This window comes from Glandiceps talaboti, chromosome 10 (assembly GCF_964340395.1).
Source record: "Glandiceps talaboti chromosome 10, keGlaTala1.1, whole genome shotgun sequence".
NCBI classification, from domain to species: domain Eukaryota; kingdom Metazoa; phylum Hemichordata; class Enteropneusta; family Spengelidae; genus Glandiceps; species Glandiceps talaboti.
In genome coordinates, this window is record NC_135558.1 from 10,001 (window position 1) to 68,610 (window position 58,610).

General features: G+C 36.6%; 3 protein-coding genes across 3 annotated transcripts; 2 read left to right on the plus strand and 1 right to left on the minus strand.

Annotated features, from left to right (window-relative positions):
- Positions 1-10,466: 10,466 nt before the first annotated feature.
- LOC144441216 (uncharacterized) lies at positions 10,467-17,726 on the minus strand. Its single transcript, XM_078130775.1, has 9 exons — positions 17,697-17,726; positions 17,217-17,406; positions 16,620-16,802; positions 16,042-16,154; positions 14,841-15,050; positions 14,438-14,546; positions 13,723-13,818; positions 12,170-12,212; positions 10,467-11,832 (listed from the first exon to the last, which is right to left on the minus strand). Exons 1-9 carry the CDS (start codon positions 17,724-17,726, stop codon positions 10,467-10,469), a joined length of 2,340 nt encoding a protein of 779 aa, XP_077986901.1.
- Positions 17,727-19,834: 2,108 nt separating this feature from the next.
- LOC144441217 (uncharacterized) lies at positions 19,835-56,101 on the plus strand. Its single transcript, XM_078130776.1, is given in 19 exon segments — positions 19,835-20,025; positions 20,711-22,051; positions 23,934-23,975; positions 26,170-26,238; positions 26,792-26,876; positions 27,596-27,657; positions 30,752-30,892; positions 31,361-31,442; positions 32,007-32,095; positions 34,751-35,137; positions 36,154-36,248; positions 37,694-37,756; positions 38,301-38,389; positions 40,278-40,359; positions 41,632-41,820; positions 42,509-42,652; positions 42,936-43,029; positions 43,672-43,823; positions 56,017-56,101. Coding segments are annotated over 19 exon segments (3,354 nt in total). The 5' UTR covers positions 19,835-19,890; the 3' UTR covers positions 56,030-56,101.
- LOC144441218 (uncharacterized) lies at positions 56,043-58,343 on the plus strand. Its single transcript, XM_078130777.1, has one exon. The coding sequence runs from the start codon at positions 56,043-56,045 to the stop codon at positions 58,341-58,343; it is 2,301 nt and encodes a 766-aa protein (XP_077986903.1).
- Positions 58,344-58,610: the final 267 nt, after the last annotated feature.

The window sequence follows — 58,610 nt, forward strand, 5'->3', positions numbered from 1 at the left end:
ACTGGTGCTTGTGTGCGCATACTAGTCGTGTTATGACATATGTACTGGTGATTACCTGTACCGGTGCTAGTCTGCACACACTAGTGGTGTTATGACATATGTACTGGAGATTCCCTGCACTGGCACAAGTGTGCACACACTAGTAGTGTTATGACATACGAACTGGTGATTACCTGCACTGGTGCTAGTGTGCGCACACTAGTAGTTTTATGACATACATACTTGTGATTACCTGCACTGGGGCTAGTGTTTGCACACTAGTGGTGTTATGACATATGTGCTGGTGATTACTTGCACTGGTGGTCGTGTGCGCACACTAGTGGTGTTGTGACATATGTACTGGTGATTACCTACACCGGTGCTAGTCTGCGCACACTTTTGGTGTTATGACATATGTACTGGTGATTACCTGCACTGGAGATTTTGTGCGCACACTAATTGTGTTATGACATACATACTGGTGATTACCTGCACTGGAGCTAGTGTGCACACACTAGCGGTGTTATGCGTATACGTACTGTTGATTACCTGCACTAGCGCTAGTGAGCGCACACTAGTGGTGTTTTGACATACGTACAGGTGATTACCTGCACTGGCGCTAGTGTGCGCATACTAGTGGTGTTATGACAATACGTACTTGTGATTACCTGCACTGGCGCTAGTGTGCGCACACTAGTGGTGTTTTGACATACGTACAGGTGATTACCTGCACTGGCGCTAGTGTGCGCATACTAGTGGTGTTATGACAATACGTACTTGTGATTACCTGCACTGGCGCTAATGTGCACACACTAGTGGTGTTTTGACATACGTACAGGTGATTACCTGCACTGGCGCTTGTATGCGCACACTAGTGGTGTTATGACAAACGTACTGGTGATTACCTGCACTGTCACTAGTGTGCGCACACTAGTGGTGTTATGACACATGTACTGGTGATTACTTGCACTGGAGCTAGTGTGCACACACTAGTGGCATTATAACATATGTACTGATGATTACTTGCACGGTAGTGTGTGCACACTAGTGGTGATATGAAATACGTACTGGTGATTACCTGCATTGGAGCTAGTGTAAGCACACTAGTGGTGTTATGACATACTTACTAGTGATTATTACCTGCACTGGCGCTAGTGTGCGCTTACTAGTGTTGTTATGACATATTTACTGGTGATTACTTCCACTGGAGCTAGTGTGTGCACACTAGTGGTGTCACAGTTATGACATACATACTGGTGATTAATTGCAACGGCGCTAGTGTGCACACACTAATGGGGTTATGACATATGTACTGGTGATTACCTGCACCGGTGCTAGTGTGCGCACATTAGTGGTGTTATGACATACATGCTGGTGATTACCTGCAATGGAGCTAGAGTTTGCACACTTGTGGTGTTATGACATACGTGCTGTTGATTACTTGCACTGGTGCTTGTGTGTGCACACTAGCGCACTAGTGGTGTTATGACATACGTACTGGTGATAACCTGCACCAGTGCTAGTCTGCGAACACTAGTGGTGTTATGACATACATACTGGTGATTACGTTCACTGGCACTAGTGTGCACACACTAGTAGTGTTATGACATACGAACTGGTGATTATCTGCACTGGTGCTAGTGTGCGCACACTAGTGGTGTTATGACACACATACTGGTGATTACCTGCACTGGAGCTAGTGTGCGCACACTAGTGGTGATATGACATATGTACTGGTGATTACCTGCACTGGCACTAGTGTGCGCACACTAGTGGTTTTATGACATACATACTTGTGATTACCTACACTGGAGCTAGTGTGTGCACACTAGTGGTGTCATGACATACGTACTGGTGATTACCCGCACTGGAGCTATTGTGCGCACACTAGTGGTGTTATGACATCCGAACTGATGATTACCTGCACTGGCACTATTGTGAGCACACTAGTGATGTTATGACATACATACATACTGGTGATTACCTGCACTGGAGCTAGTGTGCACACACTAGTGGTGTTATGACGTATACGTACTGGTGATTACCTGCATTGGCACTAGTGTGCGCACACTAGTGGTGTTATGACATACGTACAGATGATTACCTGCACTGGCGCTAGTGTGCGCACACTAGTGGTGTTTTGACATACGTACAGATGATTACCTGCACTGGTGCTAGTGTGTGAACAATAGTGGTGATATGACATACATACTTGTGATTATCTGCACTGGCACTAGTGTCCGCAAACTAGTGATGTTATGACATACGTACAGGTGATTATCTGCACTGGCACTAGTGTCAGCAAACTAGTGGTGTTATGACATCTGACTGGTGATTACCTGCACTGGAGCTAGTGTCCGTACACTAGTGGTGTTATAACATATGTACTGGTGATTATCTGCACTGGCGTTAGTGTGCGCACACTAGTGGTGTTATTACATCTGAACTGGTGATTACATGCACTGGAGCTAGTGTCCGCACACTAGTGGTGTTATGACATACATACAGGTGATTACATGCACTGGTACTAGTGTGCGCACACTAGTGGTGTTATGACATCTGAACTGTTGATTACCTGCACTGGTGCTAGAGTTCACACTAGTGGTTTTATGACATACACACTGGTGATTATCTGCAGTGGAGCAATTGTGCGCACACTAGTGGCATTATGACATACGTACTGGTGATTACTTGCCCTGAAGTGTGTGCACATTAGTGGTGTTATGAAATACGTACTGGTGATTATTTGCACTTGAGCTACTGTACACACACTAGTGGTGTTATGACATACGTACTGGTGATTAATTGCAATGGCACAAGTGTGCGCAGAATAGTGGGGTTATGACATATGTACTGGTGATTACCTGCAATGGAGCTGGTGTTTGCACACTAGAAATGTTATGATATACATGCTGGTGATTACTTGCACTGGTGCTCGTATGCGCACACTAGTGGTGTTATGACATATGTACTGGTGATTACCTGCACTGGTGTTAGTGTGCGCACACTAGTGGTTTTATGACATACATACTTGTGATTACCTGCACTGGAGCTAGTGTGTGCACACTAGTGGTGTTATGTCATACATACTTGTGATTACCTGCACTGGCGCTAGTGTATGCATACTAGTGTTGTTTTGACATACGTACAGGTGATTACCTGCACTGGCGCTGGTGTGCGCACACTAGTGGTGTTATGACATACGTACAGGTGATTACATGCACTGGCACTAGTTTGTGCCCACTAGTGGTGTTATGACATCTGAACTGGTGATTACCTACACTGCAGCTAGTGTCCGCACACTAGTGGTGTTATGACATACGTACTGGTGATTACCTGTACTGGCACTAGTGTACGCACACTAGTCGTTTTATGACATACGTACTGGTGATTACCTGCAATGGAGATAGTGAGCGCACATTAGTGATGTTATGACATACGTACAAGTGATTACCTGCACTATAGTGTGTGCCCACTAGTGATGTTGTGACATACGTACTGGTGATTACCTGTACTGGCATTAGTGTATGCACACTAGTGGTTTTATGACATTCGTACTGGTGATTACCTGTACTGGAGCTATTGTGCACACACTAGTGGTGTTACGACATCCGAACTGGTGATTACCTGCACTGGCGCTAGTGTGCGCCCACTAGTGGTGGTATGACACACATACTGCTTATTACCTGCACTGGAGCTAGTGTGCACACACTTGTGGTGTTATAACATACTAGTAAGTATGATGATTACTTGCACTGGAGCTAGTGTGCACACAAAATGGCATTATGACATATGTACTGGTGATTACTTGCACTGTAGTGTGTGCACACTACTGGTGTTATAAAATACGTACTGGTGATTACTTGCACTTGAGCTATTGTGCGCACACTAGTGGCGTTGTGACATAAATACTGGTGATTACCTGTACTGGAGCTAGTGTGCGCACACTAGTGGTGTTACGACATACGTTCTTGTGATTACTTGCACTAGCGCTTGTGTGCGCACACTAGTGGTATAATGACATACGTACCGGTGATTACCCGTATTGCCACTAGTGTGCGCACATTAATGGTGTTATGACATCTGAACTGGTGATTACCTGCACTGGAGCTAGTGTGCGCACACTAGTGGTGTTATGACATATGCACTGGTGATTACCTGCACTGGCTCTAGTGTGAGCATACTAGTGGTGTTATGACACACATACCGGTGATTACCTGCACTGCAGGTAGTGTGCGTACACTAGTCGTGTTATGACATGCGTACAGGTGATTACCTGCACTGGAAATATTGTGCACACACTAGTGGTGTTATGACATACATACTAGTGATTACCTACACTGGAGCTAGTGTGCGCACACTAGTGGTGTAATGACATACATACTCGTGATTACCAGCACTGGAGTTATAGTGTGTGCACACTAGTGGTGTTATGACATACGTACTGGTGATTATTTGCACTTGAGCTACTTATTTATTGATTACACGTAACAAAACCCTGGGGATTTGTTAAAGGTACAAATAAAATAAAATTGGGGAAAAAAAATCATAATAATAGCACTTGTAGGCTTTTCAAAAGTAACATTACACATCATAATAAAGACTACAAAACAAAACAAAACAACAACAATAACTATTCAACGAGTTGAAACATAATATTAATGAAAAAATAATAATGAAGGGTAATTAGACATTTCAAATTATATATTGTGAGTATTTTGTAGGTGGTGCTCCCTTTTTATATTACTAAGTTTGATATATTTTCCAAGTGCGATAATTAGAGTTTTGTTGCTCATTATTTCTTTAAACACACACTACTGTACACACACTAGTGATGTTATGACATGCGTACTGGTGATTAATTGCAATGGCACAAGTGTGCGCAGACTAGTGAGGTTATGACATATCTACTGGTGATTACCTGCACCGGCGCTAGTGTGCGCACATTAGTGGTGTTATGACATACGTGCTGGTGATTACCTGCAATGGAGCTAGTGTTTGCACACTAGAAGTGTTATGACATACGAACTGGTGATTACCTGCACTGGCGCTAGTGTGTGAACAATAGTGGTGATATGACAAACGTACAGGTGATTATCTGCACTGGAGCTAGTGTGCGCACACTAGTGGCATTATGACATACCTACTGGTATTTACCTGCACTGGTGCTAGTGTGTGCAAACTAGTGGTGTTATGACTTTCGTACTGGGGATGTCATAACACTACTAATGTGCGCACACTAGTGCTAGTGCAGGTAATCATCAGTTCGGATGTCATAACACCACTAGTGTCCACACAATAGCTCCAGAGCAGGTAATCACCAGTACGTATGTCATAACACCACTAGTGTGTGCACACTACAGTGCAAGTAATCACTAGTACGTATGTCATAATGCCACTAGTGTGCGTACACTAGCTGCAGTGCAAGTAATCACCAGTACGTATGTCATAACACCACTAGTGTGCGCACATTAGTGGTGTTATGACATACATGCTGGTGATTACCTGCAATGGAGCTGGTGTTTGCACACAAGAAATGTTATGATATACATGCTGGTGATTACTTGCACTGGTGCTCGTATGCGCACACTAGTGGTGTTATGACATATGTACTGGTGATTACCTGCACTGGCACTAGTGTGTGCACACTAATAGTGTTATGACATAATTATGTACTGGTGATGTATACCTGCACTGGCACTAATGTGTGCACACTAATAGTGTTATGACATACAAACTGGTGATTACCTGCACTGGTGCTAGTGTGCGCACACTAGTGGTTTTATGACATACATACTTGTGATTACCTGCACTGGAGCTAGTGTGTGCACACTAGTGGTGTTATGTCATACATACTGGTGATTACCTGCACTGGTGTTAGTGTGCGCACACTAGTGGTGTTATGACATACATACTGGTGATTACCTGCACTGGAGCTAGTGTGCGCACACTAGTGGTGTTATGACATACGTACTGGTGATTACTTGCACTGGTGCTAGTGTGCGCACACTAGTGGTTTTATGACATACATACTTGTGATTACCTGCACTGGAGCTAGTGTGTGCACACTAGTGGTGTTATGACATACATACTGGTGATTACCTGCACTGGAGCTAGTGTGCGCACACTAGTGGTGTTATGACATACGTACTGGTGATTACTTGCACTGGAGCTAGTGTGCGCACACTAGTGGCATTATGACATACCTACTGGTATTTACCTGCACTGGTGCTAGTGTGTGCAAACTAGTGGTGTTATGACTTTCGTACTGGGGATTAACTGCACTGGTGCTATTGTGCGCACACTAGTGGTGTTATGACACACATACTGGTGATTACCTGCACTGGTGCCTGTGAGCGCACATTAGTGGTGTTATGACTTACGTAATGGTGATTAACTGCACTGGCACTAGCTGTGTGCACACTAGTGGTATTATGACACACGTACTGGTGATTACCTGCACTGGCGCAAGTGTGCGAACACTAGTGATGTTATGACATAAGTACTGGTGATTACCTGCAATGGCGTTAGTGTGTGCACAGTAGTGTTATTATGACAGGGCATGGGAGTTTAAATTTTTTGACCAAATTAGTTTTATTTTTATCCAAATCACATGCCTGTCATGTGATCATTTTGATTTGAACAATTTCCCAATGAGACACCATAATTAATATCCCCACCAAATACCAAGGCAATCTGTCTGCCATTTTTTTAAAAATTTAATTCGTACACACACACACACACACACACACACACTCGCTCGCTCGCACGCACGCACGCACACACACACACACACACACACACACACTCTACCATGAAAATAACACCACATGTTAATTTATCTTACAACTACCAGTAACTAGTACCACAACAGCCATCAGATCAAGGATAAATCTTTATTAGTATAGTATCCATCAAGAGAGATACATGTATTTCATCACGGTGTTCTTTTGGGAATATATTCTTGGAAACATACCTCTAACACACATAACACAACAAAATTAGCACCAATAGCGTTGTAGCACAACTGTGTAGTTCTTAAAAATGTTTATCCACACGTTGATCCATGTAAGGTGTTCATTTGCTGAATGACTATCCAGTTACCTATCGTATTCCAATCATGTTGTTATCTTTGCAATATGTACAATCATTTGGATGTTGCTATGGGCGTGGTCATGTTGCTAAGCACATTTACATATATTTTATGAATGTTTATTCACTTGTCTATTAATCCCTGTTATCTTTGCAATATACGTGATTATTTCGCTATTGCTATGGGTGTGGTCTTGTTGCTAGGTATATTTGCATACATTATTTGAAAGTTTATTCATTTGTCTATTAATTCCTGTTTTTATCTTTGCAATATACGTTATCGTTTGGCTGCTCCTATTGGCGTAGTCTTGCTGCCAGGCAATTTCACATACATTTTATGAATGCTTATTCACTTGTCTATTAATCCCTGTTATCTTTGTGAAATACACCACCATTTGGTTGTTGCTATGGGCATGGTCATGGTTGCTAGGGATATTTGAATACATTTTTTGAATGTTTACTCACCTACCAGATGATACTTATCTGACCAAAATATACTGCCCATTTGGATGTTGCTAAGGGCGTGGTCATAGTTGCTAGGGCCAATTGTGTCAGAAAATCTGCAGAATAACACTTCAAGAAACATCTCACCATTTCAGTCTCATTGATCAAATACTTTTTGACCAAAATTACACGTAATGTCTAGTAGTTTTGGAATTAAAGATTTTGGACCAAAAAGACACAATTTTAGCCCTAATTTGCATATTACTGATGGAATCATTATGTTATGAACAAATCTTAATTTATTACCCCTAAGAACGTTCCCACCAAATTTCAGGCCAACCTGCCCAGTAGTTTTGGAGTTCAAGTTTTTTGACCAAAATTCACATTTTTTTTACCCAAAACACACATTTCTGATGCGATCACTTTCATTTGAACAATTTCCCATCTAGAGACCTAAAGTAACATGACCACCAAATATCAAAGTAATCAGTCCAGCAGTTTTTGACTTTAAGTTGTTTACACACACACACACACACACACACACACACACACACACAGACACAGACACACACACACAGACACAGACACACACACACACACACACACACACACACACACACACTTAGCAATGACTATAGCACTACTGAACCTTATCAGTTGTGCTGACAACAAAATGATTTGGAATGATAATTACAAATATACTGGAATAAATATAACTGTTGCAAATAAATCATTAATTAATAAAAAATATATATACAATTGTCAATGGCATTTTTTCGTGATTATACTGTCTTGAAATTTTTTTCAAATTACACAGTTTAGTGTTGCATATTATACATGAAGACATTGTGTGTGTGTGTGTGTGTGTGTGTGTGTGTGTGTGTGTGACAACAGATGTTTTTAAAGAACAAAGTGATTGTCATTTGACTAACTATGAACCAACCTAACACAGAAGCCATATATTTGGTATGTGGACTATGCCTCATTTCAAGGTTACATTTTGTTTGCACCATGACTTTTGAACTTTACCACATAATTATAACCTTGCATATAAGTTGGTGTAATACCTTTGCATTATCATTTCAGATCATTTCTACAACAAATATTTCATGGACAAACCTCTCAATATTATTGCTCATCCACTGGTGCTCATGCATCATAGGCCTATAGGGTCCTGTTATTATATAATTATGGCCCAAAACAGCAAATTTCACACAAAAAATATATACGTGTTCCAATAATTTTGAAAACACTGATTATGTGCTCATTTGCATACAGGCATGTAAAAATGTTTCAGTATTGCACTGCAGTGCTAATACCAATAGTTTGCATGTGCACCAGTGCAAATAACCTCTGGTGCATATGTGATAATTTCAAATATGGGGTTTGACTTACCAAAAAACATTACAATAACCAGATTTAAACTGAATGTCTCCTCTAACGGGAAAACCATAGATTTTTGGGCCTACACACATTGTTGGAATGCAAAATTCTGAACTATACCCATAATACATGACGTACCACTTAATTGGAGAATTAATGATACGAAATTCTATGAAATTAAAGCTTACATAGTCAACATATTGCCTAATTATCAAAAAATCAGTAATTATGCCAATTAACCATTTAGCTTATAAGTTACATCATCAAGGTTTAAATGAAGCATGCACGTCTTTACCATCAATGCATGTACTAAATTATCATAAAAATTTAAAGCTTGATATTGTGTAAGTACCAAAATGATGATTTATGCAAATTACAAATCAATTAAAAATAGCGCCAATGGCATTGCAGCACAACTGTACAGCTTTAAAAATGTTTTTCCACATGGTGAGCCATACTAGGTATGTGTTCATTTGCTGAATGACTATCCAGTTGCCTATCCAACCCTGTTGTTATCTTTGCAATATGTGCAATCCCTTGGCTGTTGCTATGGGCATGGTCATGTTGCTAGACATATTGCATACATTCTTTGAATGTTCACTTGTCTATTAAGCCCTATTGTTATCCTTGCAATATACATGACCATTTGGCTGTGCTATGGGCGTGGTCTTTTTGCTAGGCACAGTTACATACATTTTTTGAATGTTTATTCATTTGTCTATTAATCCCTGTTATCTTTGTGAAATACACCACCGTTTGGCTGTTGCTATGGGCGTGGTCATGGTAGCTAGGGGTATTTCCATACATTTTTTTGAATATTTACTCACTTGTCTACCAGATGGTGTTGTTATTCAACCAAAATATACTGCCATTTGGTTGTTGTTAAGGTGTGGCTATGGTTGCTACGGCCAATTGTGCCAAAATGTTTTGAAGAAAATCTGTAGAATAACACTTCTAGAAACAGCTCACCAAGTTTTTTGAGATATACATTTTTGACCAAAATTCCCATTTTTACACCTAATTTGCATATCATTGATGAAATCATTATATGCTTAATATTTCTTCATCTATTCACCCCCAGATGCACCCCATTAAATTTCAGCCCAATGTTCAGTAGTTTTGGAATTAAAGATTTTTGACCAAAAAAGATGCATTTATTGCCCTAATTTGCATATCACTGATGGCATCATCATGTTATGAACATTTCTTAATCTAAACACACTTAAGAATGTTCCCACTAAATTTTAGACCAATCTGCCTGGTAATTTTTAAGTTTAAGTTTTTTGACCAAAAATCTAATCTTTTTTACCCAAATCACACACCAGTGGTAAGATAATTTTGATTTGAACAATTTCGGAACTAGACACCCAAGGCAATACACCCATTAAATATCATGGCAATCGGTCTAGTGGTTTTTGACTTTTTAAGTTGTTTACACACACACACACACACACACACACACACATCCACACAGACACTTTGACATGACTATAGCACTACTGAACCTTATCAGTTCAGTTGTGCTAAAAATCAGTGACTGTAAGAACTGAAGCTAAAAGTCTACCAATCTATATTTCAGTCACATTTGTGGTAACAACTACTGGAACTTCTGTTTCAGGTGATGCTTTGGTAAATGTTCTGGTCTTCTTTGATGTCCTGATATTCTTCATTCCTGTTGGAGATTTTAACTTGGTGAGATCAGCTGGTGCTCTCGCTGATGCTTCTTCTTGGGGTGTATCACATTGATCCGACACTGGACGTGATTTAGGTTTACTAGACTTCCTTTTACGTTTATCAGCTGCCTCCTCTGACTGACCATTCTGATTCACTTCTGTATGTTTATTTTTCTGTGAAGGTCTTGGTGTACTGGGAATCGGTGGTGGGGCTGCTGTGTCATCTAGAAGATTAGAATCTGACTGTGATCTTTTGAGCGTACGCTGCATAAACTCATACCCATCCTCATCAATATCTTCATAATTATGTCGTCGTCGTTGTTGTTGGAGTTTTTGTTCCACTCCTACTTTTGTTTTGTCCCTGTTACCTTTCACATCAATATCAAGGTAACTGTGTACACAATGAAGATTTATAGTTCCAGGTGGAGGTGCTGGTAGTCGTCTGTTGATCAGCCATTCAGGCATTTGCTGTACAATTTCTGCTGATTTGATATCCAGTGAAGGACTCAAGGATAACTTTGCAATAAGGTTATCATAGGAAGCTGATCGTGCTAATCTTGGTGATAGAGCAGCTGGTTCTACAGTTGTTTCATCTTCTTCAAGTTCAAGGTATGGTGGTGGCCCTGTTCTCCGCATTCCCTTTTGAGATGAAATTTTAATTTGTGAATACTCAACACTTCCTGTATCTGCAGCTGCAGCCTCTATAAATGTCTGCTCACTAACATTCTCTTTAATCTGAAATCTTTTTGGTAGACTTTGTGTAAGTGATGATGGTGAGCTTACAAATGCTTCATTTTCATATGCTGTTGATCTCAAACTTGGGCTTGGTTTGAGCAAAGGTGTATTTTCATAACTAATCCGAGGTGGCTGATGCGCATTCTCATAAGTAGATGGTGGTGATACCATGTCTTCATATGGATTTGTTGAAAATCTTTTCTGTTTTGCAGTTGTTTTCTTTGTAGAAATCTGCTCTCTCTTGGGAATCTCTGCAGGCTTTGTCTGGGACATCCTTCTGGCGATATCTTCAGCAGTTTCTGGCCCTACAGTCTCATATTCCTGTTTAAACTCACCAGACATTGACCACCAGGTTTCGTCCTCTCGACTACTTGTATGTAAATTAGACTGTGACATGTCTAAGTATGCCCCCTTCTCATCCTTAGGATGACAAAATTCAGACTTGGATCTGATTAATTGTTGTGAATGCTCTACTGGCTGCTGTTCTGACTGGGATCTTTGTAATTTCCTAGCTTCTGAGGCTGGTCTGCAAAATGGAAATCAATTTAGACATGAAAAACAGTTGTCTCAAAGAGCTTTAGAAATGTTTGGTGGAGAATAAAAGAATGTTTTACTGAGGAGATAACACTATTAAAAATAAGAACCTTGGATTAAATCACTGGCCTTTAAACAGAGATGGGTAATAAAGGTGACAAACTTTTGAACTAAGCTGTAAATGTATATCAATTGCTATAATTAAACAAACAGTATTAAGGGTAATATTGATGAACTTTGGAATAATGCTGTATGGTCATAGTAATTTATATAATTAAACAAAACAGGTAATGAAGATGATGTTAGTAAACTTCAAAACAAAAACTTACAACATGTATCCAGCACCATCACGATCTTCTGGGGCCGACTCATCTGAAAAAAAACACCCAGATCAGATGTAAATGGATTGCCTTCTGTAAGGGCCGAAAGCCTTTATAGTATTGTCCCTACATACTTCTTAGAATGCCAATTCTAAGCAGCTATCATATGATACACCCCTGAAATAGCAAATTATCAATGCCAAACTATATGAAATTTGAGGCTTGCATACTTCAGCTAATGCCTATCACTAATTATGTAAATCACACATAACAAGTCTTTATAGAACACAGACACTGAAGGTCAAGGTTAAAGTATCCAATGCTAGCTTGCATCTGATAATATGGGAGTAGACACTTGAATGGAGTTTCTGTGTACATGTATAAGTTTTTGAGTTATGCAGTAAATATTGATTTTAACTACAAATATGGCCACTATTCGGTCATATTTACAGATATCAAAAAAGAAATTCATGTGCATATGTCCCACATGATATGTCACCTTTGTGTCATGTTTGAAAGAAAATGGATATTCCTTTTCTGAGAAAAGACATACATGTATTATGTACGGATGGACAGACTGATGAACAGAGCCCCATTATAATAATCCACACTTTGGGAGACTAATTATGATATTATTAATTGTGTTAACATCATTCAAACTAAACTAAAATTGTTAGACTTTTTTCTGTTTACTTTGTTACATGTACAAGTCGTTGTAGGCCTTATATTCAAGTTTGAGCTCTGGAAATGTGTTAATGATATACAAATTAATATGTAAATGAGACTGCCCCTCTATTTTTCAAATTTGTAGGCAACCCCATCATTCAAAGTATCATTGTGGCTAACTGCCATTGAGGTATGTACAAATCTAGTACAGTGTACTACTGCTAGTACCATCTCTTGGAAAGAGCGCCATCAGTGTTTAGAAAGAGAAAATGTTAAAACAAATCCATTATTACTCGGGGAAGTCAACCACCTATGTGAGGGAAATATAGATTTTGTCTGCCATGGTCAAATTTCCATATATCACAAAACAATGTTACATGCATATGTACCATAAATCATGTCAGCTTTGTGCTAATTTTGCATTACTGGGACAAGCCATTAGCCAAGCAAGTGGACTTGTTATCAAAGAGTACCAATATTTACACATGTGATGATGGGCTCTTACATAACACAAGTAAACAGCTGTAAAAGTGTAGTTCACAGCGCAAGATCATTTTTAAGGAGTGAGTCAATTGAGGCAAACCTTATCTCCGTCTTATATCAGTTGTTATCAATTTATTAGGCTATTATAAGTAACGCTACAAACAGCTTTAGAGATGCAAACAACTTTTATGACACCCGTTTTCGCCAGGCAAGCCCGCGGGTTTGTTGCACTTGGACCGCTAATGGTTTGCGACTGTCATGGAAAGAAATTGGATATTGCATCTCTGCGAAATGAAACACATGGATGGATGGACAGAGCCCACTATGGTAGTCCCCCTTTGGAGCACTAAAAATAAGCAAAAAATACATCTGATTGTTGGTTTGTTGTTAGGTAAGCAATAATGAAAGTGTACCTGTGCTTGGTTGTTTGGTAAGTGGTGGTCTTTTTCTCGCAGTACTTCTAGTACTAGGAACATCTATACTGGCAGACACTGCAGCTCCCTCCATAGCTAAATATAACAAAGATCAAAAAGTTCATTCTCTTTTCACTGCAAAATTCTGTATACTCCACAAATGTCAAGGTATGTTCAGCCACCTACTTCACTTGGAAGATGTTGTATTCATTTATTAAAAACATATTGATAAATTGTTAATTTTTTTAATGTAGCAAATGCCAACCAAGTGTTTGTTTTAATGTGAATGAAATACATAATTATAAGTTCAGAAGTACATGTAGAGTGTAAACAATAAAGTCCTTATCACATTCACGTTACCTAAATTCTTGACAGAAACTCAACAACTAATTTTCTCTGTGCCTGCAATATCACATGCATAACACATACATGTAATTCATAACACATGCAGTCCTATGGGCACGCATGAGAATGTGTCAGCCTTCTTGTTCTATTTTGACCCTGTACCTGATACTACAGTGTCAATAGAACAAGAAGGTCAGCGCATTCTCAAGTGTGCCCATAGGACTGCATGTGCTATGTGTGGAGTGAAAATCTTGGTGTTTACCAAAAAATCAAATATGACACAGGTCATAAAATGCTATTTCCACTACCAAGCATTTAATTTGTAACAGATATTGTCAAACTTGTGTAAACTGAGGAAACACTGAGTTACCTTTTTGTGAAGGTAATAATCCAAATGTTGCAAGTCGTAAACAATCATACTCTTCAGTAATTTCATCAATTTCTTTCCTCCCATCTTTTTTGCTTCCTGAAGATGATTGCTGAATTAGCAAGAAATAATTATATTATCACACACATATCACACACAATTTGGTTAGGAATTTAGCATGTTTATCCAGTATGAAAAGCAATTCTTTGAAAGAATCTTTCTTCTTTGAAATTCTTGACATACCAACAATCAACTCCCTTTTTTATGTTTGCCTTATTTCTTGTTATAAATGTATGTGAGTTGGAGGTCTGAAAATGCAATAAACATATGATCATTACATTACATTACATTACATTACATTACATTACAAGTCAAATTATGGAAAAAAACCATAATTTTCACTTACCCCTTGTCTTTGATTTGGGGAAGAATTGGTTGTATAATTGTCAATCAAATCATACATGGCATTGTCCTGATCTTTTTGAGTACAAAAAGTGTATTCTCCTTCCCCCATTGGTGAACATCTACCCGCTTCAAATGTAAATCTGCCATCATCAGAACTTTCAAATGAACGGATACATTTCAATGGCCACTGACCAATCAAAGATCTAGATAGCTAACAGAAAACAAAAATGGATACATTTCAATGGCAACTGACCAATCAAAGATCTAGATAGCTTACAGAAAACAAAAATGGATACATTTCAATGGCAACTGACCAATCTATGATCAAGAAAGAATGAGCTCATATGGAAAGAAAATATGACAAAAATATTCTAGTCTTATCCATTACTGTAATTTCAAAACAACTTGAAGATCATTAATTCATTTACTAATTTTACAGGGTCACAATTGATTTCAAGGCAAGATCACATTCCCTTGGTCTTGCATATGAAAAGAGAAAATGGAAAATTATAATGAAGATTATACATGTCCTTGTGGAAAAGCTGATGAGACACTTGAACACTTTCTTTCTACATGTGAAGCCATTCTAGACAATGACAGATCTTAATGAAAGGAACAGAAGAACTCTCACTAAACAATGGAGAATTGAACTTGTATCAAGATTTGAAACATGGGAAAGAACTACTTATAACTATATTTATCTATAGGAGATAGTACAAAACATTAAAATGAGTCTATAAGTAAATAGATAGATAAACTTATCAAACAATACCTTATTGATGCAACTGAAAACAGAAAAGATTTTCTAAAAGTAATATAGAATAGTTCTGAAGGTTAGATCTTCTGGCTATTAACATTTGAAACAGAAATCCCCCCCCCCCTCTCTCTCTCTCTTCTTACCTCCCTTTAGTTTGTTTGTACTTATTTGTTTGATTCTGTGTGTGATTATACTACCAGGGGTAGTCATATCTTCTCTAATTTTTAATAGTGTATATATTTTAATTTTCTGTTAGTGCTGCTCCTAACATGCTTGGTGAGCCCTGGTACAAAAGGGAAGCAATAAATAAATAAATAAATAAATAAATAAATAAATAAATAAATAAATAAATAAATAAATAAATAAATAAATAAATAAATAAATAAATATAAATAAATAAATAAATAAATAAATACTTAGTCCGTACTGGGTAGTTTCAACTCACCTGCAAAGCACATGTAATACCCCAAGGTGATATATGCAATAAGCAATTGCTTCCAAAACTTCCTATTCTCCTGTGCTCATCAGAATCTACAGCTTTGACAATAAAGCATGACCCTACAGAGATAAAAAAAAATACAGTATATGTACAGTACATTATTGGAGATTCAAGGATGTATGATTTTTATCACTTTCAATTCAAATATATTCTACATTCCCCAGTAGTAGATGTTTTGTTTAATCTACAAATTTGGAATAAAATCAGTCACTGAAAAACCACACATTGCTTAGTTGGCCATTATTTGGGTGCAAAACTTTAGTAGTTCTTTAGTGTAGTTCTAAGAATGTCCTAAAAAGCTTACAACACATTGTTAATTATTTTGTATTAGGACATCTATGAACTGACTCTTAGCTCACCAGTGACTGGATCCAAAAGTTCGCTCTTTACCTTATTCAAGGAATGGGATTCAGAATTTGACTAGTATTGTTTTACAAATATAAAAGAACTCGCACAACATAAATACCATACTTAGATCAACACAAAACTCATACAACTGAAAAGTAACAATGTATACACTATACCTGGAAGATCATGTCGTAATGTAGTTTGCATTTGTAAATAGAAAACCCATGTATCCATTGTACTCTGGCCATCTGCATTCAGTTGATACTTTTCTTGGTCAGTTGTAACTGCAAATATGTACTCTTTGCCCTTCACAGGGAAACATTTCTCTACTTTATAGTGTGGCCATAGTTTGGTTATACCTAGAAGTAGCAAAGACACATGATAATGAGGATTCTGGAACATGTACAATAGTGTAACAGAAAAAAAACAATGGGATAATGCCAATGGTATTGTAGTATTCCATGTTTGGGAATAGCATGAAAATATAACCCATGTGACTTCTCTACATGTCTGAAGGTTACCATGTAGCCGACTTCCAATGTTACGTACTGTAGCCTTGTGTATTATATGATACTAAACATCCACGACCGAAATCTGGTCGTACGACCGGTCGTGTAGCGTAGGCATTGAAAACAGTGGTTCATTTTGGGCCGCATATGATCTTTTAGATTTATAAACATTCACTAGTGTTTTTGGAAGGAGTTGAAAATGAGGCGAGTTGAAAATGGGGCGAGTTGAAATTGGGGGCGAGTTGAACCTTTAAGTAGTGGTACCTTTAAGTTTACTTCCATCCTGTGCTGTTGTAGGTTTTTTCTCGTAGAACGCAAGGACACTGTACTCTCGCGTTTCATCGCGTTCCTTGCGTAATATGAAATAAAACTTTTTCCATGATGAAGTTGACTTTTTCCTTAGCAAATTCTTTTTGCTGTCGGAATTTGAAATATTACACTTTTCTAACCATCCCTGTAAAATAAAATAAAAACGCTTGTAAACTAGCGAGAATGACAGCTCTGTCCTTGCAGAATAACAATTGCGACATTGATCTGGGGCATTGACAAAACCAAGCCCAGCTGACTTGCATCAATTTGATGATCGCATTTAACGAATATGTACATTCGAACTTACTTTACTTAATGACAGAAAAGAAAGTTGAAATGCTGTCCCCGCCATTTAAATTAAATGTCAATAATGTTACATCATAACTATCTACTATCACACATTGGGAAAGGACAAAAATAAATCAAAACACTCACCTCATAAACGACTGCATTGACTTCCGCCATGTTGAACATGAAAATGTATCCTCAACTCTGTCAAAAAAGTAAACGTACCGGTTCATAATGTAACCTGCACACGATTATACTTCACGATAGTATCTTACTTCTGACCCAATTGGGATATAAATTGATTGTAAAAATACTTTCACTTCGGTAAAAGAGCATGTACATGATTTATAGTTAGTTTTTGTTCAAGATAATACCACTTAAGTTCAAACTTATTTTTCCAAAATTTAAAGCTACATAAGTTGAGGGCGTACGTGCTTCTCCAACCGTGCAACCGTTAACCGTGAAGGTGAGTCGAGTGTGGGGTTGATTATGGAGCAAATGTTCACTTGTAGTTGTAGTTTAGTACACTTATTGCACGACAATCGACCCAACGAACTCTTGCAATGGAAGACCACTGTGTGTTGTGGGTCGTGACGGTTTATGTGCTCAAAAGTTAATCGCGTTCAGTGTCATAGATATGGAAACGGGTCAATTGGACCCCTAACCAAATGAACCCTCGCCGAGTGTAGGGACTATGCCTGAGGCAAGGAAATGTATCAATTCTCGTCAAGGAACACGGACATGACGGAGGAAAACGTATGGCTAGGCTGTGTTTGGCGTTCGAAATGAAGTTATTACAGATCACGTGGCATTTAAATTTTAAATGACACCGTGGATGTACGATGTACTAGGAGAGATCTCCCCTAATACTAAGTTGAATACATCCATGATGGCACCAACCACCGGCTATATGCAACATTATATCATGGCTCTCCCCTAATAGTATACATCCATGATTATATCTAATATCGATGTAACAGTATGGACTCGATTGTGATATTGTCCTGTTCAAACACCGTCCATGTTAGTGGAGGGTTTATGAACTGTCCTGCAAAAACTTGCACAACAAACCCATTCCAAGCATGCAAAGAGAAAAAAACTTGTGTGCTAATAACAAAAAATATCAGGCCCAGCAGTCAAATATTAGCAATTGATTGACCATCTACTTATTTCATATCTCTTTGACAACAAAAATCTATGGTAGCTAAAAGTGGATGGCCAAGAATCTCGATATCAGAATTTTTCATAATTTCAAAGCACCCACTCAATTGAAGGGGGTGCCATTTTCGTTTCTGGAGAGTCATTGGTTGTGTCAGTCACACTTTTCAGACAGCCCTATAATATAGTTTGCCGACTGATATCAACTCCAGAGTCATCCATGTTTTCAGAATTGTCAGATTATCATGGTCAAGCACTGACATAAAAGATCAGATAGAACAATGTACTATATCTTTGTTCTAACATTATTATTGTTTTGCTAGTATTGAGAGTGCTGGTGATCACAATGTTCTGTGTGTCACAACGCTTGCAAAGTTGTCAACATTTTTACAAAAGCAAAGTGCACTGAAATCACAAAATATCATTTCATTGTCGTTCAAATTTATGATAAACTTTTTGATATCTTTCAGTTGATGCTTTTACAAAATTACATGCTATTTTCAATGAAATATTGACCTTTTTCAACAAAAGTAAGAAACATATCTGAGTAAAGAAGTGTAGATATCAAACTGCTTGTTTTTATGTGTCCAGACATAATAATGGTTCAATGGAGGCAGAGTTATGTTGGCTATTTCAATATATGAACCACAGTCCATGTCAAACTGACATCCCACAAATGCAATTTTGACAGTTCTCTCAGCTGATTGGGTCAGCAGTTTTTGACTGTGCCACCAGCTGATTGAGTCAGCAGTTTTTGACTGTGCCACAAGCTGATTGGGTCAGTGGTTACTGCTTCCATTCACACAATCACTCATGACTATGCTCATGAAGAGAAAAATTGTAGCAGTTTGATTGATCACTGGTGTGTGAAGTGATGTTTATTGTACCATAGACCCTCCATGTGATTGTACATATCTGAAAATCTAAAATACACCAGCTATTAAAGAGATAGTGTGCATGACTGCCTTGACAAATACACACTGTCACAAGAGAATGTTTATTTACATGTGGCTTGCTAACTTCTTAAGGATTTAAACATTAATACTTTTTGTTTAGACCCTAACAGGTGAAGGTGCAATTTGGATTCCATCAATGGAAGACTTTTTTTTCAAACTTTTTTAGTGATAATACATGGTATATCCCTCACAGTGTGTACATCTTAGTGAAAATTTGAAATACAGCCATGAGTAACAAACCAAATTCAGGCCTTCCTGATGGATGGATAATCTGTGTATCCCAACGGAGAAATCCAGATCAACGTTATTATTTCAATGTAAACACAGGTGAAAGGAGCTGGAGACATCCGGTCACTAAAGAGGTAAAATACAAATGCTCACAAGTGTTGTTTACCATTTATTTTGCCTACAATATCAGCTCACTGATAATTTTGTGAATATGCCATATTTGGGTTATCAAAAAGATGAAGGGTTGTATAGTTTGGCTACTAGGGGCGTTATCCATTGACATGACAATTTCCTATCATGCCCAAGGAATTGATCAAGGCATATTTTAATTCCCCTTTAAAGTGGATGCCACTCCAGGAAATGAAAGCATTGACTGTTTATAGGAAGGTAGTAAGCACTTAAAAGTCATGAATATTTATTCTACATCTAATACATATGCATGCATGTATATAACTCTCATGAGACACTGTAGGATCACTGCTAACACAGTCAAAGAAAATGAATGTGAAACAAATTTCAATGTAGTGTTTCTTGGCCATTGCCCAAAATTTATGTAGTGTGAAATCAAGAAATAGCTCTCCAGAACTAAACGTTTATGAAAATGCCTTTTTTCCCTAAACTGGTATTGAATTCCCCTTCTGGGTATTTTTTTTTTGGTAGCACCTCTTAGCCAGCCTAATTACTGTATTTTTATTGTATATTGCATACCATAACTTTTTTATGTATATAGGTGATAAATTGGAATTTAAATGAATGTAACTTAATTTTCATACAATATGTTCGAGTTTTGTTTATATAGTTTATTTTGTCACATTACAGAAGACAGGGAAGAAAAGATCTTTTCCAGCATCAGCATCACAGAGGAGTTCTGATGTAGTGTCAAACTCAGACAGGGTTGTCACCACTTCAGTTAACTCTTTGCTTTATGGTGGAGACACACCCTCTAATGTATCTGTTGACCGTATTACTTCTTGGTTGAAAGGTGTACAGGATGTTGAAAAGGATGATGTCAGAGAAACTCAACATGTTAAAAACCCTGAAAATTTCAAACGTAAATGTATTTCTTCGCCTCCTAAACCCAGTTCAGCTGGAAAGAAACGTAAACAGTCATCTGAACAAAGCTGTAGTGGCAGTTCTGATCCACTGTCGTTGTTTAGTCCTAACTCTGCTGAAAGATTTGTAAGTCCTACCAGATCTCCTTTGAAAGCTAAGAAGAAGCCCAGTTCTCGTTCAAGTCCTTCTCCGAAGGGTTTGACATCATTGCCATCTGTGCCATTAAAAAATGTAAAAGAAAAGGCCGATAAAGAAGTTGGCATTAGAAACATATCGTCTAAACAGCTCACAGGTACAGAAATATCCACAGGTAAACAAATATTCACAAAGAAAGTTAAAACAGCGATCTCCAAAGTGTCACAAACTCCTGTTGGAAAACAAAATGTTGAAAACAGCTCTTGTGTAGGTTATACTTCTCGCAAACTTGAAGCATCAACACGAAAGTGGAGGAAACAGCAGCGGGCCCAAGAAAGAAATAAAGAGAGAAAAAATAGTCCTAGGATACAGAATCCTATAGTTATAAACAAGACTGTGAAGCATATACAGAAGGATAGTGACACTGACAATTGTAATACAAAAGTGGCAGGCGAGATGAAGCAGGGTAAATGCAATATGAGAAAGAAAGAACATGACATACAGACAGGCAGATTAGCACTAACACAAGTATCAAAGATAGAATTAGTTACACATGCGAGAAAAGTAGCAGCAGCAACACCTTCACCAAGAAATACCAGAAGTAGTTCATCAAGTGATGTCATCACATCAACAATGGTAAGTTGTGATAATAAACCAAAACCAACATCCACCCAACAGACTAGCAGGTTTGCAATCCCTGCTGATAGAACAACACAAATATTACCAGGCGGTACACACCAACAAGTCCGTTTGGATTTCCATGTCCAGTCAGATGGCAACATCAGTTCAGTCCTTTGTAGACAAGAGGGTACTTCCAGTGTGTCCAGCCAAGAACATATGGATGTGACAGTTGGAGATTACATGCCTGTAGGTTATTTCAGAAATGATGTGAACTATACCAGTGACACTGATGAAGTGGTTGCCATGGAAGTAGATCCTCCTGATGAGAAAGCACAAATTGTGACAGCAGAGGTGAACAATTAATTTTTTATTAGCACAACTGAACTTAGGTTCAGTAAAGCTATAGGCATGGTGAAATGTGTGTGTGTGTGTGTGTGTGTGTGTGTGTTAAACTCAAAAACTACCAGACCGATTGCCTTTGTATTTGGTGGGGACATTACGTTTGACTTGTAGATCAAAAAATTTTCAAATGAAAATGATTGATGTGCGTTTTGGGTAAAAGAGATGTGATTTTTGGTCAAAAAGCTTAAAGTCCAAAATTACTGGGTAGCTTGGCCGGGAATTTGGTTGCAACAGTCTTGGTGTTGTGTAGATTGAGAATTGTTCATGACGTGGTGATTCCTTCAGTGAGCTGCAAATTAGGTCTAAAAATGTGTCTTTTTTGGTTAGTTCTAAAATTATTGAGGAGATTCGGCTGAAAGTTGGTAGGAGAACCATTAGGGGTGTTTAGTTTATGAATTGTTCATGATGTGATGATCCCATCAGTAATATGCAAATTAGGTCTAAAAATATGTCTTTTTTGTCAAAATTTATCATTCGAAAACTACTGAGCAGATTAGGATGAAATTTTAATGGGGATGCCTATGGAGATGTGTACTGGAAGGTGTATTCACAAATGATCATCCCATCAGTGATATGCAAAATCTAAAAATTTCAATTTTGGTAAAAAACTTGGATCTTGAAAACTACACAATAAATGGGCTGAAACTTGGTGGAAATGTTTATGGAGGTGTTATTCTGTTGTTCAAAACGTTTTGACACAACTGACCCTAGCAACCATGGCCATGCCCTTAGCAACAGTGAAATGATGAGATGCATATTACAAAGATCACAAGGATGGGTAGCTAAGTGACTAAAGGGTTAAAAAAAAAAAGTATGTAAATATGCCTAGCAACAATACCACATCCATAGCAACAGCCAAATGATGGGGTTTATTTTGCAAAGATGCGGACTTGGAAGGGTAACCAAGTGAATAAAGATTCCAAAAATGTATGCAAATATGCCTAGTAACAAGACCATGCCCATAGCAACAGCCAAATGGTGGTATATATTTCAAAGATAACAACAGCCATGGGTATAATATGCCTAGCAACAAGACCATGGCAATAGCAACAGACAAATACAGTTGTGCTACAATGCCATCAGAGCTATTTCTTAATCTACTTGTACATCAGATTTCTGGTTCACAAAGAAACCAGTGCACAGCCAGTGAGTACAGGTTTTGTAACACATTACATACATTTTTTGGAAGGCATGAACAGCAAGACTATCCCATTTTTTGTGTGATTTAAGTTTATTCTTGCTGCCTGTACATGTACATGTACATTCATCAGGGGTGAACAAATCATTTTGTGAACTGGTGGTCACCGGACCAGTGCCTTAAAAGATCCAGTGGTCCTGCTGAAAAAATTAGTGGTCCCAGGTCCCGCTAATGTGAAACATTCTTACCTATGAATCTGTATATTCAGATGACTTTTTAACATAGTTATTAACAGTAAGGTACTGGTCCAACGGACCAGACAAGGTAAAATTTGAGTGGTCCGCCCAAAAAAATCGCTAGTCCCGGACCCAGGACCAGTGGATTTGTTCACCCCTGATTCATCATTGTTTAACAGTAGTTATCATTCTTTGTGTACATTGTATGGAGTCCTTTGTGTATTTCATTACTGGAAATTATGGACAAAATTGGAATTTAATGGTCTTGGCAAACTCAGTTACATGTAAAGTTTTCTTGACCTTGAAAGATTGTCATGGCTTGTCTCGAAAACGATTACATGCACCAGACTTGTAAACCTTACATTATGTATATTAAATGAGTTTTCAAAGCTTGATATTTTAGTGTATGATAATAACAAGTAACTTAATATTCCTGTTTTCTTTTTTGTAATGTCAGCTACAAGAAATACGAGAGAACATCAAGATAAGTCCCCAACAGGTGAGTGAAAACATATCTACAAATATCAAATTTATACTGCTTTCCATCTTTCACTGAAAATAAACAACAATGGCAGATTAAATATTGGGAAGCTAACACATACAACAAACTAAAACTATTATTGCAAAATGATTATATAAGCCATCATTGTTGATGAGATTATACTCATAATAACATGGCATCTCTGATAACAAGGTTCTCTCAAGTGGCAGCACATATATCCCCATAACCTGGGCTCTGCCATCACCATCTATTAGTGCAACAATAATTATGGTTTTAGTATACATGTATATGTCTATTTGTTTGCCAATAGCAGATTTTCTGTAGTGATGTGCCGTTAACCTGCAATGGGCACTACCCAGAGGGGGCTTATACATTTCCATTATACATGTCCATCCATGTATGCATTCACCCTCATATCTCTGGCATGCATTAACTGATTTAACCAAATCTGCCACAAAGGTAACTTACTTTGTGAGACATATGCATATCACTTTGTTTTATGAGTGAATAGTAGCCATATTTGTTGTTAATTTTCACAATTTGCATCATAACTTTGGCAGTATAATGTGTAGGGCCAACACCATATTGTCAAATATTATCATAACTTTGTCAGTATAATGTGTAGGGCCAACACCATATTGCATCATAACTTTGTCAGTATAATGTGTAGGGCCAACACCATATTGTCAAATATGATCATAACTTTGGCAGTACAATGTGTAGGGCCAACACCATATTGTCAAATATGATCATAACTTTGGCAGTACAATGTGTAGGGCCAACACCATATTGTCAAATATGATCATAACTTTGGCAGTACAATGTGTAGGGCCAACACCATATTGTCAAATATGATCATAACTTTGGCAGTATAATGTGTAGGGCCAACACCATATTGTCAAATATGATCATAACTTTGTCAGTATAATGTGTAGGGCCAACACCATATTGTCAAATATGATCATAACTTTGTCAGTATAATCATCAGGCCTACACCATATTGTCAAATATGATCATAACTTTGTCAGTATAATGTGTAGGGCCAACACCATATTGTCAAATATGAGCATAACTTTGGCAGTATAATGTGTAGGGCCTACACCATATTGTCAAATATGATCATAACTTTGTCAGTATAATGTGTAGGGCCAACACCATATTGTCAAATATGATCATAACTTTGTCAGTATAATGTGTAGGGCCTACACCATATTGTCAAATATGAGCATAACTTTGGCAGTATAATGTGTAGGGCCTACACCATATTGTCAAATATGAGCATCCTTTTAAGACCTTGACATTTGACATTGAAAGTCCTCGTCATTGTCAAATAGCCAAATTTTGGTAATCTTCATAGCTTTTTGAATCAAGCATTCCAAGTGACGATGACATTTAATCATGAAATTGTGTTGACTGTGAGGCATACACACATCACTTAATTTCACGACCTTGACCTGTATAGCAAAATGATGGCCATAATTGTGATGAAACAGCACATTTTGATTGTTATCACCAAATGTTTGATACATATGGATACCAGTGTCTACCCTTACATTATCAGTGATGAGCTTTCTGAGACATTGACCATGACCTTAACAAACAATTTCAAGGTGAAGAAGTTGAATATACAAATTAATTAATTAACAGCTATAAATAACTTCACATTTTAATTAAGGATGTTACACTGTTAGTCAATCTGATTAAAATCTGATGTGGTAAAAGCGGCTAGATGCCCTTATTTACTTCTATATGTACATCATTTTGTGTCGTTTGTTTTGTTTCAAATGATCGCTGCCATCCCACATCTGAACCTGTGTAATAGACAATCACGTTTGAATCTCGCGCTTTCGATTGGCCAATCAGTAGGAGTGTTACATTGGCAGCTGCACACACTAGAGAAATTGAAGTGTGCTGATTGGTTGTGAAAACCTTACAATATTGTCAACGTTCAATGGGATTGTCTATTACACAGGTTCAGATGTGGGAAGGCGGTGATCACTCCGACAAAACAAACAACACAAAATGATGGAAATAGAGGTAAATAAAGGTATCTAGCCACTTTCACCACATCAGATTTTAATCAGACTGACTGTTAGTGAAGTTTTCTGAAACTAACAAACAACTGATTTCTGTAAACACTGCTACAGTAACTTTGAAAATAATTCATTGTCAACTCTGTTTTCACCTCTAGAAATGTGGCAAGCTAACATCAATGGAACAACATCAAGTAGGACATCAGCAGTCACCTACTGTACTACAGGTATTTACAGATCATGTATTGTGTATTGAGTATGCAACTAAACACTATCTTTTATGTACCTTGCATTAAATACAGTAACTTTGTTTCCAGAAAAACTATTCATTTGTGTTGAGACATCTTGAACCATGTTTTACCATCAATATATTCACTATATAGAGCATTTACTTCTTGAGTTGGTACAAATGTTGCTGACAGTATCAGTGATGACCGATGCATTAACTCTGTACAAATAACATCAATCCTCTTATAGGGGTAAAACTGTCCCACAGGGTGATAACACAAAAAGATGAGATAATTAGAGCTACTGGGGTGTAACTTGTCAGGAAACTTTTACAGAGAAAAGTATATATTTTGAAGCATTTCCCATCTTCCAATTTTTGTTGTCCTATAGTGGGTTGCATACATTTTGAAGTAATAACAAATGTACTGTAATTATGTCAATTATGTCCCAAATATGTGTTAATGTATTCAAACAGGACAAGCTATACATGTACATTATTATGGATGTCAGTGTCTAAATCATGTACACGGATGTACGTATGTGTTCTTATAGGACAAGCTGTACATTATTGTTGATACCAATGTCTTAATCAGTCATTTGAAGTTCCTTGATGAATTCAAAGACCATTCTTTTAAAGGTAGGTTGTTAAATTTGGATACACTAGTGGGTGATATTTGACTGGCAGTAAACATGTATTATTATTCTAGGTTATTTGCTTCAGAACCCAAGTACATAACCATGGTGGTTAGGGGAGCCATACAAACAAGTCCTCAAACTTGAGTCGTATGGCAGCAAGAAAGGCACATTAGCAAGGAAAGACATATGACCACAGGATTTAGGGAGAGCATTACAAATGACTCCACAGATTTGTACACAATTGTACATGAGCCTACAAACTCATATGCTGGAAACAAGTAATTATACAGTGCTAAGATCACAATATTGATTTGCAGAATGGTCATTATAGCATACATAAAGGGCTAATTTTCAATCTTGGGTCAGTGCCTTGATGCTTCCCAAAGTGTATCAAAAAAAAACAATTATGGGCACATTCCCCAAAACACAGCTATTTTCAGGTGACAGATTTCTTTCCTGTATCTTCGTAATACCATATAGTTTAACATTGGGAGATAAAAAAATCTGTAATAATACGCTCTAAAATGACAGTTTCATAGGACACTGTATGAGCTCTGTGAGAGTGTTTAAAGTCATCTAGCATAGTGAGTGCCATCTTAATCTGACCCCTTTTTATAAACTACTCAGTGTGCCAGCGCCATAACACATGATCTGATCAGTGAAGTCTATAGTTCTATGATAAATTATGTATTGAAGTATATCTTGTTTTACCCTTGTCAGGATGTGGAAAACCAGTTCTTGTCATACCATGGGTTGTCATGCAGGAATTGGATTCACTCAAGGTAATCCAGGATTTTCAAATCATTTTACCGTAAAGTAGCATTCTGCAATAAACCACCCCCTGGGTATGGTATAGGTAGCCCTAGGTTTTGACCATTTGATCATTGATGACATATACACATGAGCATAAGCGAATGCATATATGATTACTGGAATGATTACTGGAATCTTCAGGGAAATGAATAAGCCCGTAACCACTGGTAGCCAGTTCGAATAAATATTTTTCACGACAACACGCTGACGTCTGTTGGATAAAAAGTTATTGATTTTAACAGAGACCCTCCAAATCCATATTTGTATAGTTTAAGCATAAGCCTTCTATGGGCACTGTATCTAAGGCCTTTTGGAAATCAAAATAAATTACATCTACTTGAGCCCCATTGTCTATAGCCAAAGACCAGTCTTCTAATACCAACAAGTTCAACAACAGCTGTAGAACTGTACCACAATCGAAGATACATGAAATATTGGCCTCTTTCCAAGCACTTGGGACTTCTCCACTTCTAATCCACTTCTGGAAAATCATGAACAAAGGTTCACAAATTTCATTAACAACTTCCCTTAGAAATCTTGGGTGAAAATCGTCAGGACCAGCTGATTTGGACATATCTAATGCCAACAGGTGGTTTTGTACATCTTCCACAGTAAATAGAGTCAACTGGTCAAAAGCAAGAGGTATACCATATTATACCAGTATATTGAAATTTGCAACAAAACTTTTCAAAATCGTAAAACAAACTGTACTTCAGAATGAGAAATGAAGGGAAGTGTAGGTATAGATTGGCCCAAAGACAAAGTCACCTAATTTACAAATAAACAATAAATAGTTTAATACTGTGCAGCATATATATAATGTAGTTTTGCCTTTTACAGTGGCAAGTTCATTTGTGAATGGTCTGAAGTTAGATTTGTTTTGTGATGGATTTATGTACATGATCTGCCTCACTGTGTCTGCATTTTTTGAGCCAAGAACAATGCTGTAGGCTTATGCTGAGCCACTCTAAGGTGATGGTTTTGAGTAAACATTGGACAATTCTAGGGCTTCGGTTATCTTATTCATTTCCTCCAGCTTGGGAAAATATTAGCATTCAACATGGATGACTTAGTGTTGTGTAGGCAATTGATGGTATGGATGTGGCAGTCATGATGGCTGTAGACAACAGTGATCAAAAGATGAGAATAATATTCTCATTCAGGGCCACTTAGAGTTGCACTAACTGTGCATATATCATTATTTTAGTTTGATGTCTTGACGAATCAGATCTCTCAATTTGCACCATCAATATACGGGTATAATATGATCATGTTTTTATCACCGAGCTCAATTTTGTAAAAGTCTTTGAAATGGAGCTTTAATTTTCATTTCCCAATTCTGTTTAAAGATCAAGAAGGAAACAGAAAAGCAACATGTATTGTTAACATTAGAATTTTTTATTTGATTTGATTACTAATTTTCTTCTCATTACAGAATAGAAAGAAAGGTAGAGTGGATATGGTAAGTAAAGACTTAATATTCATTATTATAAATCATAACATATCAAATGAAAGGTAGAGTGGATATGGTAAGTAATGAATTAATAGTTATTATTATAAATCATATCTTATCAAATGAAAGGTAGAGTGGATATGGTAAGTAAAGACTTAATATTCATTATTATAAACCATAACTTATCAAATGAAAGGTAGAGTGGATATGGTAAATAAAGACTTAATATTCATTATTATAAACCATAACTTATCAAATGAAAGGTAGAGTGGATATGGTAAGTAAAGACTTAATATTCATTATTATAAATCATAACTTATCAAATGAAAGGTAGAGTGGATATGGTAAGTAATGACTTAATAGTCAAATCATAACTTATCAAATGAAAGGTAGAGTGGATATGGTAAGTAAAGACTTAATAGTCAAATCATAATTTATCAAATGAAAGGTAGAGTGGATATGGTAAGTAATGACTTAATAGTCAAATCATAACTTATCAAATGAAAGGTAGAGTGGATATGGTAAGTAAAGACTTAATAGTCAAATCATAACTTATCAAATGAAAGGTAGAGTGGATATGGTAAGTAAAGACTTAATATTCATTATTATAAATCATATCTTATCAAATGAAAGGTAGAGTGGATATGGTAAGTAATGACTTACTAGTTATTATTATAAGTATGCAAATATACCTAACAACATGACTATGCCCATAGCAACAGCCAATGATCGCATATATTGCAAAGACAACAACAGGGTTAGATAGGCAACTGGATAGTCATTCAGCAAATGAACACCTATACCTAGCATGGATCAGCATGTTGATATTTACATTTTTAAAAACTGTACAGTTGTGCTACAATGCCATTTGCACTATTTTTTTAAGTTTTGTAAAGGAAAATGTCTTCTACTATAAGGTCGTGAGACATTGTATAGTAATGGTGGTTTATATTAAACCAACAAAACAACAAGTTAAAATTGATTTAGAAATATAACACCAGATTTTCAAATCATCACTTTATTACATGGCATCTTGTAGGGAAAAGATGTTTTCAAAGAGGACGTAAACAATAAACAAAAACAAGTATTTGTATACAAATATGGCTAATTTCAAGCACCTGTGTGTATATCTCTCTCCTGGGTAAATTCATTTGCCAACAAATCCTACAGTTTCAGCAATATGCGGACAATAACAAACAATACCTCAAAAACTGATGATCTTCCCATGCTGCAAATTCAAAACACTGCCTGATCTAGTAGACAATGTCACAAATGGGTCATATTGTTTCATATGATTAGTATTGCGATTAAGAGGTACATCATGTATAATACCTATAGAATTTTGAATTCCAACAATGTGTGGACCAAAAATCTATGGTTTTGCAGTCATGGGAGGCATTCAGTTGAAATCTGGTTTTGGATTAGATTTGAAATAGTTCAGTCATGACCCAAATTACCTTTTTTTTTGCATCAGTGATGATACTGAGTACACTGGCTTGATACCATATTTAAAGAAATTTGGTACAGACCGAAATTTATTTGTTTGTCAACCAACTTGTAGATTTGTGGTGATACTAGTGTTGTTTGTACTTCCTATGTAGCAAATACAGATTCATATTTGTACATAATTATTTTCACTTTTCAATTTACAGACAGTTGATATAAGCCAGAAAGCCAGACAAGCTGTCACATTTCTACATAGTTGTTTGCAGAATGGACATCCCAGGATCAAAGGACAGTCTATGATGGAGGTAACATATATTTGTTTTTAAGTGTTTACAAGTGCAACAGCCTATATTGTATATGCAATAAATCAGAAGAAGCTATTGTCTATAAGCCACTCTCTGGAATGTCATTCCCCCCCCCCCTCCCTCTCTCTCCCTCTCTCTCTCTCAGAGGTAATTTCAACCAAATAGACACAAAAATGAGATAATATTGAATGTCACTAAATTTGTTCCTCAACATTATCATATTTGACTGAATGACAGTCACATTTGTAGTAATTTATCAATTAATAGCATAAATCATGCCATTATCCTATGCTGACATTAAACTGATAACACTTGTTAAAACTGTCGACAGAAAATATCATTATGTTACATTAAACATTTCTATTGTTCATGATAAACAATCATACAATTGCATTCACATAATGGAATATGGTGAAAATCACTGCAAGTTTTAATGAGACACTGAATTTGTACATGTATATGTTACAGGCATCAGTTAAAGTGAAATCCCTAAAGACAGAATCAAATGATGACAGAGTATTGCAGTGTTGTTTACAGTATCAAGAAAAAGGTAAGGGAAAAAAAGAGGGATTCAGTTTTTGCTTCAAAAGTAAAACAAATTTATAAACTTTTACTCAAGTGAATTAAAAATATATTATTACGCATTTACTAATTATATCTTATTTAAAGTAGACTTGGTCGTACTAGTATTTTCTTAACATCGTTTCGTGCCTTCTACAGCCTTAAAAATAATCTTGTGTTAGTATTGTTGGTGGCACGTGTCAAAAGGTGGTTATATATTTTTAGGCCCCACCAGACATCGCCCAGAGGCGGCCTATATGTTGGCTTCTGGCCATGCGTGCAGGCATACGTGCATGTGTGTGTTCACCCACATATCTCTGGCATGCACTAACTGATTCTGGGCTGGCTATGTCTTTGATTGAATGCTTGTTATACTTTTATATTGCTGTGTATATCATAAGTCAGTTAAAGTTACAGTGAGTGTTACTATGTTGCAGTATAATAATAATATATCAAGTTATATATCAAAACCATCTTTTGACAGAGGAGAGCACATCATAACATACAAACTTGTAAATGTTATTTGCATTTTTGTTGTCCATGTTTTTTGTAGTGCCAGGTACAACAGTGGTACTGTTCAGTGGTGACAAAAATCTGTGCAATAAAGCTATTGTTTCAAATGTACCAGCTTTAACAAAAGAGGTGAGCACCATTGTCAGAGGATTCTTATAGAGTCGATATAATTAGTTGTCTTTTATAAGAGAGCTTAGAATAATTATTTTCAAGACTTAATGTTTTGTGATGTTTACTCATTGCTTATCAATCTACTCCTCAGTGTTGAAAACAACCAGTGGTGGAGGATATTGAGGAATTTCAGTAACAGAATTCTACCTAAGTGTTGCTCATGCAGTCTTATCAATGACTTATTTTTCTCTGTAATTAAGTTCTCCCTGTAATATTGGCAAACTATTTCACTCCGGGCCAGACTCTTGCATTTCATTTACAGACCATGGAGCTCTGGTCTTCCCTTATGCTTCCATGTTCAGACCATAGACCCTCCACCAACATCAGACAGTTCTTGAGTGCTAAACTTTGCTTCAGTTTGCAAATTGAAATAACATGCCTCTCTTTTGAAGTGTGTTCAGGGCAGAGCCAATCAAATGACCAAATTGACTGGAGACCATATGGAACCATTCTTTGATATTACAATGTTACACAATGAATATAACATACAGTTCACAGATGTTATCCTGTTTTAACCAATTGTGATAAGCCAGTGAAAATGTTAATGCTTCACATATACAAAGCTTTGTCCGTCTCCCAACATTTGCTGAAAAGACACTGACCTTGGAAAGATTCAGTATTGTTCAGCAGCTAATGAGCCAGGTATAAGCCATGGCCTGGTCACAGCCAAAGTCAAATGTATATATACTGCAACAAATCCTAAAAATGCCACATAAAACAGTCAACTGTGTAACTCTGCTAATATTTTTGTAATTTAGTATGTTCATTTAGAGAAAACTAGGCACACAACTCCCATTTAGTATTATAGGTACATCTTCGATACAATATAAGTGGCTGCAAAATTCTGAAGTGGCTACAATGCAATGTTACAGTATCATCCAATTGATAAACAAAGAGCAAACATCATTACAAATATCCACACACACACACGCACATACACACACACACAACACACACGTGCACACACGTGCATGAATGCACTACACCTATTAGTACGAATTAAACTATAGTCTCAAGTTTCAATCATTGCAATGAAGCAGTGTGCTTGCAATGTAAATGTTTGGGGCACTGACTTGGCTCAGTACAATATAGTAATTGGTGATAAATCTAAATTTAACATTGTTCCAGTCAACAAAAACATTCAAAACTTTAATTGCGATTAGTTGTACATTATGTGATATTTGCAGTACATTTTTGTTGGAGTTCCAGCTATCTAATGTGTACATGTACACATTAATTGGTCTTGCATTTGAACATTACGTGTTCATGACACCCCAGCCCATTGTTAAAATAAAATATGCCAATTTATACACATTGATGGGTTTAAGCAAGACTTGTATTATGCATATAGTTTACTGCAACCTGTTTACTGCACTGTTGAGATATATTGTTAGCTGGTCGTACCTCCTAGCCTTCACTGTTGAGATACATTGTTTGCTGGTCATACCTCCTAGCCTTCACTGTTGAGATATATTGTTAGCTGGTCATACCTCCTAGCCTTCACTGTTAAGATATATTGTTAGCTGGTCGTACCTCCTAGCCTTCACTGTTGGGATATATTGTTAGCTGGTTGTACCTCCTAGCCTTCACTGTTGAAATATATTGTTAGCTGGTTGTACCTCCTAGCCTTCACTGTTGAGATAAATTGTTAGCTGGTTGTACCTCCTAGTCTTCACTGTTGAGATACATTGTTAGCTGGTTGTACCTCCTAGCCTTCACTGTTGAGATACATTGTTAGCTGGTTGTACCTCCTAGCCTTCACTGTTGAGATATATTGTTAGCTGGTTGTACCTCCTGGTCTTCACTGTTGAGATACATTGTTAGCTGGTTGTACCTCCTAACCTTCACTGTTGAGATACATTGTTAGCTGGTTGTACCTCCTAGCCTTCACTGTTGAGATACATTGTTAGCTGGTTGTACCTCCTAGCATTCACTGTTGAGATACATTGTTAGCTGGTTGTACCTCCTAGCCTTCACTGTTGAGATACATTGTTAGCTGGTTGTACCTCCTAGCCTTCACTGTTGAGATACATTGTTAGCTGGTTGTACCTCCTAGCATTCACTGTTGAGATACATTGTTAGCTGGTTGTACCTCCTAGCCTTCACTGTTGAGATACATTGTTAGCTGGTTGTACCTCCTAGCCTTCACTGTTGAGATACATTGTTAGCTGGTTGTACCTCCTAGCCTTCACTGTTGAGATACATTGTTAGCTGGTTGTACCTCCTAGCCTTCACTGTTGAGATACATTGTTAGCTGGTTGTACCTCCTAGCCTTCACTGTTGAGATACATTGTTAGCTGGTTGTACCTCCTAGCCTTCACTGTTGAGATACATTGTTAGCTGGTTGTACCTCCTAGCATTCACTGTTGAGATACATTGTTAGCTGGTTGTACCTCCTAGCCTTCACTGTTGAGATACATTGTTAGCTGGTTGTACCTCCTAGCCTTCACTGTTGAGATACATTGCTAGCTGGTTGTATCTCCCAGCCCTCATAATCAACAAGGACTAGGAGATACGGTTAGCTAATGATGTATCTCAACAGTGCAGTAAACAGCAATATACATATTACTAGAGAATTTAGAAATTAAGTACATATTGATTTCTTGACTTCAGGGTTTACTCAGGGGTATAAGAGATCTATTTGAGGATGTTTATCCAAATTCAAGTTCATCTGTTCCACCTCTGCAACCAGTCAGTTATGATGCCCCACCTTTGCCATCAGCTAGTTATACAGCACTACAATCAGCCTGTAACATTGTGCCTCCACCTGTCAAAATGTCAGTGCCTTCTCAAGTCAGAACTATTGTGGCTCCACAAGTTAAAATTCACACACGAAGACCTGCCAGTGCTGCAATCACTCCTCCACCTGAAACTGTAGTGACTTCTGCAATTAGCACAGCAGTAACTCCTCCAGTCAAAACTGTAGTGTCTTCTACAGCCAGTACATCAGAAATCAACAAAAGTGAAAAACTGATGGCAAGAACAAAACAAAAAGAAGTGGTAAGTGATATCAAGTTTGTTAAACTTTATCGTTTAATAATAATAATTATTATTATTAAGATCACAGATTGGTTGAGTACTTTCAGCATAACTGACATGAGGCGGCTGTAGCCCATGATACTATAAAAGTGTGTGTGTGTGTGTGTGTGTGTGTGTGTGTGTGTGTTTATGTGTTAAGTGTGGGTGTTTATGTGATAAGTGCAATGTGATACAACAAACAAAAATTATGGCTGTTCATGAAAAAATAACCTTGCATATCTGCAGGGCTGTCGACCAATGGGAATGCAAGATTGGTGACCGGTAACATATAACTTTGGTTATCTAGGATGGGATTGTGCAGAGCAAAGCAATGTTTCTGCAAAGTTCAAGAAAGATTGGCATTTTGCAAGAATGTATCTTACAAATTATGAAAACTTGGGAATGCAATTGGGGCATTGACAACTTTATTAATATTTTCTTAAGGACAAAGTATTATACATGTATAAATTGACAGACATGTATATCACAATTCAAATCAACCAGCCACTGAACAGCATGTTGCTGGTTTCACATACCATGTCATTTCCTAGTGCCTTCCAGTCAGCTGACAACCACATAGCAATCACATAACAGCAGTTGCGTCAACTGACAGCAGTTGCTGGTTTCACATACCATGTCATTTCCTAGTGCCTTCCAGTCAGCTGACAACCACATAGCAATCACATAACAGCAGTTGCTAGTTTTACATACCATGTCATTTCCTAGTGCCTTCCAGTCAGCTGACAACCACATATCATTCACATGATAGCAGGTGCTGGTTTTACATACCATGTCATTTCCTAGTGCCTTCTGGTCAGTTGACACACAGCAGTTGCAGGTTTCACACACCATAGTGCTGTTCAGTTAGCCAACAGCCTTATCAGTCACAAGACGCTAAAGGTCACTATTTTCTCACTTCTCATTTGCGTTTTCTTCTTTTCCCCAAGATGTACATACATTAGTTAATATTATTTTTGTTGTTTTCAATACTATTTTAGGCTGATGACATTCTGTGCAGGTTCAAGACAGTACTAAGGGATTCTTTGTCTGTTGTCTTGGAAACAGAAATGAAGATTATTTATAAAGATTTATGGTAAGTGGAACATCAACCGGGTCTTTTCTATACAGAATACTGTATGAAATTATTAGTCCGGGGACTATTAGAATGGGTTCCAACTGTCCATCCATCCATCCGTTATTTGTCATTTCTTAGACAAGAAATATCCAATTTCATTTGACTTTGCACAAAGGTGACATATTTTATGGAACATGTGCACATCCCTTTGTTTTGCAACATATGTAAGTTTGAGTGAATGGCAACCATATTGTATTTAAAAATCCATTTTACTGCAAAACTCAAAAACTATAAAAACATGGAGACTCCATTCAATTGTGTATCCAAATATAATCGGATACAGACCATCTTTTCAGATGCTGATCTGTGACCTTGATCTTTGGGGTCAGTTACCAAAATTAAGGTATTTCTTGCATATTACAGATACTTTGTAGTATTTAAATAATATAAATTTCTATTATTAAAATCATGTACCCATGTAATATAGGAGAAGAGAAATCTATTCTTATGGGGCTCGTAAGTTTTCACTGAATGGTAGCCATACATGTATATGTAGTGAAAAACAAGACTTCATGCTTGATATACTCAAAAACTGAACTAGAGACTTTATTCAAGTGTATATTATAACCAAATATTGTCAGGTGTAAGCTTTCTTGTAAGACCTTGACTGTTGACTTTGACCTAGTCCATCATGGTCACTTATCAAAATAAAGTTAAGTCTTGCTTATGCAGATACTTGGTTGTATTTAAGTGTTACCAATATTATGTAAAATCTTGTACACAGGTAATGAAGAACAAGGGAGATACACACATGCAAACTGGTGCTCAAAACACTTTTTTAAAACTAAATTACAGCCATATTGGGTGTAAAAATCAACAATTTGTGCAACAGCTCTAGAACCGTAGGACATAGAGACTTTAAGTGCCTATTCCTATAGCATAAAGTGTTATATGTGTAGGTAAAATTTAAAAAATTGTGTGTTTCCAATAGCCTGACTGACCCTAGTTTAAACCGAAGATCCTAAACATTTGTTTAAATATTTAAGAAAAAAGATAAGAAATTCTTGTCTTCTTGACCTTCATGCATGTCTGTTTTTTCCCTAGTGATGCCTGTACTATTTCATCAAAGTATCACAGAAGGGGTATGCTGACAGTCATTTTGTTTGGTTTTGGGTGAAAGCAATATTTTACAAATATGAAGACAATTATAATAAATAAATAAAAAAATAAAAAACATGTAGTTGCTTGATAAACAAATAAGGTCACAAATGGTCAAACTAATTTGGAAATTTGTGTGATAGTTGGTAGCTATGTACCTATATTAGGGACGTTCACATTATAAATTATTCAAGGCAATGTTATATGATCAATGTCATGCACGTTAGAAATGAAATTCTGTCAATAATTTTCAATAATTGATTAATTAATTAACACAGAATATATGTTTTTCACACTTTTGAAAGGTATGACATTGTGTACAGAAAACCCCCATGGACACTAAGAGATGTCTTGGAATGTTTCAACAAGTAAGTCATTTTGGTAAATAAAGTATTCTAATCAATTCTAATCCCAGAGGGAAGTAATTCAAAAAGGTTATGTGCTGGATGTGACACATCCATAATGATTTTTGTCAGATAAACGAACATAATACAGTGACTTTATAGTAGAGGATAAATCCTGTCCAGTGATTTTGGCAGCAGTTTTGATGATTCTCTCAAAGCTAGTCTTTTCCCATTATGTGGACCTGCCTATACCTAGTTTGAGCTGTGTTTGAAGTTAGCCTTTCAATAGTTGTATCATCAGCAAACTTGAGGATTTTTACTTATTTGTCATGTGATACACAGTCATGTGATACACAGTCATGTGATACATAGTCATGTGTAAACAGAGAATACAGCAAGAGTCACAAAACACATCTTTGTTGTGCACTGATATTCAATATTATTGATTTATTCCCAAGATTTTAAGGCCTGTCTAACAAAAAGGTCTAGAACCCACCAACATATTGTGAATGATCGATTTGGGGTGAGTGAAAATAAGTTCAATATCTTTCTCTCTTGTTTTTCACAGACATTGGTTTGCCGTGTTTGGAATGGTCACAGATAGAGGCAGCAAGCAATATGTAGAAAAGCTGATACTACTTGCCAGACGCAAGACGAGTATGTTAATGTTTACTGTATTTATTAGATATATTTCTTCTAGGGCTTCACACTAGACAGTTTCATCCACTCTAGGACCACTCTTAGTTTTAGTTTGACCTAAATAGTACTGTGTGAAGGTGTTAGGACGTCAAAGCCTGACTTAGTTTAGTCTGGACCAAAAATGCTGTCAAAGCCCAGACTAAAATTTAGACCAGAACTGATTAATCAATGTGAAGGCATTTAGAGTGACCTAGGTCCCAAATCATGCCCTCACTTGTGACCTCTCTGCAGTTGAGTGTTTTCAGTGCAAGAGCTCAGTACAGTTATCAAAGTTAAAACAACTTCTTCCTAGCAGTTCATGCTACAATGATGGAACCAAATCATCCAATTCACAGTCATTATTGAAGGTGCACTGGCCATCAATAATAATAGAAATATTAGATTATACCGCCATCATCTCAATTGCTGCCTTGCTTCTTCATCAAACATTTTATGAATACGTCTTAATCTGTTCAAATGCCTCCAGTGGAACAAATTCAATCTTCTAATGCATGAAAAATGCATGAGCAACAGAAAGAGTACAGTCAGTATATTGTCAAAGTCATCCTGTTTGGGCCATAGTAAGGGGAGATGGAACTGTGACTTTGGAATGTTACATCACACTAACGTTGGGTCCACTATTTCACAAATCAAATCTGAGAGTGGACTAAATGCTCACTTATTGGATTAGTGATTTGGGTCGGGCTAAGACCACTGGTTTTGCAGTGTGAAGCCTCCTTTCTACTATTAGATTAGATTAGACTAGACTAGACTAGACTCGATTATATTATTGACCATACAAAACATTCTAGAGGGAAGGGAAAAATTTTGTCCTGGGTATAATGAGTCAATGAATTTTTTTTTTGCATATTAAATGTGCAGATAATTCAACATAAACGCAGTGATTCTATACCAGTTAATTCATAGCCAATAACTTAGGTGGCAGTTCTGAATAATTACCATGATTTAATATGTAATGCAAAGATTTACACTTTTAATGTTTTCTTCAGTCTATCATTGAGAAGAAATCATCTAGGCGACTTTGTGTGTAAACTTATACATGTATTATTTATAGTTCTTGATACCTGCAATAACTTTTAACTCATGCAAAACTGAACAAGATGGTACATGCAGTCTAAGAGTTATTCTTACCCATAGTTTAATATATGTAAGTTTATGAAAACTTGGGCTGGGTTAGCCCTCAAATTAGATGGAAGCACCAACTGGCAACCCTTGTCTACAAATCCGTAACAGGTAATGCACCTAGTTACCTCAGTGAAATGTTCAATCTTTCCAACAAAATTAATCTTCATAACACAAGACAGGCCAGTAAAGGTAACATATGCATCCCTACAGTTAAAACTGAATATGGGAAACGGGCATTTCACTATAGTGGTGCTGTTCTATGGAACAATCTACCCCTATCCATAAGATCAGCTCCGAACTCATCGATATTTAAAAGACATCTGAATGTAGTCGTAATGTAATTGGATAACTTTTAAAGTACACTGTGCATCTGTAACTTTTTGTCCTGGTTTGTCCCTTTTGGGGATTTTTGTTGTTGTTTTCTGTGTGCGTAATCTTGCAACAGGTTTCATTGGGAGAACAGTGCTAATGCACTGAAATTGTGTCTGTATATGAAAGATTAATAAATAGATAAAAAGTGTGGTGTGGAGCAGAAGTCATTGTGTCAACCAGAAATGGAATGATCGTTATTTTCATGACATGCCTAAGACATAAATTTCTATTGCAGGTACTGAGACTTGCAAGATGGCTGTTTGTGTTTATTGATGAGATCAATATTTATGATTTATAATAAAATGGTATGCTTTCTTTTTATTCAAATGTTTATTTTGAAAAAAAACAGGCTTTGGGTTAAGTGTTCACCAAGTAAAAGAAGTGATCAGAGATGGATATGAGTTGCTGAGTGCATTGGAAAAAGGGTACAGGTAAGGAAACACAGAAGTCTAATGAAATGATGGCTGTAAGGGCTCCATGTTTAAAGGTCAGGGGGTCAATATTAGATTATTATCCGATATAAACTCTTTGTTAATCATATCGCCATGGGTCCCATTTCCACATACTGGCACAAATTGTATTAGAGGCAAGTGTCATGTTGTTGGAAACAGTATGACAAAAGTTATGAAGAGGTGATATCGGGTAATAACTGATTTATCATATGCCAGTGGCAAGGAATTCAAAGAGAATACATTGAAAAATAAAAAGAGCACAGCATTTCATGCAATGTGCATTATCTGGTGATATTCACATGTACAAAGTCTGCTGACCATGTCAACCTGCTTTGGGGAAATCTTTTAATGGTCGTCAACTTTCATCAGATTTCAGTATAACTGTCATAAGTATTTATGAAATACAAGTTTGGTAGTAGTGTAGGTTCTCTAAAGGTTTCAGAAAATGCTTTAATATGTTAATAAAACTATATGGTCATCTGCAAACATAACTTCTGTAGTACGTTAGTGTGGTATGTGTAGCGTACACATAATGGGTAGCCTACAGTCATGTCAGTGATACCATTGTGAAATGCATGTACTTACGATCATAAATAGTATCATTTGGGTATGGATATTTTCGTCAAAATTTCCCTGTTTCAAAAGATGTTTCAGTTTTGTGGTCGTATGCGATGACATCATTGATGAAGATCGGCCACCGTTTTTATAATATGGTTCTTTAAATACCAGGATTTGGATCTTAGGTTCTCTAGCATTATTGTTATCTTATCAGTCTCTATTTATAAGGATAGCAGGGATCATTCTTTTACTTTGGACCAATGTTGACTACAGCTCTGATAAACAACCAGTTTTCATACCTACATATTACTGGGTAACCCTAATACAGACTGGGCCTGTGTATTATAAATAGGATGATTTGCTGTCAGATTATGACTAAGGCCCAATACATCAAATAGTAGCTTTCAAACAGCACTCCTTATGGCCAAACTGTACAATTCTGTCTTTCTGATAATCTGAACATTGTATATTTATTGGAGGATAACAAAGTTCAGATTGTGCCATTGTGATTGTTGCCTCTAGACACTTAGACATTTACACAATGTACATTACACCTCCCCTAAGTACATGATGATGGTCTTTAGAACCATAACTCCTGCCACTTCAAAACTATCTCTCCCCCCACCCCCTGTACATGATGATGGTGTTTGTGAGCACAATGTTTGTAAATATACCAATTGTTATTCCTAACAGTTATAACCAGCTGTGTAGTGCAAAAGAAACCATAGAGAAACTACAGCAAGAATGCAAGACAAGTAATGCTGTAACAGTTGTCGACAAATCACCTGTATCAAAGCAAAAGAAAGTACATATGCAAACTGGAGGTCAAGGGCATGTATTAGAAGTATTTCAAGTGATATGGCAAGCCATTAACTATTATACGTAAGTTAGTACAGTCATTTGTGATTTACCCCATCAGTACAGCTGTATATATCCTAGCTAATCTGTAAGGTATGCCAACCCCTTTCAGGAGCAGGCCAGTAATGGCAGAATGGCGCAACATATCGTACAGTCTAAATATAGCCATACAGTAAAGAATTCACAGAAGTATATTCTGTTGTCAAAATATTACAAGACATATGTGTTTCATTTACATGAAATTGTGATTGAGAAATAATGTTCACAAACAGGGCAACCAACAAAGTCATTGACAGACTTAGACAAAGAGTATTATGTTGCCTCCACTTACATGTACAGGAGGTAAACATGGCTGTTTGGCCAATGCAACTTGCCAAACTTTGCACATCATTGTAAACCACAGCCTCTTTTCCAGCACCGTCCAAGTCACATCATAGTGTCACGGAAGAAATAACTGCTCTGATTTGGGAGAATGAACTTTGCAATGATACTGATGGAGCCTTCAACTCAAATGGGACACCTGTCAGTAAATGTAGTTTTAGATTATACCAAACAACCATTATCATGATTCACAAAATTCATGATGTATATTCAAGTTCAAGTTTTACTGTGGCTGATTCTGTATTCCTTAAACCTAAGGTTTGTATTGAATGCAATGGGTTCATTAGTTTTTAGTTTAGCTAAATGTTCACTTGTTATTTTTTTCTTTCAGTTCATTGATATTTGAAAATATTGGGTACTCAGATCCCTCCTTCCCACCAATAATGACAGATTTGAAGCCAAATAGAGCAGAAACAGTAGAGTTATTGTCAACTCTGTGTGTACAAGTAGAATTACTATCTACTGCACTTGTCAAGTAAGTAATAATCCAATGCCATTAAATTCATCAACAAAATGACAAGAATTTTACACTGCATTTATCATTCAAATTCTGTTTGGTAGGATTCATCAGATTTCCTGTTTTTGAAAGAGAAAAAATATGAAATACATTTGTCAGATAATGAGTACATATATAGTGTATGTCACTTTCCTTTCTTCAATTTCACGTCATTCTGTAGTGTTGAAAAATAGTTACATTGTTCATAGTTTAAATACATAAATTTCTTTATTTTCCTTATTCTTTATTTTTACTCTTTTAGTGTGTTGAATGTTCCTGTAACAGATCTCCAGCAAAGGGGGGACATCTTCATAATACTTTCTCAGGCACTCTATAGCTTTATACGAAATGTACAGGTAAGAGTTCAAATTTGATGCTATCTCTTTAAATAAAAAACTTGGAAAGACAACGTTGAAGTACTCATACCAGCATTGAACCTGCCCCCTGATAATTTATGATGTTAAGTCATTTCTTGCCAAGCTCGCTAATCCATTGAAACAATATTATATGTTCAATTATTGAATGACTCACTGAACATGGATTTATTTTACTTTGGAAAAGTAATTATATAATTACATGTACTTACAAATTAGTACATGCTTTGACCATGTTGTATCACTTACACTTTCAAAAATTTTTTTAGCATGACTGTTTTATTCTTATTTTACCACTTACAAATTGATAAAAGCTTTGACAAATGAATGTATGTACCTTCCATCACTTACAGGTTGATAAACGTTTTGACAACAATATTAAGGTCGTATCGTCTGTGCAATTGTATTGGGCAGATACAACCTTATTGCACTGATATGACAAATTGGGTCTGTTTTCCATCACTTACAAATTGATAAAAACTATGACCATATTGCACTTGTAAGTGTTTTCCATCACTTACATTTTGATAAGAAACTATGACCTTTTGCACTTGTACGTGTTTTCCATCACTTACATGTTGATAAAAACTGTGGCCATGACTGTATTTTTTCTATCACTTACAGGTTGACATTGATTGTCAGTTAACACCAGAAATGTTGTATGAGTGTTCTATACATGATGAGTACAGGAAGAGTTTACTAAATGGTCAAGGTCAGCTCACCTCAGTACTCAATAAACTCAAAGACAATGTTGCAAGTTTGACTATGTCGCAAAGGTAAAATACTATAGAACCCTGTTGTATAGACTAACAGACCATTAGTAACCAAACGTATTCAAAACTACAGGACACTGGTAATGTTGTGTAGTATCAGATGCAGTTAACAGAACATAGTTTACACAAGGCATTCAAAACTACAGGACACTGGTAATGTTGTGTAGTATCAGATGCAGTTAACAGAACATAGTTTACACAAGGCATTCAAAACTACAGGACACTGGTAATGTGTAGTATCTGATGCAGTTAACAGAACATAGTTTACACAAGGCATTCAAAACTACAGGACACTGGTAATGTGTAGTATTGGATGCAGTTAACAGAACATAGTTTACACAAGGCATTCAAAACTACAGGACACTGGTAATGTTGTGTAGTATCAGATGCAGTTAACAGAACATAGTTTACACAAGGCATTCAAAACTACAGGACACTGGTAATGTGTAGTATTGGATGCAGTTAACAGAACATAGTTTACACAAGGCATTCAAAACTACAGGACACTGGTAATGTTGTGTAGTATTGGATGCAGTTAACAGAACATAGTTTACACAAGGCATCTAAACTACAGGACACTGGTAATGTCGTGTAGTATTGGATGCAATAAATAGCTTAGTGACAGGACTAGTCAATGTCAAAGCTATGTCTTCATTTATTTTGTTACATTTCTGTCTTGGGAGAAAATAGTTTATTTTTATTTTTATTTTTGTTCAAAATATTTATATTATTATATCATATATTGTATTATATTAGAGTATATGAAGCATATCATGTATTTAAACTATTGTTATACATATTTACGAGATGGATATTTTAAAGGAAAAGGACACCTTGTGAATTCACTATATTTTGTTTAAAAGGTGGATGTTAAATGAGATAAAATATGTTCACTTCACTCATTTTCGCTTATGGAGTTGGCATTGATCTGAACTAAGTCAGAAGTGGCTTTTCATAGAAACAGTATGAATTCACAAGGTCTCCTTTCTCTGTAAGCCCAGTGAAGACTATAGGAATGATCCATGTCTGTCTTTGTGTTGATGCATCCATCCGTGACAGTCCATCTCTGACAACCAAGATTTGAGTTCAACCACAAAGATTGCTAGCTAATCATAGGACCTTTAGACATTGCTATGTATGATGTTATGAAATACCAAGATTGCTAGCTAATCATAGGACTTTTGGACATTGCTATGTATGATGTTATGAACATAGCAAGATTGCTAGCTAATCATAGGACCTTTGGACATTGCTATGTATGATGTTATGAACATAGCGGGATTGCTAGCTAATCATAGGACCTTTGGACATTGCTATGTATGATGTTATGAACATACCGAGATTGCTAGCTAATCATAGGACCTTTGGACATTGCTATGTATGATGTTATGAACATAGCAAGATTGCTAGCTAATCATAGGACCTTTAGACATTGCTATGTATGATGTTATGAACATAACAAGATTGCTAGCTAATCATAGGACCTTTGGACATTGCTATGTATGATGTTATGAACATAGCAAGATTGCTAGCTAATCATAGGACCTTTAGACATTGCTATGTATGATGTTATGAACATACCAAGACTGCTAGCTAATCATAGGACCTTTAGACATTGCTATGTATGATGTTATGAACATAGCGGGATTGCTAGCTAATCATAGGACCTTTAGACATTGCTATGTATGATGTTATGAACATAGCAAGACTGCTAGCTAATCATAGGACCTTTAGACATTGCTATGTTTGATGTTATGAACATAGCAAGATTGCTAGCTAATCATAGGACCTTTAGACATTGCTATGTATGATGTTATGAACATAGCAAGATTGCTAGCTAATCATAGGACCTTTAGACATTGCTATGTATGATGTTATGAACATAACAAGACTGCTAGCTAATCATAGGACCTTTAGACATTGCTATGTATGATGTTATGAGCATAGCAAGATTGCTAGCTAATCATAGGACCTTTAGACATTGCTATGTATGATGTTATGAACATACCAAGATTGCTAGCTAATCATAGGACCTTTAGACATTGCTATGTATGATGTTATGAACAGAGCGAGATTGCTAGCTAATCATAGGACCTTTGGACATTGCTATGTATGATGTTATGAACATAGCAAGATTGCTAGCTAATCATAGGACATTTAGACATTGCTATGTATGATGTTATGAGCATAGCAAGATTGCTAGCTAATCATAGGACCTTTAGACATTGCTATGTATGATGTTATGAACAGAGCGAGATTGCTAGCTAATCATAGGACCTTTTTTGTTGATACTAATTAGCAAAACATTTGCATGTCTTTGAATTGTTGTATGCCACTTACTAGTTATTATTTGCACTAGTGTTTGTCTTCTAGATGTTACAATTGATATGTGGCTCTATTTTGAGAATCTAATTTAGCTAAGCAGTTTTATAACCAGTAACAGTCTTTACCAAGCCTTTTTGTTTCAATATGACAAAGCAAAGGGAGACAATTGTAACATCGACTTTTTGTTATAAATTCTCAGGTGCACACAAGTCCTCATTTTTGTCTTGGTGCTATTTTTGCTTTTTCTCTTGTGTATATCAAAACTAAAGACATCCTTAAACTCAATAAAGATTTCTACATTGTTTCAAGCAATGTATTTGTTTGTTTGTTTGTTTGAAATTGGTAGATTTCATTTTTCAGAGATAATATTTAGTGTCATTTAAAGTATGAAATCAAGTTTAGCTATTAATAACTATCACCCAATTGCCAGGTGGTTTATAGATAATGTACAATAAATAACAAACACATTAAGTGTTATAACTATCACCCAATTGCCAGGTGGTTTATAGATAATGTACAATAAATAACAAACACATAAAGTGTTATAACTATCACCCAATTGCCAGGTGGTTTATAGATAATGTACAATAAATAACAAACACATTAAGTGTTATAACTATCACCCAATTGCCAGGTGGTTTATAGATAATGTACAATAAATAACAAACACATTAAGTGTTATAACTATCACCCAATTGCCAGGTGGTTTATAGATAATGTACAATAAATAACAAACACATTAAGTGTTATAACTATCACCCAATTGCCAGGTGGTTTATAGATAATGTACAATAAATAACAAACATATTAAGTGTTATAACTATCACCCAATTGCCAGGTGGTTTATAGATAATGTACAATAAATAACAAACACATTAAGTGTTATAACTATCACCCAATTGCCAGGTGGTTTATAGATAATGTACAATAAATAACAAACACATAAAGTGTTATAACTATCACCCAATTGCCAGGTGGTTTATAGATAATGTACAATACATAACAAACACATTAAGTCTTATAACTATCACCCAATTGCCAGGTGGTTTATAGATAATGTACAATAAATAACAAACACATTGAGTATTATAACTATCACCCAATTGCCTGGTGGTTTATAGATAATGTACAATAAATAACAAACATATTAAGTGTTATAACTATCACCCAATTGCCAGGTGGTTTATAGATAATGTACAATAAATAACAAACACATAAAGTGTTATAACTATCACCCAATTGCCAGGTGGAAATTTTTTACCAAGATATCCTTTTTATCACAACTGAACAGAGGTTCACTAGTGCTTTAGGCATCAAGAAATGTGTATGTCCATCTCTGTGTGTGTCTGTGTCATCGTTTTCACACAAATTGCAGGTTCAGTTCAAGCAAAATTTGGTACATATGGTTAGAACTAACTAGCTTTTGGTAAACTTCCTGTAAATGTTAATGGCAGTTTGCATAAATAAATGTTTAATTAGACCATGTCTTCATGATTTTTATTAATTATCTTAAGAATGCAATCTTCAGATTGATACATGTGTTGATAATAAAGCACGCCAGTTTGATGTAGTTTGTTGAGGGCCTTTTTTTTGTAATTTAATCAGCATTTGCATAATTAATTATTTTCATTAATTAGGCAATATCTAAAGAATACATGCTTATGATTTCATGTGATTCGTTACATACATTGATAATAACAAAGTGTAGTTGTCTTATAGAGCTTGGGATATATATCTTGATGATTCAAGTGCATAATTAATGATTTTCGGTAATTAGGCAATATTATGCAAGCTTCAAATTTCATATATTTTTGGTTAATTAATTTGGCAATTAATAGGTATATCGTGTATGATAGCTATGGCTCAGAATTTTACATTCCAACAATTACTTAGTCTAGTTCCTATTCGCCATTGTTACAATTTACACCTTCACTCATTCACTGGACAAAGAAAATGTCTTTTCTAGAGTACAACATATAGACAGAAATTAATATTCTCATGGCACATTGAGGGCGTTGTAGGGAGCTGTAAAGCAGTGGTGAAGGACTTTTCATTTTTAAACACAACTGAACTGATAAGGTTCATTAGTGCTATAGGCATGGCAAAGTCTGTGTGTGTGTGTGTGTGTGTGTGTGTGTGTGTGTGTGTGTGTGTGTGTGTGTGTGTGTGTGTGAGTCAAAAACTTAAAGTCAAAAACGACTGGACCCATTGCCATGATATATGGTGGGTATATTACCTTGGGTGTCTAGTTGGGAAATTGTGCCGAGTGCTTTGAGACCGCGCATGTTATGTGTGTCTCGAGCGTGTCATAGAAGTCTCGTATTGTTCAAATCAAAATGATCTTACCACCGGAGTGTGGTTTGTGTAAAAAAATGTGTGATTTGGTCACAATACTTAAACTCCAAAACTACTTGATTGATCTGAAATTTGTTTGGAACATTCTTAGGTGTTTAGATTTAGAATTGTTTGTGACATGATGATCCCATCAGTGATATGCAAATTAGGTATACAAATGTGTCTTTTTGGTCAAAAATCTTTAATTCCAAAACTATTAAGCAGATTAGACTGAAATTTGGTAGAAACATTCTTTAGAGTGTTTATATTAAGAATTGTTCATGACATGATGATCCAATCAGTGATATGCAAAGTAGGGCTAAATATGATATTGAGTGGGATATAAAGATATTGAGTGCTTACACAAATGAGAGGAAATGTTGCAATCTCTGTTTTACTGAGAAACTGTATAATCAATGCTGACAAGAGCATGCTACTGCACAGAAAATCCAAATTAGTCTCCAAATGTCGCCATGAAAATAAATTTTCCTTGCCAACTATAGAAGTAAACCTCCGTAAGGAATAGTTTAGTCTGACCATCTTGTTACGCAATGTACACACAAACATCTTAATTTTATCAGTTGCCTGATGATCGCTGAGGAAGCATGAAACTCCGAGTAAAGACTTATAACATCTCATTCTTTTGAATTAAGTCTACGCATCGAACACTCTTCTCTCCAGCAAGACACTCATATAAATAAATATAATTATAAATATACAACATGGATTGGAAGTTAATGCTGGTTCATTTCCATGTGATTGTACCTGATGTGGTACATGTCGTTTTATTATTAATAATAATCATATTTTGGCCCAAGGAACAGTGTGGTTGTAACGAGACGATTTACTTCTTTCGGTGCGTAGCTAAGTGTATTGCAATATATGCCAGAAATGTGGGTTTTTTTGTAATATAGGTTCGACTGTACGTCGTCTTGGTGATCTTTTCGTGGAACATCTCCGTCTTACTAGTTAAACAATTGTAGGGTTCTTTTTGGTGTGTGTGACTTTGAAATCTTTTCGCGCGTGATTTAACCGTTTAAAAGAACTTGTGGTATGTCGTTCTATTCCATATCATTTAGATATACAGTCAGGTATATATATATATATATATATATATATATATATATATATATATATATATATATATATATATATATATATATATATATATATATATATATATATATATATATATATATATATATATAATATATGATCGCCGAGGAAGCATGAAACTCTGATTAACAACTGATGCATCCATATTCTTTTAAATTATATATATATATAATTTAAATTTAACTACGGACAAATCTTACCACTGACTTCCTATATATATATATATATATATATATATATATATATATATATATATATATATATATATATATATATATATATATATATATATATATATATATATATATATATATATATATATATATATTAAGTGTATTATATAGTATATACTTAACATTAGGAGTTTCTCGCTTCTGTGGTCATGAGATGGCTAGATCAGTTTGATAAGGTCAAACCTTAAGACCGAATTATAGTCATCTGATGACCACAGTGGTATTAAGTATATTATGCTCTGCTAATATTGCATTGAGCAGTGTTCTCTGTTATTATTATTATTTATACACATTCCAAGCAGGTCGAATGTTAACATTTAAAGAATTGATGGGATATCCCTTGTGAAACTGAACGCTCCATGACAACGGTTGAAAACTCTATGGCTTGTTAAATGGTCATAAAATAAAGCGGTAATTTATCTATTTTTAATTCAAACAACAATTTCAGTTCGCATAGCTATGGATGCGATTATTGAATGTGTATGCTATGTAGGTATAGAATAGTGACCATACTATTGACAACACAGCTGTGTGTGTTCTCAGTTTTCGATCAATAATTGCAAAATATTGATTTCGTTTTGGACCACGTTGCACTTTCGTAGAAAAGCAGAAGCTTGAATAGACAAATCCTCACTTTTGGAGAAAGACGGGTTATATCTCACAGTTTGGAGAAGATACTCTGTTGCAGGGATACATTTTATGAGACACTGGAGTAGACATTTTTCAGCGACGACATTTTCACAAAAACGACGCTGTTACTTTCAATCCGAAGAAAATGAGTCTTGTTGGTGTATTGTTGACGGACCCTACTGCTGTTTTCATGACACGTCGTGGAAAACCAACCTTTCTCTTGTACATAATTGGTTGCGTAGCAACCATCATCTTTATCTATTACATCATGTTTCACGATGGACGTGAGAAGGACTCGCTACCCTGGTCGCTTGACAGAGTAAATCCAAAATTTGACACTAAGGATTCGAAATCGGAAAGAAAGAAGCTTATAATTGGGAAACAGGTAGTTCAAAACGATGTGCTACACGATTGGAAGTTGGACATTGATGACGATTACTTGGCAATCCAAGAACATAACAAAAAACACCCTGAAGAACCTCCAATCGTTCCTGTCTTCAACCCGAATAAGCATTTAGATCTACTAAAGAAAAGCCATGAAGGAAATGTTATACAAGAAAAGCCAAAACCAAAAGAATTCCCTGTTAAACTTCGCCATAGTCCGTATTATTTTGATTGCAAAGAACATCGCCTTCATACCCTAGTGCTTATACAAAGTCAACCTGATAACGTTGCTCTGAGACGGGCTATAAGACGCACATGGGGTTCACCTGGGAATATGGAAATATATTCTAAGAAGGATCCTAATAGATGGAAGATTGTATTCGTTATGGGGAGTTCATACGAAGATATTATTGCACAAGATATCGCTATGGAGGCACAGAAGTACGGGGACATCCTGCTAGGAGATTTCAAAGACCTAGAATCTGAAGAAACCAGAAAAACAATGTTAGGTTTTATGTGGGCCTCAGATGAAATATCAAAAATGAACTGCAAACCAAAATTCGTATTAAAGACAAACGACAACATTTTCGTTAATATGCCTATACTTGAACGTTGGTTGGAAAACAATATCGAGGAATCGAACGACATCTACATGGGGAAATTACTACGGGATGATATGCCAATCAGAGATGAGGATAGTGTTCACTTTGTGCCATACGAGGATTTCGATAGAGATGATTTCCCCGATCTAATACAAGGACCTGTATATCTGCTTTCCTACAATGTTGTACAAGATATGGTAGCATTGTTTAATAGTGTTCCTCCTATAGCCATGGATGATTGCTACGTGGGAATACTAGCAGAGGTTTTAAGCGTTAAACCTTTGAATAACGATCGTTTTGTTATGGTTCACAAACCATCAAATGTGTGCCATTATAAATCTATGTTTTTTATGTATGACGTCACTGCAACAGCCCATATGCACGTATTTAAGGTTGTGGAGCGAGCCTATAAGGATAAAGAATGTATGGCGGTAGAAACAAAAAATGATTTGAAATAAGCTTACGACTTATGATGGCGATCGTGCTTGCAAATACATTTCAATCCATTGTTATGAATTTGGTATAGAACATAGGCTAGAAATCAGGGTAAAGCAGTATCATGGTTCAGTATATGTACAGTTACCGGCGATTATTGTGAATGACATAAATTACCTACTATAGTAATGAAATCTTTCCTACGAAATATTTATTCGTTATTTCTTGTATTGTAGTTACTGTTGTCGTAAGTGTGGTAGGCCATAAAGATTGACCAAACAAGATTGTGAACTTTAACAATCGTAGATGCACGTGTGATCACTTTAATTTAAGTTTTATGCTTTGCATTTTGTATGTATGTATGTATGTATGTATGTATGTATGTATGTATGTATGTGTGTATGTATGTGTGTATGCATGCATACCAGCTGGCTGTATAGCACATATGTTCTTTATTATGGTAGATATATGTACTAAATGTTATGGAATTTGAATATATATTCTTTAGATATAGCTTAATCACAGAAAATCATTAACTTTGCAAATTACTCATTAAAACTAAACACTATACCAACAAACTTTAAAGGATATGTGTACGTGTGCTTTGTTGTGGTTGTTGTTTGTGCCAAATTATATTGATTTTGAAGCTTACATTCTTAAAGTGGCCATGTGGATGGGGATTTGGTATTTATTTTGGATGTTTCGTTTATAAAACAATTTCATCATGGCTTCCTACTTGAAAAAAATCAATGTGAAATCGTTGTTTGAATCCAATACATGACAAAAGATTAATAAATGTGTAAAGTATTTGTTATTGTAGGTATGTCAAGTTTACCAAGATCTATCAACAAATATTTTGACGTTACTGTCACTGTCGCATCCCTTAAATCTTAGTAACCAAGTCATACTAGAACATATGATTACATAGTATACATAAAAGCTGACTATTAAAAGCATATTCAGAACGAAACGAACCGACGGACGATTGGAGGAACAACCCACATTCAAAATCAAAACGAGGCAAAATAATATAGAGGTGACTGAAATCAATATAGGGCGACATAGACTGACGGTAACACGCAGCTGTACAGTTTACATTGGTGCATTTGTTGATGATCATTGACGTAAAAACACCTTGCGACATCACCTTATTATCAACCATTGAATCCTACAGGTGGTTGAATTACCTCATAGCACTATAGTGGTCACCCCTACCACCATCATAACCACCACTACCACAACAACAACAAATTTGTAATTACCTTGTCGTTCATGTTTGTCAGTGTTTTCATGTCTTTGTTTGTTTGATTGATCCTCCGTGATCTGAACCCAGTCATAAAGCCATGTCTATTTCCCAAAAATCTATTTATCAAATTTACCCGTGTCGACATCATTTGCACTAGTAGTTACACTTTGTGTTATTTTATCTGTTTAGAGTTTATATATGTTTAGAGTGTTTATATCTGTCATATATCTATCATTCTATTTGTACACATTCACGATGCCCGGTGTGAAAGAATGTCTGATTTTTCAGGAATAGTAAATCCCGCCTTAACAGCGCCCTCTAGTTGTGTCGGTCTGTGTGTGTGTAGCGTTAGCCGATGTAACAGAAAAAGAGGTCAGAAAAACAATGACAGACCATTGTTACACTCCACTTCACCTATTGTATTAGGGCATGAAACATTAGCTTATACTGACAATCACGTCACTTTGCATGTCTATACACATTCTATTGATGTTACCCCTACATGAATAATTGATTCGATCTTCCAGGTGAAAAGGTGTAGTCTTGTGGCCTAGTTAGTGTTTTACCAACTCAAGTTACTGATTAACTTTTATAACAGTAACCCTGTAAGAAGCCAAGTATTTTACAACTAGTAATCATTCTTAGTTCAGAGGTGGACGTAGCATAAGGTACGTGCGTGTGTATTGAGGTGTGTTATGTGTTTGGTTTCACAGAGTGTGTAGACACGGGCGTATGGACAACTTGAACTTGTCATTTTGGTTCGCTGTGTCATTCATACTCGTTTCTCATGGCCGACGCCTTGTCTTCATAGTTTTCCTATATAGTAATTTTCAAATTGTCGTATTCAACAGGTGGTTACAAGTACTAGTTCTGTAAACTTATGATTTAGGGGTGTATTTGACCATAGACTTTCGTGTAGGGTCTATGATTTGACAGAGTTGCAAAACGAATCAATGTGATCGTAAGAATGTTTCCCATAGCCAAAGGAATGTGACAGCCATTATTCATTTTCACAGACCATGAGACCGTATGTGGTGTCTCTGCCTTTTAGTCGAAAACTCCGAAATGTGATTCTGCTGATGTTTTTCAAAGTTTACTAAACTACTCGAGTGTGGAAGTTTAATAGTGTGCATGCACAGTGGGCGTTCTTTAATGAACACCAGAACGATATGGGTAACGGATCAACTCGTCCCAATTTCAGCTTGTCCCACGTAACTCGTCCCATTTTCAACTCGCCCCAATTTCAACTTGCCCCATTTTCAACTCGCCCCAACTCTTTACAACATAATTTGCCTGTACATATATGGAAATCGAAGCTAGTAGTACTCAGGTTGGAGGGTCTATGGTGTCTCGTATTCCACTAAACGAAGTACCACTTGCGCTGTATGTACTACAATACTTACGTTAACCAATTGCATTAACTCAGGAGAGGAGACACGTCTCCAAAACCTACAGTACGCAGAAGTCGTAAGCGTATAAGTCACAAATATTCTCCCTGGTTATTATCATTATTATTTGTGTTGTAAACATTAAGTCCTTATGCGAAAAGTGACATTTCATGACTGAGGAAAGTTATAAACACCGTTGCCTATCTGTGCAAGTGTAAGTGCTTGATCTAGCAAACAAATCTAGCTAAAACCCACATGCATGCGACCACCACTTTCTGCTATGAAATGCTATATTTGCTACGATTCGACTGGCAATGTATGTAAAATCATGTAATTTTTTCGGTCCCGTACTTCAAGTCCATGTATCGTTTAGATAAACATTTACTAGTGTTGTTGGGGCGAGTTGAAAATGGGGTGAGTTGAAATTGGGGCGAGTTGAAATGGGACGAGTTTGAAATTGGGACGAAGTAAAGCGCAATCGATCGGAATTCAGTTGTAAATATTTGGCATTCCACAATGATCAGTTTTTGCTTTGAACCATGGAAGTATAACATATCGGAATGAATCGACCTAAATACTCGCACGCCACAGAATAAGTACGACAGGAGCAGTGACTCATGACAAGCTAGACATGTAACGCAAGTGCAAGATCATCGTCAGTTTTGAATTTCAATATAATTATGTGGAATAGTTACCGTTCTGGATGATTGCGATTCACTTTGAGTCACTGCTCCTGTCGTACTTATTCTGTGGTGTGCGAGTATTTAGGTCGATTCATTCCGATATGTGATATACTTCAATGGTTCAAAGCGAAAACTGATCATTGTGGAATGCCAAATATTTACAACTGAATTCCGATAATCTGTTCGTTCATAATAGTCACGCTCCAACGCATTCAAAACGTTGGCAAAAACATATTCTTCAGACTTCAAAATTTACCTTTAATAACGTCTACACTCGAATGTGAGCAGAATATCTCTACACTCGACGTCGACAAGAATAATTGTAACCCAAATTCCACCGGGGAATGTTCATAGTCTTGTTGTCTTCTTACAAGGGGTTAAGGGGAATGTGAATTCGCGAAAATTTAGTGGGATTTGATGATCTGATACAAAATGTTTATGGAATTACATATAATAAAGTTTAATTTCATTGAATGAAATATACGTATTCTCCTTAATTAGTAGCGCTACTTCAGATGTATGTCTCAATCTAATGGACTATACAGGCCCGGTATAAAGGTAGCCATAGCAAGGCAAACGCCCATACTTACATAATACCGTAATTCTAACACATCTACTACAATCTAACGACGTTACATAAGATCAAGGAATTGCCTCGAGAAGGTCAATCAGATAGTGAAGCTCATCATATATTTGCTGGTAAATAATTTTGTAGTACAATCTAAGACCACCAGTCTGAGGTACAATTCAAAACAAAGTTAAGTATGTTTTTAAATAATTTTTTAGTGCAATTCAAACCACAATTTATTTTTGTTCACAGATTCAATATATAGAGAGAGGCAGGCCATGGCATCGAACCAAACTCAAGTTTTGGAACAACTACTGCAATGTCCCGTATGTCAGAGAGCATTCACAAGACCTGTCATTCTACCATGTTTCCATTTATCCTGTCGGGGATGTGTAACCATTAAAAACGTCAAATGTGCAGTTTGTGACCAGACTTTCGATCTATCAGCAACGGACAGACCCCTTCCAAGTGCACACTTCATTGAACATTTGGTGAAAAGAGGAAGTAAGACACTTCAAACTAAAGTTTTCCGCCTATGCCAAGAATGTGAGAGTCCGGCCGCACACCACTGCACCGACTGCAATCAGTTTCTATGTGAACGTTGCAAGAAAACGCACGAGAAAACAAAATCTCACGAGATTAAGACAGTCGAAGAATACAAACGAGAAAGTCGAAGTCCTATTCCATGCCCCTTACATCAAGATAATGATGTCGAATTCATGTGTAGTGTTTGCAATGTCCCGATATGTATTGACTGTACCTCAACCTCCAAACATAAAGATCACGAACATGTCACCTTGGCAATGGGCATGGAGAGCATGATGAAATCAGACAAAAAATTGATTGATGATGTTTGGGTAAAAGTCGCAGAAATGGGTGAAAATTTGGAAATTTTAACAAATATCAAACGAGAACTTCAAGAAAGAAAGCATACGAATTCAGAAGATATACGTGATCACGTGGATACGTATCTTAAGGCGGTCTGGGAAGCCGGGCAGCAGTTGATTGCAGAATCTAACAAAGCATTCGATAACAGTATATCTGTTTTATCATCAAAGATCAACGAAGGGGGTACGGTTCTTGAAGATCTGGAAGGTTTTACGAGGCTTGCTGAAGGCCTTTTCGAACCTGGCGACAACGCTTCCCGCTTCTTTCTTGCACGACAGTGCAACGACCAGATGAGAAAATTGCTACAAAAAGACGTCAAAGTTGTAGCAGACGACATTGTCAAGACGGATTTTGCAGTCAACGAAGATGCACTAATTTCTGTCTCCGACAATCTGTTAGGTTCTCTAGAGTATTCACTTGTTCCAGTCCCACGAGAATTAGAGAGTTTGATAACAGACACATATATGGCCACCGAGAAAGACTCTCCTTTGACAGAGTCGCCCGATGAGAATTCCGCGGTGGAATCCATGGCAACAGAAAAACAACCAATAGCAGTTGACCAGCAGTTAGAAAACCTCGAAATTTCTGCCAACGTTTTAGCAAATGAAAACCACATTGAAGAAAAGGATAGAAATTTGACTGGAGATGGGGCAACAACTATAACTGATACAGAACGGGTTCAACAAGGCATTGAATCAAATATTATATTTGAAAGAATCCCTCGAGCGAATAATAATATTTCAATGAGGAGATCATTGGGTGCGCCTATCAAAATGGTCGAGGAGAAACAAGCCGCTAATGATCACAATTATTATCTTCCAACTGCTCGGGATCGAAATTCTGCCAAACAGCAAGTCAGAGAAATCGAAGAAATGGGAGTTGTCGATGAATCTGCAGAATTTCTTGAACCCCATGGGATAGCTGTCGCTCCGAATCGACGAGTCGCCATTGCCGATACTCGTAATTGCGAAATCAAACTCTTTGATGAGGACAGAAGCTTCATAAGGGCATTCAGAATTAAACGAAACATGTTTATTCCTGGTAAATTCTGTCCATTCGACGTAGCTTTTGTTGACAATGAAAGACTTGCTGTGACTGACTGCGAGAACAACTCGTTAGTGATCTGCAACCTTCTCGGGAAAATTTCCAAACGTATCGAAGATGCTGCGTTGAAGAAACCAAGAGGTGTCGTCGTCGATCAGCAGAGAAGGGTCCTAGTTGTGGACGGCCACAATCATCTTGTACGAGTGTACGAATTGGACAGTGGTGACAGAATCATGAGTTTCGGTTCTGACGACGGAGTCTCCGGAGGCAATCTCGCCGAACCGTGGTTTATTGCTGTCAACAGCTGCAATAATATACTGGTAAGCGACAGCAGAAAATCCTGCCTAATGGTGTACGACGAAGATGGTCACTTTCTACATCGTTCCTTCATAAAGTCGCGCCATGGACAAATGCGTATTGATCCTTGCGGTATCTGCTGCGACGCCCGGGGTAATATCTGTATAACGCGATATGATGCAGGTGGTGTGTACGCATTTGGTCCTGATAAAAGTTACATATTTGAGTTCGGTGAAAGTTGGCAGAGCTACTATGGAATAGCCGTCGACTGTCAGCCACCATGGACTGCCTACGTCACTGACAAAGTTGGGAATTCGGTGTATGTTTTTCAGAGAGTTGAAGAACCATAAGATAAATAAAAAGTAAACACAGTCGAATATACTCTGGATTGCCAAGTGGAGAGTGCATACTAGTCTAGTTTCGAACCACAAACATCTAAATAACTCACTTATGGGTCACTCACTAGTATATAATTACTACTCACAAACTTACCCAGTACATGATATCACTCTTGTACGGCAATGATATCATTTGTATCGATGACAAAATTGAACAGTGTAGGACTACAATGGTTTTTAATCGCAGATAGTAAACTGTTTTTAGAATTGACTTGACTG

Bases quoted from the DNA above. Each gene is read 5' to 3' on its own strand.
- LOC144441216 (XM_078130775.1), bottom strand. From the start codon at position 17,726: ATGGCGGAAGTCAATGCAGTCGTTTATGAG. The intron at 15,051-16,041 runs GTGAGTTGAAAC...GTTTTCTGTTAG, and splicing joins GTATTACATGTGCTTTGCAG to CTATCTAGATCTTTGATTGG. The intron at 11,833-12,169 runs GTAAGTTTTTGT...TCCATTTTGCAG, and splicing joins GATGGTGCTGGATACATGTT to ACCAGCCTCAGAAGCTAGGA.
- LOC144441218 (XM_078130777.1), top strand. From the start codon at position 56,043: ATGGCATCGAACCAAACTCAAGTTTTGGAACAACTACTGCAATGTCCC.